The 72,089-nt window shown below is 41.4% G+C and overlaps 2 protein-coding genes across 2 annotated transcripts; both read right to left on the minus strand.

Annotated features, from left to right (window-relative positions):
- Positions 1-38,582: 38,582 nt before the first annotated feature.
- Positions 38,583-40,250, minus strand: LOC147440768 (uncharacterized). The gene is made up of 6 exons (XM_086483338.1): positions 40,187-40,250; positions 39,994-40,068; positions 39,499-39,912; positions 39,291-39,412; positions 38,782-39,198; positions 38,583-38,666 (listed from the first exon to the last, which is right to left on the minus strand). Exons 1-6 carry the CDS (start codon positions 40,248-40,250, stop codon positions 38,583-38,585), a joined length of 1,176 nt encoding a protein of 391 aa, XP_086339464.1.
- Positions 40,251-40,406: 156 nt separating this feature from the next.
- Positions 40,407-41,707, minus strand: LOC147440769 (uncharacterized). Its single transcript, XM_086483583.1, has 7 exons — positions 41,501-41,707; positions 41,206-41,337; positions 41,077-41,118; positions 40,898-40,916; positions 40,793-40,800; positions 40,540-40,546; positions 40,407-40,459 (listed from the first exon to the last, which is right to left on the minus strand). Exons 1-7 carry the CDS (start codon positions 41,705-41,707, stop codon positions 40,407-40,409), a joined length of 468 nt encoding a protein of 155 aa, XP_086339709.1.
- Between the last annotated feature and the right edge of the window lie 30,382 nt (positions 41,708-72,089).

The following is a 72,089-nucleotide window of genomic DNA, read 5'->3' on the forward strand; positions in this document are numbered from 1 at the left end:
ATTAGGAAGGGAGAGAATTGTTGCACGAAGATTAGAGCGGATTAACAAGGCCCTTATCACTACTCATGAGTAGCTCTAGTTGTCTTTAGAGGCTATGTTCACAGCAGAGCACATGCGCCCACCACAGCAGTACTCATTCTTGAGCAAGGATTATAGCATGTTTAGCTACTATTTTAGTCCCACAAGGAGGAGCTGTAGCAAAACATTCATCTTCTTCTTATCGCGCTGCGGCTCCTTGAGGGATTTGATCACAAGGGCAGCGGCGCTAATTGCTCCCCTACTTCTAGTCCTACTCTAGTTCGGTGTCCCTTCCACTATCTAAGAGGGATCCAATTTGAACGGCATGTTTGTTGGTTTTCTCTCTTAATTTCTTTCTCTGCTTCCCTCCTGCTCCTGAACCCTTGCGTTGCCTTCACTCTCTCTCTCTCTCTCTCTCTCTCTCTCTCTCAAAAGAAAAACCTTTTTTGAAATAACTATGCAGTCAATAGGAGATAATCAATACAGTATGTCTATCTGAACGGGTGCAAACCTCACAATTAAAAAGTGTCATTCTTTGCACTCTTACATCTGCAAGAACATGCTATCATAGCCCACAATAAGCATGACACATCTCAATTGTGTGTATGTAGTAACCCCCAACCTCATAAGGCATGGCAGAGCAGAAGGTTACGAGAGTGCACTCACCTATCTTTATTTGAAACCATACTTCTTACGTTCATAGAACAAATCAGTTTTGGCACTGCCAAGGTTCACAATCTTGGAAAACCATCTCTATCCTTCTCCTGCTGGGTGCACTCACTTCCACAGATGACGCAGCGCTTTTGGAAGGAGCCATAATTGTTCTCGAACCAGAGTAGATGGGCGCGCGTACGAATCGCAAGTCACGCACTTGCTATCGCACTTCTCGCTGAGTCGCCCTATAGTGATGCCCGACTGTTTGCAACACATTAGAGTGGTCAGGATGATGCTTCGCCATGGCTGCTCGTGATTTCCGGTTTACCCCACGTGTGCTGAGAGAGTCTCTCTCTCTCAAAAAAAACAAAAACTCAACTCTCTCAAAGAGCGCGCCCCGGCGCGTGCTCTTTGAGAGATTTGAGAGAGAGACAGAGAGAGAGAGAGAGAGAGACATACACGAGGAAGAGGAAGCAGAAGCAGTTGCCCCCTCAACGCCCCCTAAGCAGGTTTTTTCCAACTGACCGTAGGTCCGTAAGTAGGCAGGGGGCGGTAGTGGTGCAACATGCATTTTAGACCATGATAGCAATAGCATCGCCTCGGCCAAGACAGAGATTCGAACGGGAATGGATGCTGGCCCCAGGCGCCGCGCTGCAGTGAAATCGTCTTTTTCTCTCTCTCTCTCTCTCTCTCTCTCTCTCTCTCCCGTGAGCAGGCAGTCCAGGTAGAGGGGCTTGCACTGCAGTATCAATTCTTGTCAAAATTCCACCCACATCAGCAGAGAGCACAAGAGAAGTTGTTGATTGCACTAATGTACTGCCCTGAAGCCAGAACCATAATTAGAAGCTTGAAAAGTGGGGCGATCAATGGGCATCCAGGCTTTTTAGCGACTTGACCAGAGACTTTTTGATAGCATTGACAGAGAAACGGCTTGGGTATGCGCAGTGTTGTGATTAATTTGGCTAGAAAACCACTTTGGGGTGTCTCTGAGGTATATAAGAACTGGGACACGGGTGGCGGATTCACCAAGAGCAGGCCGCAGTAATGGCTTTATTCTAGGTTCATTACGAGCCATGTTTCGCAGCGCCAGCAGTTTAGCCTCTAGTGTGCGTTCAATAAGTTCTTCAGTTGCATCAACGATCAACTCTGTGGAAGAAGATGGTCAAAAGGAACAGGTAGCTGTCACCTTTGGGAAATCTCAAAAGTTTCAAGCTGTGTAACTACATTCTGAAAGTATATATATTTCCCTCTACATTCTTAATAATTTAGGAAGGTCGGTTGGATGCCATAAAAGAGTACGACGTTCATAGCTACAAGTTGCATGAGACTCAAGCTTGCACAATGCTCAATAGCAGAAGCCAGTGTACTGAATTTCTTTAAGCCGAATTTCTACAAATCATAGAAAATTGCATTGCACAGTTGGATATGACTACAAGAAGCTAGAATAGTGTCATTGTGTCTCTGGAAGTAAGATTGTTTGTTTGAGACTGCAGGTTTTAACTTTCGAGAAAGTCTTTGTGGTTCTGGCCTGCCTTATCTCTAAGTGGCAACGCACTCCCATGTTTATAATAGATTACCTAACCCGTTTGCTTTCTTTCTCCCACCCAGGTTGCAGTGAATCCTCCACTTTGCTCCATAGAGAGAGAACTTGGTTTCTGTGTCTTGCTGCACCCCCGCTGGGACGATCACAGAGCGAAGAATTAGAACTGCGAAGAACTTATTGCACTCTCTCTCGGAAAGCTTAAAAAGAAGCGTAAAGTGTTCGATATACTGAAAATGCAGGTGTCAATTCAAACCATTTAGAACAGCTCCTATCTTGAGCAGTTTCTGACAGTAAGGATTCCCAGTGAGGGTGGCCGATTGGGTAGATGGATGCAAAGGCTGATGTGCCTGGTCAATGGTCAATGGTCACCCTTCGCAGATGCAGTTTCATTGACATCCCTGTTGCGATTTGGGCCCTATATTGATATCATTTTGGCTGGATGAAAAGGAGAGGTCAAAGTAATATCCTCCATGGGTAAACAGAGCAGTGGCAAGTCCTGCCTTCTTAACCATCTTTCTGGTAGCCTACTGGATGTAGCTGGAGGCAGATGCACGGATGGTGTGTGGATGACCGTAAGATGTGAGTCAGACTGTCTGTATGTGCTTCTCGACTTCGAAGGATTGGGAAGCTTTGAGCGAAGCAAGCAAGAAGACATATTGTTCTTGTCCATTCTCAATGCAGCAATTAGTCTTTTGGACGGGCTTGCATCTGATGTTTTGGAAATGTCTTCCTAAAGTTTTTTTCAAAAAAATTAGAGAGAGAGAGAGAGAGAGAGAGAGAGAGAGAGAGAGAGAGTCCGACTTGCTTCGACAAAGAGAAGCCCTGCGAGTGAACAAGAGACACGGCACTAACAATTCACTAAACGCGGCCGCTGAGAGTGAGGGACTAGTGCTCGAATTTTTTTTTTTCCAGAAAATTGTCAACCTACATGTTAGAAATAATAAAGGTAAATTGACTAAATTTGAAGGTTTTTATACCAATTTACACTAATTTTTCTCAAATTTTTGGAGGTTTTCTCACCTTCAACTATAAAATTTAGAGGCAAATCTCAAAATTCGTAGGTGGGGTTACACTTAACCTAGGTTTTTTTCAAGCATTGTGAGTGACTTATAGAGGCGGGGCTAAGTTAGAGAGAGAGAGAGAGAGAGAGAGAGAGAGAGAGAGAGAGAGAGAGAGAGTGAGTGTGTGAGTGTGTAATTGGCTAGATTGGTTGAGAGCATGCACACCTCTTCCATGCAGAGCTCGCTGCCCAGTGGCGGAGTCAGGCCCACTTTTGTGGAACTCTAGAAGAGGGTGGATGTATAAGGGATTGCTCAACAAGGGCATCGGCGCATCAAAGTCATTTTTGACGTGTGACCAGAAAAGCGGTTTTTGAGAAAATATTCCTCTGCTATGATCCTGCAACTGTGGAAGATGAACCTCATTCTCTCTCTCTCTCTCTCTCTCTCTCTCACACACACACACACACACCCAAACTCTTTATCTTTGTTCTCGCTGAAATATTGCATGCAAGTGGTGATTATCATTCATGTCGATAGTACCTTGTGATCTTCATCAATACCTCTCCCGCCCTTGGCCACAAAGTCCTTGTGATTGGGGCCTCCTCTTTTGCAACTCACCATGAAAACTCTAAAAGAGTCCGTAGTCTATGAAAACTGGGTATATGCATGAATAGGTGGTACAACTACTTGTGTCCCGGATAGGTAGCTACCACAAGACTACACCTTGGTATTAGCTGACTGCAAGATTCTTTTGACGAGTAGTTTGCTACCACATTACTACCCACTTGTTATTTCTTCTATCGAGTGCTAGATAATATTATCTTGATGACTTCTTCATACTCTTTTTGTGATTTTTGGTCAAGTTTGCTATTGATAGCTACCACATTGCTAGTGTACCACCTATTCATGCTTTTACTCAACTATTCTTTTCAAGTATGTGATGTGAAGGATATTTTTCCTTTTCCTCTTTGTTTCTCAAGTGTCATGAATATACGCTGAAAGATACTTTTTGCGAGATAGACAAAATGGAGTCACTAACCCAAAAAAATTTATCTCCAATTTCAATAAAGTACAATCTAGCACCAAAGATTACAAATACACATTGTTCATATTGGGTCCAACCTACGAGTACGATCTACCAAATCTACTTCTTCTATAACTTCCCTAGAAGCACTTTCCATAATATCATGTATTGAAGAACCCTCCGCCCCCCTCCACGACATTGCATGCGTGCGCACACACATACACACACACACTTTTACTTGTCCAAGCATCTATCATGGCTTAAATATTGATGACCACAAGCTGTGATTCAGAGGAAGGATCATATATGATTTTGGATAATCACGGAGTTAATATAAGGGTGGATGATTAAAGTCTCCATAAGGAATGCTTTAGAAGTTTAGAGACAATGATAGATAGATTGTAATATGCAATTTGATGCTAAATGTTTCTATTATGATTTAAGTTCTATGTATCTTGTGGGGTTTTGCTTTTTTTTCATGATTGCTTGGAAAGATTTTCTTGGAGTTTGAAATTCCTCATTCTACAGTCAACCATGGCTAGGCACATAACCATTTATGGACGACAATGTGGCCACAAGATTGTTCTTATACCATGACAATAGTATCTATGCACTTCCTATCTCTTCTGTGATACAACATTATGAAATAACTAATGCATTCAATTTTCATCCATTAACTCTAATGGGAGAGCAGGTGAAGATAAAGGCTACTGAACTTGTTAATGGTGAACAAATACTCCTTCTCAATCATGGCCAATGTCAATTCTAGAAGGTTCGCATTGCTATTGAAAGCACACAAGGAATTGGAATGAAGGACACACTAGTAATAGTCCAATGGTCCCTCCAGAGTAGTCGGTATACTACATGCAATGCCTTCACAAAGCAGCCTACACATGGCACTCAAGCAAGCAAAGGATATCATTCAAGTTCAAGAGCTACATATGCATTATGATGGACATGTGGCATTTGAGTTACCATCTTTTGATCTATTTGTGCACAAACTTATGGCAATTGCAACATGTGAATTTACCATGGAGAATAAGTTTGCACAAATAGAGTTTTAGAATATGCTCAACAAGATGGTTCAGAAGCAAGGATATGACTGTGTATCAATGTGTGTGTGAACACATTAAAGGAAGAGTATGGATATTTTGTTTGAGACTATTTTATTGTGTGTGAACACATTAAAAGAAGAGTATGGCTTTTTTGTTTGAGACTATTTGAGATGCAACATGGTTAGTTTGCTCCACCATACTCTATAGAGTAAATATTGAGATCTTGATCTAATCTTTTTCACTGCTTACGCTCGCTCAGTTTCTTGTTCGCTCGGAAGTACTCGCTCGAGGATTGGGATTCCTCATCTGGTGGAAATTTTGAAATTTTGAGTTGACCAGTGTGTTCAGAAGGTAGGTTTTACCCTATTTTCACCTAAAAAGTGGAAATTTGACCATATCTTGATAGGATAAGGCCAGATAGACTGAAATTGTGAGACATCTTACCCACATTGTTCCAAGGCATTATTTTAAGACCAAAGCCATAGGATGCCTACATGAGCATGATCTGCATGATATATTGAGTGACTGAGAGAGGTTTCATCTCAATTGGGTGAGAAAATTGGGTTCTAAGTAGACCTTAGCACTTTTGACTGAAAAAGGCTAGAACAGCTAAAATTGGGGTCTTTTGAAATCCAAACCAAAACCTAAGCATAGCACTGGGTTGCTGACATCAAGGGGAAGCTGGGTCAAGTCTGGGGTCAAACAGGCCCAAAAGACATCCTACGTTGTGTTTTGGGTGATCTGGCACTCCAAATCCATATTTGAGCATACCAAAGGGATCAGCACCTCAAGAGGACTCTATTCTTTGCATTTGAAGCCATTTTGAGCAATAATACATGCTACGTGTAGAATGTCTAATGCATGAATTTGAAACCAGAAACTGACTGTAGACATAGCAGGGTGTTGTATAGCCTGAGGCAAGCCTCCTAGTCAATTTTGGTCCAAATTGGAGTTGATTTGACTGGTCAGACCAACATTAGACTACCGGAATAGATTTTTGATCTATTGACCAGCTTATAGGTGTCCAAATCAAAAAGTAAAAACAACTGTGGACTCAGCGCATCTAGGGGAATCCATAGTGCAAAAATCATGCAAAACAGAGCAGGAGAAATCCTACGCATAGGATGTCTACTGGGGCTTAGTGAAGAGAAAATTTGTCTGAGGTTATACAGAGATGTTCCATTTGACTTGAATATTCTAGAACTTCTTTCAAAAGTGAATTTGGACCTTGTTTGACCTTTTGACGGAGCAAAGACTGAATTCAGACTTTTCAGGTATATTGATCAACATCCGAGGGAAGTACAGTTTCAGATTAGCAGACCTAATCCAGAACTTCAGAAGTGTATAAATACAGCAGTGATTGAGGTTAACTCTCCAGCTATACCAATCATTACTAAAACCACCTCTAGCGGTTAGATGCTTGATTCGATTGCCGAAATTAAACGCTTGTGTATAGGTATATTCAGCGGCAAAGCAAGAAGTTGTGCGGAAACTGATCCTCTGCCAGTTGAGTGGTTGGATTTGTGTTAAATTGCATTGATAAGTTTGATGAATTTAAGATCAGGAAGACACATCTTTAGAGACCAAAAGGTGGCAGGTGATCATGGTAGCTTAGTGTCCACCGAAGAGAGTGTAACTCAGGCAAGGCTAGATCCACTAGCACCGATTATTGAGGAGGATAGTGATACTGACACTTCATCAGATAAGTCCTTCTTCATGATGGGTAGTCAACAGCCGGGAGGTTTCACCTATGAAGGACCAATGCCAGGAGAAAACACCTCCCTAAATCCTTTGAATGATTCCAAGTTCACTGTAATCTTGTTAGAAGGAACAAACTCGAGGGGAGCCCTAGTTTATTCTTACTATCGAGGACGCAAGTGTATTTGTATTGAAGAAAGACCGGCTTAGAGACTGGAGATAATTCAAGTCCATGATGATGGAGATAGATTCCAAGACGAAAAGGGGAACCATTATCTGATAGTTAGTAACCCTGAGGAATACAATAGATATGGAGATAACGTGGCAAGAGGGAAAATGGTTTCAGAAACTCAAGAACCGCCTCCAAACATTGATCGACCTGGAGCGCTTTTTATGTATGATAAGAAAACAACCAAGGTCTCAACTTATAATGAGAATGTGGGAATTTACGAGCATGAGAGCAAGGAAATAGTCTCTTACTTTCGTTGCAAAGAACCCTATCCAAACGAATTAAGCAAAGACAAGGTTCTTTACTTATTCTCTTATGAAATTGCTATGGGGAAGGATATCGTTTTTGTTGATAGGTACGGGCGAGAATACAAACGTATTCTCCTAGAGGAGGTAGAAAAGGCAACAGTTCTAGAAGCATCAACATATGCCCCCAAAGAAGTGCCAATAGCCACCTACACCCCTAGCAAGTTGACAAATCCCTTTTCAGAGGAGTATGACGCTACCTCACATTCTACCCGACATCAAACATTCAATAACCAAAACCAACCAACAACTCAGCCATCATTGCAGGCATGGCTTCGACAAAGTGCAACATTAGAACAAGACCGAAACCGAGATGGTTATCAAGCCGCACGGGGGATAAGGGATTTACAAGAACAACCACTCTATTCACAGTATCATGGCGAGAGTAAGCCAAAAACACATGGGTCAACAGAGCCTGGAAGACCACCCATAGAGCGAGTTCGAAGAGATGAACCATATCTTCCAAGAACCGTCAGAAATTACGGCTTAGGAGCACCACTGGGAGAGGAACCGGCTTACTACCAAAGGCCAGAGGAGGTATATCGATTAGGACGAGGAGATCCAATGATAAGATTTGTAAACCATCATAGAATTAGACCTTCTCAAGTGCAAAAATGGGTACACAAGAAATACACGGGAAACAGAGATCCTAGAGATCATGTAGCAGCCTTTGTGCGTGTAATTAGAGTTGAAGAGGTGTTAGATTTCCCTACCCAATTTTCAAGGTTTGGAATGACCCTAGAGGATGATGCAGCTACTTGGTTTGACTCCGTGGAGCGTAGAGACTTTGAGTCTATGGAGGAGGTGTTTGACAAGTTTATTGAGGAATTCTCACAAAGGGGGATAGCTCATAATACAGTCTCACAAATCCATAAATTCAAACAGAAAGACGAGAAATCTGTGTGAAAGGCAGTCCTACGACTAAAAACATATGTTAAGTTGTGCCCTGTGGAAGAACTGCCAACTCAGTCCAGACTTATGCTTATATTTATTCAAGGAATAAGGAATGCAGATCTCCAGAAGGACTTACATATGAAGAGGAGCACGACGTTAAACGAGTTAACTAAGGAGTCTCTTTACCTTGTAGACAATTGTGCGGTCTACAAAGAGGATGAATTCAAGGATCTCGACGATGATTCATCCTCACAAACAAAGTGGAAGCAAGTCTGCTAAGACAGCACCGAAAGGAGAAGTAGCTGTAAGCCAGGAGCATCTTGTAGAGGAAGTGCTAAAAAAGATTAACCTGTATGCCAAACCACAGTCTAAATAGCCAAAGTGGTGTGCTATTGAACAAAAATGGACAAACTATGGGATGGAGCAATGCTATTATAACAAGGGGTATGTGAGAGAACGACCTTATGCTCCCCAAGCGCACATGTAGCATCTCCTCAACTTCCACCGATGCCTAGGTATCAAGCAGGCAACCTACTAGGACCTGTAGGTGTATAAAGACCACAACCAGTGTTGGGGCAACAACCCCCCCTACCAGGATTACGACCAGCCGCATAAGATACACACCAACCGTAACCGAATCAGAAGAGAAGGCTTTGGTGCCTATGCATGCATATTATGAAGATCCCAATGGATATGCTGCAAATCCTGCCTATTATCCACCGGAAGAACCCTCAACGCCAGAACCATGGAGCATGATTAGGAGGTGCAGGACCACCAACAACTGCAGAGGCAGCGGGAGAAGGAAGATATAGCTTGGATGAACGAACATTGTTGTTCATAGACAACGGAGGCATGGGCGGGCAGAGACATGCATACCAACAAAGAGGAGCTCAAGGAGCACCTCAACAGCCTAAAGGACCCTACTACAAGTGTGGTGGAGACCATTGGCTAAGAGACTGTCCTCATGATGAAATCATTAGAGTCAACGCATATTGCACCGAGTGTGGAGTTACTCATTTGATTCCTGATTGCCCTAAGAACCCGAGCAAAGGAGCAAAAACTACCTTGAACATGATGGAAGCAGTGCCTTTCAGTGGAGGGTCAGAAAACGAGACAATCATACCTATTCAGGCAGTGACGCGAGCCCAAGCTCAAAGAATGACGAATGAACCCATAATTGAAGAGCCAAAAACCGATGCCCCAAGTTTAGAAACGAAAAATCAGAGAAGCACTTGGAAAGCTAGGAAGGCGCGTATGAAAGCCAGGAGAACGAGCGTAAACAGCTCTATCCGAGGAGTTAAAACACACAAAGGATAGATTAGAGCGGTTAGAGGATCTAGCTAGTCTAAGCTCACACACTGCGGCAAACGTAGCACCCAAGGAAATAGCAGAACCCAAAAGTGCAGGATCAGGAGGATCACTGTTGGCAGAAAAGTTAAATGAGCAGTTAGATGCACTTTTAAAAGCTTACGAAGCCAAACTAAAAGAGAACCAAACCCAAGAGCAAAGATGGATGACTTATCCATATGCTGAAATAGAAAAACAGAGGTTAAAAATGTGTAGAAAGATGATTGAAACAACTCAATCATTGATGGAAACCCCGATTGGTAAACCTACAAGTTGGCATGAAGTACCAACTCCAACCCCTATTAAACCAACTTTAGGGACACGAGTAGAAACGAAGGGGAGACTCACGAATGCCTCTGAGTCTAGGGGAGAGAGCCTACCATAGTGCCAAATACAACAGATGAGGCAAGTGAGGGGTTCCAGCCTAAAACATTGGTAGAAATGGGTAAGGATTGTAACGGTCTAGATGATCTGTGGAAGTAAATCCGTGAGGCCAATGAAGCTAACAGGGTAAGTTACCACATGAATATCACGATGTCGAGGGACATGTGTTCGCTACGTGAGCCGGGCAGGTGCCGGGCCTCTTGCTGTTGGAGGTGTGAAAGAGAGATAACAAGAACAACAAATGCAACTGAATCTAGAAATCACCATAATCATCAATTAATTGATTAATATGTCTTGAGTACTAGCCAAGGCGGGCTGTTAACAGCACCAACACTTGGATCAATTGGAAAATAGGAGTTTAAGCTCCCTTTACAGATTAGCCGGGCCGTTAATGACACCAAGCTTACTAAAACGCTTAATTAATTTCTTTAGACTGATGACGTTGATGATAATTCTTCTGCCGCTTTAAACTGTCTTTCAATTACCTTGTTCAATTTCCTTCAAGAGCTCTCTACAATGCTCCTTTTCCTTGCTTAACCTTTTGCTCGACAAGAGAGAGACTTCATGCTTGCTTAGCTTCACTTCACCTCTCCGAGAGTCTTACTTCTCAAGCACGAGAGAGTGAGCCTTCACTTTCTTCCTTCGATTATGCAACCGTCCTTTTCCTTGCCCTCACAAGAATACCATTCTCCTCTCGTAACCTCTTCTTCTTGCCTTGCTTTGCTCTTCTTCAAGCGAGAGAGAGAGAGAGAGAGAGAGAGAGAGAGGTCGCCTTGCTTTGTATGTTCAAGCTCGAGAGGGAGAGAGAGTAGCTTTCTTGCCTCGAGGACGAGAGCGAGAGAGATGGAGCTCTTCCCGTTATGCCTTGCCTTGCCAAGCTTTTCCTCCTCTTGTTATCTGGACCTCCTCGTTTTCTCCTCAAGCTTGTTTTCTTGCAATACCCTTGCATGAAAAAGGCATCCTCCTATATATAGAGTGCCCCCTCCCTTAGCAACGATGGCACTAGGGAGGCGTAATACTACCTCTAGATGACAAGGCAGTGGCCAAAATAACGTGGTCAAAATCTGGCCGAAATGGCTCCAAAGCTGGTCGCGTTGTCGAGATGAACAAATTTTGTTTCATGGCCGACACGAACCGATGTGCGAGCTAGCCAATGCAATATTCTTCTCTTGCTTGCGCCCTCCCTGATCGCTGCTTGCCCGTCATGCTATTATTTTCTTCCTTGCTTTTACACACAAAAGCCCTTATTTTCCTTTAATGGGTGGCCATAAGCTTGGTCCCTTGGGCGGCCCTTAAACTTTGGTTGCTCTTGGGCATTGGGCGGCCATCCTTTTAATGGATTTTGGGCAAGCGGCCCTTGTAAAGGGCATCAAATTTGGCATACAAATTTACCAAAGCATTGCCAAGCACATGTTTCTCCAGTAGCCCTGTCTAGCTAAGCTTATCCCACAATCAATACGCCCCATGAGACGACATTTCGGACTGTGAGGTCATCAAGTGCTTTTGTACTGGCACCACTTTTAGCATGCATAATCTAGCATGGCTTTGCTAAGAATGACATTTTGATGCTTCTCGAGCTTATTACACTTAGCATAATTATCATCCAAGGCACTGAGCACATCAGTCGCATCTTCATTAGCTAGTCATGAAATACAGTTTAATTGAAGCACCAGTTAACAGTGCACTGCAAGAGATGAAATACCTAACAAGATTCCGGTTCCCAAAACCTCATTGAAGCTCAAAATTTCCCATATGACACTCCGTACGAGCCGACCAGATTGTTACGGAACCGGCCCCCGGTGAATCTTTTACGGCCAATAACTTGGCAACCGTAATTCCGATCTTTGATCTGAAAAGACCGACGTGCTCCAGAAAGTGAGCACTTCAAGCCCGTGTATTCCTTTCATTTTTTTCACCTCAGCTGCAGTTTCCCAATCCGGTACGGATCTACAATCGACTCAAACTTCAATATGCCATAACTTCTTCATTATAGCTCCAATCGACGAGCCGTAAAGACAGGCCGATAGAGCGCTTCAAGCACTGCAGCTCTAGATCATAATCTTCCATCTGTGATCACTTAAAGCATACTCATTTTTGGCATCATTAAGGCATCTGTTGGCCCTTTTAAGTCTCATCTGGCATACATTAATCATTAAGCTTGGCCTGTTAACAAGCCCTGATCACTGACCATTAAATGTGTAGGCTTCAAAGAAGCTTAGCTTGCATTTCTCTGCTCTTTTTCTCTATGTGGCAGCAGAGCTGCACGACATCCACCCCCTCTGAACCTGCAGAGCTTTCGGTCTGTGCCAACTGCACTCAAATTTTCATCTACTAAAGGTACCTTAAGCTCTTTCCATCATTAGACTCACATTACTGGTAAACATATGAAAAACAAAATAAGGCTTATATCCTATCATCAATGTTCTAGGTTGATCATTAGGTAGTTGTCCATCAAAAATATTTGAATTGTATCTGCCGTATCTTTAAAGCATTCAATTATGGATAATCTGTTAAGTGAACCCCGCCAGACTCAAGTGCTCCAGTTAATGATGCACACGGCTTGACCATTAAGCTCTCTTTAAGGAAACCTGTCAAGATCAAGTATGCCTTACTCTGTCTGCACACGAAATGCCCGTCAAGTACTTTACTTGAAGTTCTGTTAGCAGAACCAACTCAAAATATGTGAAGATACTTCATCAATTGTCCAAAGAAGTCAGTTGGAAGCCAACCATGTACTCTTATTAAATGCATAACCAAACACTCTTTTGACTTAACATAATCTAGAAAACAAAACCTTGCATCATGCAGCCTGCTACATCAGGCATCTGGTATCCTTTGCATCTGCAACTTGCACTTTAGTAACCCCCATGATCAAATGGGATAATAAGGAATTTCCCACACACTAGAGCATCATAACATCCACATGAGCATACATTTCCGGTATCAATCAACATCAAGAATTTCTGGTGCAAATATGCTACCCCTGGTTCAGCTAGCACACAATTACTATGCATACTTAACAACATCCATCCATATTGAATCTGCTTTTGAATATCCTTAGAATATCCTGGATCAAACACCATCAAGATCACATAGCATTGATGGACTCCACAATATACTAGAGTTTCACCTGAAGCATAGTGCATCACCCACATTTCGTAAACTGTTGGCAACTTAAGCTCGTTACCAGAAAGCATGAAAGAAATCTGGCTCCCTTTTACTAGCAGCCAAGACATCATTGACATAAGCATCAATAGGAATAGCATCCAAATCCAGCCACATCTGGCACACTATCCAAGCAAATGAAAAACCCTGTGCATTTTATGCAGTATCAAGGACGATTTAGCATCATCACCCCCTCTAGATTCATAGCCATCATGAAAAAACTTGGGAGTCTCTTGACCTGTATCATCAGACAAATTTTCACTTGTTGAGATTTCAGCTTGGTCATGAAAAACAGCTTTATCCTGTAGATCTTCATCTATAGCATCCTTAGAAAAATCAGCCTTGGAAGTCTCAACATTCATCAAAATTGTAGGAGTTATCTCCTCATGCAGCCCTTGTAGAAGCATAAATGTAAAATCCCTGTCGATAACATGTTCACAATCGGCATGATCTGAGGAATCTTCATACTCATCCATATCATCCTCTGCTTCCTCATCTGCACTTAATGATACATTATAGAACTGTAAAGGCTCATCTGGCACCCCCTCTAAAGAGGTATACGCATCATAAAGCTCCTCTATACTGCCATAAACAACTCCTTCAGATCTAGACAGAAATTCACCGATTATAGCATCCTCTTTTGTGATAGCATCATCTGCAAGCATATTGTTAGTAGCAATCATAGGTTCATTGACATCCACAGGCTTATCCTGTGCTAGATCCACAATCTTAGTCACTTCATCAGCTACTGTGTATATAATAGCTTTATTTATGCAATCATCTGTAGTAGACATGTTATCCTGCTCGGCTATAGTGCAAATAGTTTCAGTAATATCCTATAGTGGCCCATCTGCTTGATGAACTCCTTTAGAATAACCCATGTCAAGTTCAAAAACTTGCGAACCACTTGCTGCACAGTCTATGTCTTCACTGGAACCATTATTAGAGGTAGCGTCCATGCAAGGAATCTTTGAAAAGAATTCATATAAATCTGTTTCAACATTAAATTCATTGTTTAGCTTTTCTTTGTTGCTCAAATTAATCTCCTCTGAAACTGAATCTGCTACTTCCAGCTTAGCGTTCTCTTTGGCTTTACTTCTTGCAAAAATATGCTCCCAGAATTCATCATAGCTGAGGATCTACATCTGATCCCTTTCACCTTTACTCAAGACAACCTTATTTCGTTCAGTAATCTTCTTTATTTAATTTCCCGATCTAGAATCCTTGAGCTCTCGTAAATAAATTCCTTTGCAAAATACTCCCACCGTGTGGGATATTCTTCTGCCAGTTCTTGAACGTGCATTTTAAAATCCAAGTTTACAACCTCCTTAAAAGCTGCAATCATCCGATATTCTGGAACATTTCGACTCTTCATCTCAGCTTCGTAACATGCAATAAAACCTTCTGGATCATATCCCTGAAAAACATAATACTTCTCACATACAACATCAAGTGCTAGCTCTACAACATCATCAATCTGCTTTTTTATATGCATGGCTTTTGCTTCCTGTAGATACCCCTGAACCAATTCCATCATTTTTGGCAAATCTGTAACTGCCAGATTTTTATCAAATCCATTGGCATTGAAATCTTCAATAAACTACTTTAACTGTTCTGCAATCTCCATCTTTACCTCCCGCCCCGGCTCGTTTCAAGTCGGGTTCACCAAAGATGTCGGGGGATATGTGTTCTCTACGTGAGCCGGGCAGGCGCCGGGCCTCTTGCTGTGGGAGGTGTGTAAGAGAGATAACAAGAACAACAAATGCAACTGAATATGGAAATCACCATAATCATCAACTAATCGATTAATATGTATGAGTACTAGCCAAGGTGGGCTGTTAACAGCACCAACACTTGGATCAATTGGAAAATAGGAGTTTAAGCTCCCTTTACAGATTAGCCGGGCTGTTAATGGCACCGGGCTTACTAAAACGCTTAATTAATTTCTTTAGACTGATGACATTGATGATAATTCTTCTGCTGCTTTAAACTGTCTTTGAATTACCCGCTTCAATTGCCTTCAAGAGCTCTCTGCAATGCTCCTTTTCCTAAGCTTAACCTTGTTTTATCCTTGCCTTTTTAATCACGGTTACTCGCCTTATGCTTGACAAGAGAGAGACTTCATCCTTGGTTAGCTTCACTTCACCTCTCCGAGAGTCTTACTTCTCAAGCACGAGAGAGTGAGCCTTCACTTTCTTCCTTCAATTATGCAATCGTCCTTTTCCTTGCCTTCACAAGAATACCACTCTCCTCTTGTAACGTCTTCTTCTTGCCTTGCTTTGCTGTTGTTCAAGCGAGAGAGAGAGAGAGAGAGAGAGAGAGAGAGAGAGAGAGAGAGAGAGAGAGAGAGAGAGAGAGAGAGAGAGATAGAGAGGTCGCCTTGCTTTGTATGTTCAAGCTCGAGAAGGAGAGAGAGTAGCTTGCTTGCCTCGAGGACGAGAGCGAGAGAGATGGAGCTCTTCCCGTTATGCCTCGCCTTGCCAAGCTTTTCCTCCTCTTGTTATCTCGACCTGCTCGTTTTCTCCTCAAGCTTGTTTTCTTGCAAAACCCTTGCATGAAAAAGGCGCCTCCTATATATAGAGTGACCCCTCCCTTAGCAACGACGGTGCCGTTGTTGCTAGGGAGGCGTAAAAAGTGCCTCTAGATGATGTGACAATGGACAAAATGACACGGGCAAAATCTAGCCGAAATGGCTCCAAAGCTGGTCGCGCTGCCGAGCTGAACAAATTTCGTTTCATGGCCGACACGAACCGACGCGTGAGCTGGCCAGCGCGATCTTCTTCTCCTGCTTGCGCCCTCCCTAATCGCTGCTTTCCTGCCATGCTATTCTTTTCTTCCTTGCTTTTACACACAAAAGCCCTTATTTTCCTTTAATGGGCGGCCATAAGCTTGGTCCCTTGGGCAACCCTTAAACTTTGGTTGCTCTTGGGCATTGGGCGGCCATCCTTTTAATGGCTTTTGGGCAGGCGGCCCTTGTAAAGGGCATCACATTTGGCATACAAAGTTACCAAAGCATTGCCAAGCACATGTTTCTCCAGTAGCCCTGTCTAGCTAGGCTTATCCCACAATCAATACACCCCATGAGACGACATTTCGGACTAGGAGGTCATCAAGTGCTTTCGTACTGGCACCACTTTTAGCATGCATAATCTAGCATGGAATTGCTAAGCGTGAAATTTTAATGCTTCTCGAGCTTAATACACTTAGTATAGTTATCATCCAAGGCACTGAGCACATCAGTCGCATCTTCATTAGCTGGTCATGAAATACAATTTAATTGAAGCACCAGTTAATAGTGCACTGCAAGAGATGAAATACCAAACAGGATTCCGGTTCCCAAAACCTGATTGAAGCTCAAAATTTCCCAGATGACACTCCGGATGAGCCGACTAGATTGTTACGGAAGCGACCCCCGGTGAATCTTTAACGGCCAATAACTTGGCAACCGTAATTCCAATCTTTGCTCTGAAAAGACCGACGCGCTCCAGAAAGTGAGCACTTCAAGCCCGTGCATTCATTTCATTTTTGTCACCTCAGCTGAAGTTGCTTAATCCGGTACGGATCTGCAATCGACTCAAACTTCAATATGCCATAACTTCTTCATCATAGCTCCAATCGACGAGCTGTAAAGACAGGCCGGTAGAGCACTTCAAGCACTGCATCTCTAGAATATAATCTTCTATCTATGATCACTTAAAGCATACTCATTTTTGGCATCATTAAGGCATCTGTTGGCCCTTTTAAGTCTCATCTGGCATACATTAATCATTAAGCTTGGCCCGTTAACAAGTCCTGATCTTAGTGACCATTAAATGTGTAGGCTTCAAAGAAGCTTAGCTTGCATTCTCTGCTCTTTTTCTCTACATGGCAGCGGAGCTGCACGATAATGAGAAAAGAGAAAAATGAGATCTTACCTCCTATTGAAGAATTTGAGGCAAGATCGAAAATGAACTTTGATATGCATTCACAAGGGGGAGGGACGAATTAGTTCGGGGCACAGCCAACCAGACTCGCTGAAAACTCGACCCTCTTACCTAGGAGAGTATGAAGCCAAGTCTGAGGTGAGAGCAATCCCATCTCAAAGACTATCTTCTAACAGAGTGATGGATTTACAAGGGTTGATTGAGCTATTGTCCACCCTGGTGGCATGCACAATCACATTAGCCGAACTCCTAAGGCTACTACCAAACATGTGGACCACCATAGGCAAATGCTTAGAAAAATTTGGAGTGAAAGACCCCACCTCGAAGCTTCAAGAAAGGATCAGAGAATTGGACATTCCTCAACTAAACACTAGTCCAGTACCTTTAAACAAGGTTGGAGAATATTGCGAGGGAGAAGATGGAAACACCACACTACTAGTAGAATTCCAAGGAGTAGTTTCCAAAGCTATTATTGACAGTGGAGCAGGAGTTGCAATTGCCACCAAGGAAATCTGGAAAAAATGGGGAAAACCGGCTTTGAGAGCTACCAGAATGAAATTGCAATTGGCAGATGGGTTCATGGAGAAGCCTCTAGGACTCTTAGAAAAAGTAATTGTCAACTCGTGCGGAATCGAGTATGAGCATACATTTGCAATATTCGATTTCGACAAAAAGAACAATTACGAGATAATCTTGGGAAGACCATTCATGCGACAATTAAAGATGGTCCAGGATTGGGGTTACGACCACATATACCTCAGACATGGCGAGACTACAACCAAAATACACCTAAAAGACCATAGTTACAAATATGTGAACCAGACACCGGTGGAAGAGTTTGATTCAGCTTCATTGGCAGGATCTGAGCTCCCAGCATTGTTAGGGCAACAAAAAGAGCTATGGATGTGCGGAGCTTCACATTGTGGGAGCTTAAAAAGAGAGGAATGCATCTTAGAAAGAGCGATTGAGTACAAGGATTATATTCCGGATCCTTTTCCTGAAGATACCTTGGAACCTCTGGAATGGGAACACATATTAGCAACATTGAATGTCTGTACCATTACAGATAGTCCAATGACAAAATTTTGCGATAAGGATGGCTATGATGTGCTACCCTATTACATGGTAAGCCTTATACGAGGAGGAGATGAGATGGTAGAACCACCAGAACAAGAAGCATTTAATAACTCCTTTGAGCATCTGGAGGTAAATAACGATGCAGATAATGAGTGTTTAGACAGCTCAAGTGAGCGTGGATAGAAAACAGCGAATACCAAGTTTTATGATTTTGCCAATCAGCACCCTAGACGCCAGGAACGCTATAGGAGAAAACGAGCAGAAAACAAAAAGAGAGAGAACCTGATGCCCATAATAAAAGATAAAACTCACTATCTAATGCTTGTCAAAGCAGAGGATTGTGTAAAAGATCAAATATCAGGAAGATTCTCGAGAGTGCGAAGGGAAGGAATGCAAGTGGGATTAAAACAAGTACAAAAAGCTAAAACAGAAAAAAAATCTAAAAATCAAAACAAGAAACAACAAAAGACCTAGAGTGGACCAAATTGGAACGTAAAAAGAAATACCAAGAACTAAAACGATCTTTACGAGAGGTATGGACTACTGAGGGAGAAAGTGAGGGTAAGGAGGAGTCAGAAAAAGGAAACATGAATGTACCATCACACTATCAAAAATTCATCATCCAGGACAGAAAAATCATAATGACACCACCAGTCAGGGAAAGAATAAACCAAGAATCTTACGATGGGCCGGAAAATGCAAAACAGATAGACCTCACCGAACCAGGTGAAAAGCTTCATCCGCTCTATATCGCAACTGATTTAGAGCTTAAAGAAGAAGAACGGCTAACACAGCTTCTCAAAAAGTATAAAGATGTGTTTGCATGGTCCTACAAAGACCTCAAAGGAGTTGATCCATCGATATGCCAACATATAGTTCCTTTGAAATCAGATGCCAAACCTAGCAAACAACGTCCTTATACATAGAATGACACATTTGCTAAATGAATCAAAGAGGAGATTGACAAGCTGATGGATGTTGAATTCATCTACAAAATCGAGCATACAGATTGGGTGTCACCCATTGTGATTGTCCCCAAGAAGAATGGAAAGCTGAGAGTGTGTGTAAACCTCAAAAAGGTAAATGCAGCCACCATAAGGGATAATTATCCCTTTCCAATCACAGAACATGTACTTGAGAGGGTGTCTGGGAAACGGGCTTTCCTTTCTAGATGGGTTTTCAGGGTATAACGAACTGGCAATTGCAATAGAGGATCAACACAAAATAGAGTTTGCCATAGAATGGGAAATTTATGCGTATCAAGTTATGCCTTTTGTCTTAACTAATGCCCCAGGTACCTTTCAGAGGTTTATGACGCATGCATTCAAAGAATACCTGAGAATATATATGTGGATGATCTTTGTGTACACTCTCTGCTATGAGATGAACATATTGACCATTTACAAAAGGTATTTGAGAAGTGCAGAACATATCGAATCTATCTTAGCCCGGAAAAGTGCATTTTTATGGTTAGGCAAGGTCGCATGTTAGGACACATTGTCTCAAGAAATGGCATAACCACTGACCTAGACAAAATCAAAGTCATAGTAGACCTGCCCATGCCTACTAATGCAAAACAAGTGCAATCCTTCATGGGACACTGTGGATATTATCGAGGATTCATATATATGTATGCAGTCATTGCACGACCTCTGTATCGTTTGTTAGTCAGTTTTGACTGGACTTAAGAGTGTGAAACTTCATTCCAAAAAGCTGAAGGAAAACCTTGTATCAGCACCTATACTTAAAGCACCAAATTGGAAAAATATATTCCATGTTCACATTAATGCATCTGCATATGCAATTGGGAGTATTCTGTCTCAACCTGGAGACGAAACAATGGATTTTCCAGTTTGTTATGCACTTAGATTCCGACAGAGTTGTCACATCATAGGTGAATCAAAAAAAGGATCTTCTAAAATATGAGGAATCTCATGGCGTGCTATATATCAGTAGATAGATCTTGAAGAGGACATTCTAACTATCAAACCTCCGCCAACTTTGGAGTTTGTTTGCAAAAATTTATCCATGCACCCGTTTTGGTAGAGAGAGGTAAAGTCAAACTCCTTAAAGGGCCCCTTTGTGAGTCCAAATTTTGCCTAATGATTACTCGAAGTTGCCAGGCTCGAAGGCACGCGAGAGAATAAGTGAGCAATACATGGTGAAAACCCTAACGGGCACCATCAAATTGTTCACTGGCTCGCCTGAACTATCTTGCATTCTGATGAGAAAGATTTGCAAAACACCTTTTGCAATCTTCGAGACATTCAAACCCGGCCAGGCGACAGACAGTATCTTCTTCTTTCAAGATACATATAGATGCGTATACGATTTGTCTAGTCAGCCATCCCACGAGGTGATACATGCATTGTATCAAAGGATCATGTTTTTGCCATCCTATCACCTCCAGGCCTTTGAAGAAGCCTTCTACACTAGCTTCTTCACAATCAGCACAGACATGTTTGGCCCAACACTACTAGCTCAACATGCGAGGTATGAGTCTCTTTTGAAAATGCGAGCAAGTCTTCACTGAAGAACCAGCTCAACAGCCATGTCCGGGACGACATGAACAAGGAGAGGGGGAGTGTTAGAAGCTGGACACACCCTACGGAAAATGACTGCTCGGCGGATTATTATTTTTTGTAATTATTCATTTATTGAGAAAACCCAACATTTCACCTTTGTAAATATTGGGGCTTATAGAAGTTTCCAGATTGTATCCGAGTTTTGACATTTAGATTGAGTAGATGAATAAATTGGAACATTGGGGTTTGAGATTGTAAGGTATTTATACCACTTTTTGACCTTAATGAAAGACCTTTGTCATTTTAAAAAGTGAAGTCTGTGAGTGAGCGTACTGTGTATGAGAGAGAGTGAGAGATTCATCTTGATGCTACGCACGCATCGGTGGTCGGAATCGAGTGCGGAGAAGTGCAGCGTGCTACCCACAACGAGAGCTACACGCCAATACCTACATTGTGCGCGTACAGTTTGGTTTTGCAAGCTCGACCTACGAGATTCATCTGGTGATTTGGTGAGCATACATTATCCATTTTCACATTTCATCATATCCACGCATTCTCATTGAGTAGAGCTACACATTAGGCACTTCAGTTTTCGGAAACGACGACCTGCAAATTTCAGCCAGACATCCTATGTGATTTTGCACCGGGTGTTTTGGGTTGGAATTTTGGTTCCTATACCTTAGGGAGAGCGACCTATTGGTGTTAGTAGGGTCTCCTTCAAGTTTTGTGGCATTTCGAGACCGTTTGATGGGTATTCGGCTCTAGAAAGCGTTGTAGGAAATCTCCTCTTATGCACTCCTGAGGGCTGTAGCTTAGACAATGGGTAGAGACCTCTGTAGGACTTAGTCGAGAGTCGGTCGAGTGTAGATTGACACCCTATGCTTGCTTCCACGCGCCTGAGGGTCGAGATTCGTCCTTAGCTGACAAATCTGGTTAGGTGAGTTCTTGCTGTGCTGACGTCCATTGCGGCGTATCCGTCCAACAAATGGTGATCCACCTGGACCTCAGGAAACATGTACTTGAATGGTACAACATTACTCCCCAGTAGTGGTGGTTATTGGCCTAATATTGGTTGTGGTCTCTCCATATTCATGGGTGATCTCTGAATTGGTGCGACATTTGCTAATTATCAATACATGGGTTTCCCTTGTGGTCTCATTGTAATGTACTCGATATTTTTGTCATATTTGGGTTTATGATAGCATTTTTTTGCCTCATGTTTTGTCCACTTTCCTTCAATGGAACATTATTTCAATGGTATGTGTTGTCCCATAGGTTGTCCCTAAGCTGGACCCTATCCTGGCCCTCTCATAGGCATCCTTTGTATGCTAGTCATCATGTCGTTCATGCGCTTGAGCATGTCTTCTATAGCATTTACACGAGCTTCCACGGTTGCTCCTACTTGTGATGGCATAGTGGATGTGGTTTGCTCACTCTGTGAGTCTTTAACAATGTTTTCCTTGGTATATATCTCAAAATTATTTCCCAAGTCAATAGCGTCCAATCTACATGCTTCCCAAGTAGTGTATCTTTTGCTACACAAAATAGCATGAAATTTCTTGTTTAGTAATCCATCTAAAAATAGTGAGACAAGTTGCTCCTTGGTTGGAATTTCCAACTCTAAACATCTATCAATATATTTTGTCATCCGACTCACACTATCTCTGAGAATTTCTCCTTGTTTTTGTTTGAAGCTGTAGATTTGGGCCATAGGTGCTATCATGCTCGATTCCCATTTTTGAGCAAGCAACAACAAATCTCATTGCCAAAGTGGGCAGATCAGTTATCGATCCAAGAGGTATGGTCTAGATTCAAGTTAATGCTTTTCCTTCTAAGGTCCTTCCAAATCTTGCAAATTATGTGTGGAATTCGGTTATGCATTTAGCTTTTAGAACTTGCCTAAAGCTTGCTAAGTGGTTGTACGGATCCCTTGATCCACTGTATTTTTTGACCCATTTTTGAAAATCTACTGGTTTGACTCTACAATTGTGTTTCGCATTTTCTCTCCTTCTGGCTGGTGTTTCTCCCATTAGTCCTTCAAACCAGTTGTTTGGTAGCTGTGACTCATGTGGACCTCTTCTTGTCCTAGTGTCACTCATTCTTCCCTTGTTTAAGGTGGTTTCTACATTTCTTCCCATGTTTCCATCATTGAGGTGACTGCCGCTGGCTGTGCTTCTTCTTTGATTTTCCATGCTATCATAGGCTCCATCATTTGGCCCCATATTTTGTTCGGTTTTTGGTATTGTTTTGATAATGCCTTCTCAGATTGAATGTCCCTCCTCTTATTGGGTTTGTTAAATCTCCTTTGGGTTCATCATGACAAAATTATTATTATAGCAATCCCTAAAGAGGTGGACATGAAGTTCTTTCAATCCCTTCTCTTTTATCTTGAAAATACATACGATCTTCAAGGGTGTCAACTGCCCTAGTTTGGCATGAGCAGTCCATACCAAGTCATCACATTGTTATCTTTCCAACATTAGAATCCCAGGTTGGGATTGGTAGTGGGTATATGCTTTAAAGGCTTGGTTTTTATTAAGTCATACCCCTTTAAATCTAATACCAGTGTTCCTTCTTTTACGGTCAGTGTTTGGGATCAAAGTATCAACTTCCAAATCGCATTGGTTCATCGAATCAAGATCTTGTATTTTGAGGTACTGCATCCCATTTTGGTCTATATAGAAGGTATCATGCGTAAGCGGAAATAAAAAATAATGATGATGTCCTTTTGATGCTCTTGTTAGCTGAGCAGCTAAACAAAAAGTGAAAACAGATAGAAGATTTAAGTTTGTGGAATTTTATCATGGTATATACTAATTTTTTGACTACAGATTGTGTATAGGAACTTATTTGTATTTTAATAATATTTATGGATATATTTTTACTTTTTTTCTTATTTTTTACTGAATGTTTTAGTATGGGTGTTGAGTGCCTCATCAAGGGTTATAAATCTTATTCCTCTTGCAGTGATTGGTTGGAATATACAAAGCAGAGATGACAAGCCGAGGTGTACCCAAGGACCAAATGATTTTGGATTTTGGACAACTTGTGGCTTCGGATTTCAATGAAGTGTACAAGAGATAACAGAGTGTTCTTTCCAGTAGTGGAGTGAATTTGCAAACGCTTTGATCCATGTAAGCTTTACGGTACTAGCTCTTAAGATTGAGTATCTTACATCCAACAAACAAAGACAATGTGAAGATGAATTTACGGGATAAATTGAGTGCTTCTACGGTGGTATGGACCCAACTAGAAGCTCTTTAGAATTGAGTGATTTGAGGGACAAAGAAATATTGGATACTGAAGACATGTACATAGTTGAAATTGGGTACGCTAGTTTCAAATTGTATGATGGAAAAAGTGAGCCCGAGAGTTTCCAAAGTAGTGATTAGAATTCTTTCATGCATGCTAAGGAGATTTTTAAAGATGAATAGTGTGAGTATCAATTAGCTTGGTTATTTGAAGCTGAGGATGAAGTTGATCCACAAGAGGTCGAGGATCTACAAGATGATGCCAACATTTGGATAGTTGTCCATGCAAGCTCTCTAAACTTGATGCTTCTCATGAAGGAAGCGCATGTCTAGAGAGGATGATGGCACAAACTTTGCATTGTTTGTATGGATTTATGAGCAACGAGTTGGTTGAAGATGATTGCATGGATAAAAACATATGTATTCCATGTAAATCTTTAGTGCTTGACAAAGTGTAGGTTACTCCACAGGTGTCACATGATGTGTCTCAAGAGTTGCAAGAGCCGCTGATTGTTGTTGAAGACATGTTGATGGGTGTTGGTGATTCTAGGCAAGTGTTGTCTAAAAGACACACTGCTCGCAATTTCTAGCAAAGCCAGAACTAGGCTAAACAACAAGATGTCAACCAAGGACGAAGCTAGACCCATAGGTGCATGGAAATAAATAAATGGTGTTCAATCAGTACCAAAGGAAATCAACTGAAACACAATAAGAACACACAACCACTACCTTTCTTATGAAGCCAATGCTCACCCAAATGCAAGCTAAAGGCGTTGAATCATCATGAAACTCAAGGTCTAACCTCTACACACCTAGAGGACACCATCTTATGGTCTCTAACCCAAATCATCACCCATAAACACCCGCTGCAAAAATTGCATATAAAGACAGGCCAAAATTTTAAGGTCATCGATTCTCAACATGCTTAGGTCTAAGATGTAGCTCATCCTGTAATGGTTGCAATGACATATAGCAATCACTAAACGGATGCATGGTTGGAGTGAAAACTCACCTTTGTAAAGAGACTGACACCGCGCAAGCTTGAGGTTAAAGTGTATCTCTTGCCATTGCTAACACAATGGTGAAGTCGTCTTCACAATGTAGCCATTGTAGAGCACGTAGGGAGAAGAATAAGACCTCCTTCTCTCTCGACACACAGCACACAGTCACGTATACTTAGTGGAGCTCAAAATTTGATTCATTCCAAAGTTGTATTAGGTTTACAAGTATTGGCTTTTATACCTCATCCTTGGAGGTTCTAACTCACCAAGATTACATCCTACCATCTACAATGGGGTTAGAGATTCCACATACTTACTAAATTACAATCTTGAAACTCAATCGAGTCTCAAAATAATTACAACGATCTTGTCAGAATAAGTATTACAAAAATTGGGGTCTTCTTTTGTGTTAGCCGTAGCCGCCGTCAACACTCCCCCCTCCGCATCCATGTTGTCCCTGCTAACATGATGGGTCTTGATCTCCTGATTTGGTAATAATTCTCAGGCTTGGAGTCAGTGGAATCCTTGGGGCTTTAGTAGCTTGAAGTATGAAGCATACCTTATGTTGCTCAAGGTAACTGTGGGGTTATTGTCGTAAAAAAGTAAAGAATTTGGTGTAGAAGGTTGCATGTGGTAGCTTGGTAAGAACATTAGCCTTTGGTATAACAGATGTAAAACCTCCACGGATGGCTGCTTTGACAAATCAAATGTCATTGTGGTGACATTGTCGCTCGTTGAGCAGTAGGGTTGAGTCCGTAGATTTGGACGGTGCAAACACTTCAATGCATGCCAAGAGGGTTTTGCATATCTTCTTGATCACCACACACGTCAAGTCAGGGGAGCCAATGAAAATATCAATGGTACCCTTCACGATTTTCACCCTATAAGATACACTTATGCTCTCTCCTTCCTTGGGTGGTGGCATAGATGGTTTTTTGAGCCAGGTGGGATGTTTCTTCAAGATTCTAGTGTGGTTTTCCCATGTGAGTACACGAGGGACCGGAAAAAACAGTGTCATCCCTAATGTTTTTGGGAGCTTCCACCAAGTACTTTAGAAATCTCACCTGGCTCAAAAAACCATGCTTTTCTCCACTTTGATTGGGAGTCCACTATCTTGTTTGCAGTATCTGACTTTGACATTGCCCTCATACACTGAATTTGTTACTTTCAATTTGACTCTTTCCTTTTTCACTAGCACTTCATACTTTAAGAGAGGTTTTGAGAGTGAAGGTTGCATGCATTCCTCCCTACGCAATTTGTGGCGAGCCCTTGGACTCCTACTGATAGTGTATCATTTGCTTCTCCCACTCCAAGGTTGCCTTGTGGTCTTTAGCTGTGGATTGTTTAATCGAGTTTGGAGGTGTGTCTCCTCCTCTGTAGTTAAAGGTTGTTTTCCTTCCTCCTATCTCAGTAGGTGTTCTTATAGGTGTTGTAGGTCTTCTGCACCTTCAAGAACCTCTAAGGACACATCTCTTACGTTAATACAAGGTCAATGGGCCTTGACTCTGTTTCCTATGTCCTTGCTTTGACTAATTCTTTTTGTAGTTCTATTATTTGTTGTTGAGTAAGTCTAACTTTTTTGTAGCTTCTTCTACTTAATCTACCAGTAGCTCTTATAGAGTACCTAGCTGTACTTGGAGCATTTTGTGTTCTTTACAAAGTTGAGCCTTCATTCTTTCCTCTACGGATAGGGACCCTTCTTCCATATGCATTGTTTGTCTTTGTTCTAGATGTAATTTCTTTTGTAGATCAGTGATTTGTGCTTCCAAAGCTTCAATATATTGGCTATCTGCTCTTGCAACTGCTCATTTAGCCCTCGGTGTTGCTTTGAGTCTCTTGATTGTCAAGTCCTAGAGATCTAATTTGGCTTTCATCTCGAGAACTTCATATTTTGCTTCTTCTAGCTCATCCTCCACTCTTTCCTTCTCTTCCTAGAGATTCTTTACTTCATGCAAAACCTCCTCCATTTGCAATGTCAGAGTGTCTCGATCGCTTTTGGCCTCTCTTAGTGTTTTAATGGGAGTCTCAAGCTCTTGTTTAGGTTCATCAGCCTTATGGTTCGTCATGTGGATCATGTTTGTGAGGTGATCATGTTCTATTTTCATATTGTCTTTCTTGGTATGTAGCATACTATTTTCTTCAGGCAGTGCTAGATACTGCGTTCTGATTCTGTCCAGTACTTGATATACAACTCTCACATCCTCTTCATTTGTTGCAACCAGGCTTTTGTTGATGGTCTGAGGATTGGGTCTGAAAAGGGAACTTCGTGTCCCATACTCAACATTACTCTTGCTGGAGGTGCTCTCCACAGGTTGGCTAAAGGTTTCTATTGTGGTGCATGTGAGATTTGGACCAACCCTAGTACTCCAGACTGTAGGGATTGCCTTTCTTGTGCTCTTCTCTATGTCTCTTGGTCTAACTATGGTACTTTTGATTTGTCAGCTCTCACCTTTCTCTTAGGAATTTCCTTTCTCTCTTGCTCTTGCATGGTAGACCACGGTGGGGTTGGAGTGCCATAGACCACCACAGAAGCCTCTGCCAATTTGTATCCTTCTTGAAGGAGGTATTCATAAGTGTTCCTTTCTTTCTTTTCCTTGTCTTTTGGTGAAGGATCTTCCTCTTCTATCTTTTCTAGTGAGTGTTGTGGTTGGGATAAAGAGGGCTTTGGACTTGGAGGAGGAGTAGAGGAGCCTGGATGTGAAGGTGGTAGAGTTACACTTTTTGTTTGTTCACCTTCTTTGCTTCTCTTGTTTGGAGCCTCTGGCATTTCTTTTAGTTTCCTTTTGGTATCTTGTACCTCTTCCATTGTGAAAGGCTCTAAGTTTTGTTGTTCAATCACCTTTTTAGATTCTTCATAGGCTTGGATGTTATGATCAAATTGATCTTCGAGCGGTCTTGAGGAACTTCCTCCAATCCTTGCTGGGTCTGGTACCCAATACTCCTCAAAGTATCCTTTGAGTACCCATTCTTTCTTGAATTGCTAGATCAACCTCTTGATTCAAGTGGCCTTTTGCTTGTGTGTCTCTGTGGGCCTTGATTCTTTTGTCATCTCCATATTACCCTTCTTTTTTGGGTGCTCCTCAGACTCTTCCTCTGATACAGTTTCTAGCCTCTTTTGGAGCCGTGTGGTGAATTGTGGTGCCACTGCTATTGGTGGTTCATTTTTTGTATCTTGGTTTAACTTGAACCACTCATTTTGGGTTGGTGGGTTAGGCCACTGTCCTCTTGCACCGATAGCTTCATATGAAATCTTTGTCAATGTTTTTCCACCTCCAATGTACGTGGGATTTTTTGTACCCATACCGACCACTTTCTCATGGAGATATTGGGCGTAATCACACACTGCTTCTCAATTCCCGAACTATTTTGTGGCCACTGCATGTGGAGGTGTTGTGTACTTTTGTGGTCTCTTGCTGCAAACATGGAAGTATTGGTTGTAAAGCTTACATATCTTTGCAGCTCTCGGGTCTACCAGGTCTTTGAATGTCTAATTGGGTTTCTTGTGGGAGTAGACATTTACTTCATCTCTTCTTTCTCTAATAGAGCTACCCTTATTATGGATACCTAGTGCATCTACTATGATTTGAGGTGTAATAACCACCTCTATCTTCTGTCCATCCAAAGCAGTAATCACTACCTTGCCATCTTTCTGGATTGAGCTGACTAGCTCATAGACTCTTTGCACATCTACACCCACTGGTGGTGATGTGAAGAAGTTGTAAAAATTTACTCTTTCCAGCTAGGTGAGTGTTTCTTCTTTGTTTGCATACTCCAAAATTTCTCGTTGACTCATTGGGATATCCATTGTATTTCCTTGAAAGTCTCTAAAAGTTACACCGTCAGTCCTTCTTTTTCTAATGTCTTCTTCTGTACCCAAGCTTTGGCTGGCTTGAGTGTATCTTTTGGTAGTGTGTAAGGCTCACTGGCTACACTAATTTTGTTCAAGGAAAATCTCTTCTTCTTTGTTGGTGAAACTGGCTAGCGTCTAGTGATCCTGCGGATTCTCCAACTGCAAAAAATTAGAGTAATTCTTCAGATCTGGTGTTATTGTAGTTTCTAGCTTTCCAAATAACTTTAAAATTGAAACACAAGCAAATTAGGGCCTAAGGGTGCTATGAATGTGGCAAAAAGTGTATTTTGGGTGCAGATTCATGTTGTGAGGCATCATACGCATATGATGTCTAAGTTCTCATAATGATGTGCTTTCTCATATGTGCATAGTTCATAACATATGCATCATGGATACATGCCTGGAATATAGCTTGGGTGTCATTTGGGCAAGATGCCACCACTTTAGGTTTTTTTCAACCTTGGATATGTATTATGGCCATGGCTTGAGCAAATGATGTTCAAATGGGTTACAACTTGATGAGAAGACTCATAAGAAGGTGCTATGAACATTGGCTAGGCAAAACTCCTCTCAGAATGACATTTGAATACCATTAGACCTTGCACACGTATGATGTCTCTTGGTGGAATTTTATTGAAAATGATGGGAATCGAGATAGTATTCCCATAGCATGTGCATGATGTAAATGTCTTCAAAATTGAATTTGGAATTGGATTTGTAGGTCGGAGGCCATAAAATGGGTTTGTGTGTTCATATTTCTCCTATGTGGACATATCATGGATAAATGATGTCCATTCATGGGGTACGTAAAATTTGATTGTCAAGCTCATTAGGTTGTGATGGAATAGCTGGTAGCCTCATAATCCTTGCAGCTTATCATTTTGTAGGGGTTAGACATCATATGCGTATAATGTCTCTTTCATCTTTTTCGGCTGTGACTGATTGCGAAGCTAGCCCAAGAGGTGTGCATTGCTCTGATGTGCCTGAAATAGAATTTGGATGAGGTTTCATGTGCCCAAGACCACAAAATGTATTTTTGGATTCTTAATTTGCAAAATGAGTTGTATAATGGTCAAGTCATGCCTAAATGTGCCCAAACTTGGTGTATGTGATGTATATACCATGAAGTACAATTTTTGGATAGTCAAAATGCTGACAGAACTCTTCTATGATAGAGCTAGACATCATACGCATATGATGTCTATACCTGTCAATGAGACATTTGAGCATAGGGGCATAATGTATGTGCTAAGTGCATGCTTGGCGCTTGTTTTGACTTGATTTGCTTGTCAAACACCACTACAAAAATATGCACAGATTCACAAGTTTCCCAATTTTCCTCTTTTTACTCACATCTTTGTCTTTTGGGGACCAAATGTTAGCCAAGACTCTAGTCTCAAGGTGTCATTGGGGTCTAGTCTGTTTTGTCAACTTCGGTATCCAACTAGGGCCTAGACATCGTACACATATAATGTTGGCTGATGAAAAACTGCACTTTTCTCATCCAAAATTCTTGCATATATGTTCTTTTATACCCAGCAACACTCAGCCATGCCCAATTGTCTACTGAAGCTTGTTTATTACATTTCTTTCCAAAGATCATCTTTTCTAAGATTGTAAATGCAACCAAGCATGAAAGAAAAATTTCTAGAGATGGATAGCTCTAGATCCCAATCGCATGTCCTATTTACAACTACTCCTACAAAACATGTATAAGGACTTGCATTTATGAGCTGAGAAAATGCTTCACCATCTCTTTTGAACTCATTAACGCTTGTATCTCCTCACAAATCGCCCATAATCCAACAAAATCTAATTAAGATTAATACTACCTATTATGGAAAATCCGGGCAAGACAAATGTTCCCTAGCACTCCCCTAAGATCCAAAGAGTCCCACTCTTTGCTCCTCCTAAAGTTAAATAACACAACTCTAATAATTGGAGGTACTTTTACCTCGTAGGACTAGTTTAAGGTCATCTACCTAGGGCTCTCGTCCCCAGAAGTGGCACCAATGTTGTCGAGCAGACACACTGCTCGCAACTGCTAGAAGAGCAAGAACTAGGCTAAAGAACAAGATGTCAACCAAGGACAAAGCTTGACCAATAGGCACATTGAAACAAATAGATGGTTGGAAATCACCTACTTGACCTTCTAAGAGAATCACTACCAAATGAAATCAATTAAAACACATCAAGAACATGCAACCACAACCTTTCTTATGAAGACAATGCTCGTTGAAACGCAAGCTAAAGTTGTCAAATCATCACAAAACTCAAGGGCTAACCTCTACACACCTAGAGGACACCATCCTATGGTCTCTAACCAAACTTACCACCCATAAACACCCGGTGTAGAAATCGCGTATAAAGACATGCCAAAATTTACAAGTCCCTGATTCTCAACATGCTTAGATCTAAGGCGTATCTCATCCCTTCATGGTCACAATGACATATAGCAATCACTAAATGGATGCATGGTTGGAGAGAAAACTCACATTGAAGCTTGTGGAAGAGCTCTTCATAAAGAGACAGACACCGGACAAGCTTGCCGTTGAAGTGTAGCGCTTGCCATTGCTAACACAATGGTGAAGTCACCTTCGCAATGTATCCACCATAGAGCACATGTAGGGAGAAGAAGAAGACCTCCCTCTCTCTCAACACACAACATGCAATCATGTATACTTAGTGGATCTCAAAAGCTGATTCATTCCAAAGTTGTATTAGGTTTACAAAAATTGACTTTTATACCTCAGCCTTGGAGGTTCTAGCTCACCAAGATTACATCCTACCATCTATTGTGGGGTTAGAGATTCTGCATACTTACAAAATTACAATCTGGAAACTCAATCATATCCCAAAATAACTACAACGAGTTTGTTAGAATAAGTATTACAAAAATTGGGATCTTCCTGTGTATTAGCCATAGCCGTCAACAACAAGATGAAGATGAAGTTATTGATGCTTTCTTATCCGGTTGTGAAGCCTATGAATTGAATAGTTTGAATGGAGTTTCTGATGAGAGTACCTATTTAGAGCGGGTGTCAGATGAACCTTTGCAATGTTAAGATGGATTGTTAAGTAGCATGGATGTAGATGAGGAAGCAAAGGATGAAATTGACAAGTATGAAGATTGTCGAGATCATGCTAATTGTGAACAAGTTATCCAGGGAAGTTTTACTTATATACTAATGCATGAGTTGTATGAGGAGACAACTTTTACGCTTTTGATGAACGTTGAGGCCTTGAACGGTGGTTTTACTAAGTGTGCTAATGATGAAGATTTATAGAATAAAGCTATTTTCTATGATCAAGCTAGAATCCCAAGTAAAAATGCCTTGGATGGTACAAGTCCATATTGTTCCAAGGTTCTTCATGATGATTATGCAGTCAGAGGGGGTGATGATAATAAATCACCATGGGTACTGCAAAAGGTGCACAATTTTCTTCATTTCCTTGGATGATACACCAACTATGGTTGGGTTTGGATTCTATTTCTAATGATGCTTATGTTAGCAATGTAATGGAAATGGCCTATGAAATTTGGGAAGAGCGGAATTCAGAGAATTAGAGTGAGCATTTTTGTGAGATTAATTTGAGAACATAGAGGGTGAACTTAATTGATGGTAGCAACATGAACATAGTACTTAATTAACTTGGCATGAACAATACTTTTGCAAGAGAGAGAAAAAGTATAAGTGAACATGACAAAAGTTGAGGACCGGATTTCGGTCCCCCCTCCAAAAGGCGTTTGTATTATAGATTCTCCCATCCAGAGAGACTTGGTACAATAAAATCTTTGTGTTTCTTGTGACCATAACATAAACTTTGCAAAAAGCATTAACTATCCCAAGCCTCAGTCCCAAGACCTCAAACACCTTCGAAGGTGGAGAGAGCTAGCAGGGAATGAGGGTAGGGAAGAGAAGAACCATTCATAGGAGAAAGAAATAGTTCCTTATTTTTTAACACTCTTCTTGATTTTCATAGCATAATAGCATAATAATGAAGATGAAGACGATGGAAAGGTTAAGCATTGAAGCGTGGCTCTCTGGTTAGATTTGCATTCCATAGCTACGACCACTAATCTTCAACCACTTGATACTCTGTCAACCACTCGACACCACAAAGTATTGCGTTCTCTCTTCTCTTAAAAACACTCTCTGAAATAGTCCGAGCTAGCATATATTGTTTTAGAGAAAACATTTTCAGAGGAAAAGACACAGAAAGGGAGAGATAGAGAAGCACTTGCATGCTACATCTACTTCACTCAAATCTTGCATGCTACATCAATTCTTGCAGCCACTAATATTCAACCTCTCGGTACGAGTACAAAGAATTATGCTCTCTCTCTCTCTCTCTCTCTCTCTCTCTCTCTCTCTCTCTCTCTCTCTCTCTCAACTCTGAAACAATACACGTTGTCATGAGTTTTTTGGAGCAAACGATTGCGCATATGTATATATCCATGCATGGTGCATCGAATAAAGGATTTCCCATTTTCCCAAGCCAGGTGGTTGAGTGGGGCCCACATGTGTACAGGTAGGACAACATGTACATAGTGCATTGATTTTCACTATCACCAGTACCAGTGTCTTTTTTCTATAATAATGAGGAGTTTCTAGCACGTAAAACTTCTTGAGGAAGCTATCCACGGGCCGATGACATGAGGTAAGTAGGTGCGTCAGATGGCATCTAATAAAGGATTGCCCATTTTCCCGAGCCAGGTGGTTGAGTGGGGCCCACATGTGTACAGGTAGGACAGCATGTACATAGTGCATCGATTTTCACTATCACCAATACCAGTGTCTTTTTTCTATAATAATGAGGAGTTTCTAGCGCGTAAAACTTCTTGAGGAAGCTATTCGCGGGCTGATGACATGCGGTAAGCAGGTGCGTCAGATGGAATCTAGTGGCGTCAGGAGGTCGAATGGGGTCAATATTTGCACGTGGATGAGTGCAGACACAACGTGGATGAGTACAGACACAACGTGGGTGTTTTCTTGAGATAATTATGTAGAAAGGTCATCATGAGAATTGTATTTGGGGGCCACTTCACGTGGTTGTGGGATGCATTATTGAAAAAGTTAAGTACCAGGTGTGCGGATGGATGCAACAGGGTGACAACTATGCATTGCGAGGTCAGTTTTGGCCTGTTTGGGGTCCGTTTGAGGTCAACTAAAAAGGCCAAGGGTGCCCAACTAATAAATCTAAGTGTGGGAACTGAAAAACCTGAGAGAAGACCAGAAAAAACATGGAGAGAAGAGGAGGAACTTCCGCAACTGTGTTTTTGCTATTTTTGGAGCCTGTTTTGGCCATAAACTACTCAAGATTTGACCACTTTGACATTGTAGACTAGAGTTTTGGGCCGTTCCAGACGTGATGGCACTGTCCATTTTGCCAAATTCCTCACTTTTTTTCTGCTATATTGGTCGTGTAAGTTTCTCCTATGAGCGAAGCTTCTACTCCAATTTGTGATTGTATTTGGCATATTTTACCCATGTTGTGTGAGCTATTTTCCCCATTGATGTTGGCCCAAGCTCAATTGTATCTAATCATAAAAAAATTTCCTCTTTTGAGCTTAGTGCTTTGGGTGTGTGTGTGTGTCTCTCTCTCTCTCTGTGGAGTGGGTAAATGGGTAGTCTCTCTCCTCTCACTTCATAGGTGTGTTTCATGTCTCAGCCAGGTGGGTTGTGTAAGCTGAGTAATGCCCAATAGTGTGCGTGTGTATCATCCCAAGAGTGTGTGTCAGGTCATTATTGAGGCGTTGTGTGTGTTTTCATCCCACTCTTATTCTTTTGGTGCCCCCACTGAGGATCTTCTTCGAGCTCCTTCAGCTTCAGGATTACAGGTTGCAAATTACAAGTTACATGTTACAGGGACAAGTACAGGTACAGGTGATTCACACAGGTACAGGTAGCTGTAGTAGAGTGATACACTGATGGTGGTAGTCACTTGAAGTTGCCGTGGATATGCATCATTTGGCGCCTGTTTGAGCGCATTTTCTATTGGTATTGTACGTTACTTGTGGAAACTTCCATTGTACGCCTTTGTGGAGCCATACTTGGTTTTATTTGGCAGTCCCAGCCATTTCTGAGACTTGGTCTGGAAGATAGTCATTTCTGAGACTTGACTATACGAGATTTGCATAAGCCTTCGTGTGAGAGTCAATAGCATGAGGTTTAATTATGCTGGGGGATTCTCAAATGTGAGATCCTTTCAATGATACACGTAGCTGGAGCATCCTTTTCATGACCTCACCATAGGCTATGTACTAGTCATTCCTACTTGATGCTCGAGTTCTATTGTTGGCAGTTTATGCATACATATACAGCCTATATTTTGGGTTCACATTGCTCTACTTTTGGGGAAACTCTGCCAAAATTTTTCCAAGATATGATGGATGGTTTTTTGGTCTTTTGAGCCATTTTATGATGTTATGCTGTTGAAATTCTGGCAAAATCAAAGGATAAGTTAGGTGTGCCTTCTTGGGAGTTGCATGGTGGGATTTACGTTCTAGGTCCATCCCAAGGCAGTAAGTTGAAAAAATTGCTTTTGAATAGACCATTTAGTGTGGCAATATATCACCAAATGTAGCCCCCATATTTAACAAAGCTATACAATATAAAAAGATTGTAGTATGGTGACTGGTGCCCACATCCATTGCTGCAAAGCATAACCAATGAGGTTGTTGGAATTTCCATTTGTGGTCATCATCATAAGGAGCTTTCAATGTCTAGAAGGCACACATGCAAGGTGTTCATCTTCAAAGGCTCGATCCTCTTCAGGACTTGAGATGCATAGATGCCCTTGATCCAATGTGAAGGTTCAATATGCCAAAATATGCAAGGAGAGCTCACACAAATCATGCTTGATCTATGTAACCATAGATGAGCCTACAAATAGAATATTCCTAAGTATTTCACAAAGCATTGATTATTAGTAGGTCATTAGAAGGCTCTACACCTATCGGTTGCAAATAATTTATTGTCTTCAAAAGGCATACTTGATAGTTTATCACCATAAAATTCTTCTCAATTATCCATAGTTTTTTATTGTATTTTTTATACCTAGGCTAAATTTTTAGGATTGAAGTGTCATGATTGGTAGACAAACTTTGACAACAACCTATGATAGTAATACAAAATGGGAGTGCATGCATATGTTTGTGAGTGATCAAGGATTTTTTTGATGGTAGCAACACAAACAAAACAAGAGAATGCTTGCGCCTAAGTGTTGTACAACATTTGATAAGATTTCTAAGAATGCTTAATGTTGCCATGACCACAATAGAGAAGGCAAAGCAAAGAGAATGCATGAAGCCCTGCAAACGTCTTGTGTGATATAAATTGCAAGATGCAAAATGAAATATACACGATCAAAATTTGAAAATCTGATAAAATTTGAAATGTATAATCATTGGTGTATACTACCTACAAGAAAAGAAATCTAATACAAAATTATTTAAAAAAATTTCAAGTACTTGTTTTACTTTAATTAACTTTCGCAAGCATATTGAAGGGCTCTTATGCAAAGGAATCTACAAATGGTTCTACAGTTGGACATCCAGCGATAGGGGACACAATCTACGAATGGGAAAAAAGACTTGACTAGAGTAGGAGCTTAAAGAGGTCAACACAGAGATGGAGACAGGCTCAAACGGGAACAAAAGACCTAGCTCACAGGCAGAATCCACCAGGGTTTCTGATGAAGGGCTGGCGGATAGAGCCTAGAATGCTCTGAAAAATTCTCTTCCGTAGCAGGTAGAGATCACGGAAGCCATCACGGTGGCCATTCCACCAACCCTTATTAAAAAACAAGTGGTTATGCATATCTATGATAAGTGATAAAACCATGAGGCACACTCATGGAAATGGGAGAAATTATAAAAGGCCTCTTGATGGGGTAGGCTTGTGGTCCAAACCTTTTTGTAAAATCAATTTAAAATCTCCATATTAATCTTTGACATGATGCTACATGCAGGAATTTCGTTAGCGTGATCACAAACAGCCTACATGTTGCATGCAATCTCTTCTCCCATCCATGGAGAGTGTGCCCACCTTGAGACACAAGGTCGATGTGTACAACTAAAGTATGTTGTACACCAAGACATTCAAAGTAACAAATTTTTGGTACCATTTCTATCTTGTGGCTTTGTTGTCCTAATTGTCAAGGATCTGCATAAGTTATTATATACCAAGTCATTGAAAGCTAAATACATAAAAAATATACCCTAACTTCTCTCGTGCTCTTGAGTTCCTCTCTACTTTTTTATTATGGAGGCCAAGAGTTGTTCTAGATGTGGACATGGCCTACTAAAGTAAGTGTATAATCATAGGGGAGACATATGAGGGTTGGCTAGGTCTGCCCTAGTCTTTGTTATTAAATGTTCATCTAAGTGTAGGAGGACTTGCTACGGTTAAGTCCCACATTGTAAGCCACATTGGACCATACTGTTAGAGCTTTACAATCTCTCTCTCTCTCTCGCTCTCTCTCTCTCTTTCACATACACACCTACACATACCTAGAGACTCCCACACACACCCTCTCTCCTTTCCCCCTCCATGATATATGTGTGTGTGTGTCACATAGGCGCACACGCACGTGCACACACACACACACACATGTGTAGACACACACTCACTCCTCCTCGTGCTATCATCTTGTATTCATTGTCTTTGCATGCACTACCCTCTATTTGCCACACAAAGGCAAAGAAGACATGGAGGGGGACAGAATTGAGACGTCCGTCTTACAAGTTGTGTGATAGAGGGACAAGAGGGATATATGGAGATGGAGGAGATGGTGTAGAGGATGCAAGAAACCTTAGGGCTAGCTTGTATTTTTGGACAGGTTGTATATGTTGAGAAGACAAGCAAGCAAGGCCTTCAAAGCTCCTATGCCTCCTTTGGGGTAGATTTTTTATGTGGAGTCCTACCATGTGGCGAGCGAGAATTGTCGAGTGAAGGAAAATCCGAGCAAATGAATAAAGAAACCAAATGGGCTTTGTCAAGAAAGATGAATGAAGATCCTACTTAAAGCCCTAAGTAATAGCAATAATACTGTTCAAAATGAGAATCTTTTCTAGAATCCCTAAGTAATCGTAGCAATAGCATTGTTCAAAATTAGACTTTAGATTCTTTTGTGCAGTTGAGGCTTGATGTCGAGCAATGAGAAACCCAAGCAGGTAGCAAAGCTATTACAAACCATGCAATGATCCACAACTACATTCAACACCATAAGTTTAATTTTAACTTTAAATTTAGTCAACAATGCTCATACATCTACAAAGTTTCTAAACTATATTAAGAGACAATTGTCATATCTTATAACCAAAAAAGAGAGATTTCTTTAGGATTATAAGATAACAAGTGGAATATTTAGTGGAATATAGAGAGAAACATGTCATGCCTCTACACTTTAACAACAACAAGAAATGCTACGGTTCTATCTCATGACTATGAGGAGTCACACTCGTCATCAATAAAAACATTGCGCCTCTGGCACTTCTTGTGGGTGTCAAAATCGTATCAGATATCAGCAGCCATGGTTTTTGCAATCCCCTCAGCATAAACTGGCAACACACTTCCATACAAAAAGAAAAAGGTAAGTCTCATAATCCACATGTAAGCAATACATAACCTTCATCATTGAAACATAACAAATCTCAAATTGTTGTTTGAATCATTATCCATAATTTTCAAATACTGAACAATCAATGATACCAAAAACTGACAAAGTAGCATAAAAGTTAGATGGAAACATAAAATAGTGGGGGAAAATGAAGTGTAAGATGAACTCTCACTAGTCATCAAAGGGGTTGACACGCGAAGGCATGTCACCCACATCATCAACATCAAGAGAGGTGGAGGCCCCCTCTCTGCTTCGCTTTTTAGGGCGAAGTAATGGTTGCACATAATCTGAAATCAAAGTGTCGTCATTGTCGACTGCTGCACACACCCGCCCTGTGCTTAAGCATGCTGCCAATACGTGTGATGTACCACATCCCAACTCCAAACAAAGACCTCCAGGCCTACAAAGAAGCTCCACAAAACATGCAATCAAAGAATGACTTCGTTGCAAGCCACCACGCCATGGCTGCCCGGATGATGATCTCGCTAGAGAAGACTCTGGAAGATGGTGCATCATGTAAGAATCCAAAGGTTGCATGCCAAGTCGATTGAATAGAGGAGTGCTCTCAACCACAAAGCAAGGTGGTTGCATGCCAACCCTATGCACCATAAGTAAGAGAGAACAATGACACTACACCACCACATAGACAATTAGAACAATAAAAATAACAATAACACACCAAAATGAGAAACAAAGAAGTTAATTATGTAGAAGAGCATTACCTCAATCCGACCACCAAAGCTATTACCATAACCATAATCTCCATGATGAAGAACTACAATGCGACGATGAACAGTCATCTCTGATGCACGACAAAATCTCTCAACCCAGCCAATGGTATCTCCTGCAAGAGGTTTCTAAAGTCACAATAGAAAACATACAACAAAAATATCAACAAGTATTGTATAAAATTAAGATTGAAGCACAAACCTGTCATAGAGACCATGATCAACAACCACCCAGAGTCTGACAAAGTAGAATATGCAAGTTGCATGCCTGCACGAACATGATCCTCACTACAAACATCCCAAAGGGGTACAACAGGGGAGGCTAAGTGGGAACCACCAAAGGGAAGATCCAAAAAAATAAAATCAGCAGCCCATGCGACTGTTCTCCCACCACGCACGCACAAGGTTCCATCAAAGCGTGAAGATCCCATGAGCTCATGAACACAAATCCATGCCGGATGTCGAACATCGGCCCTAAAATCAGCAGCAATGGCTATGTAGTCCCCAGAAATGGCCATGCATCGTGAGTCAGACAATGAGGACAGAGAAGACAAGGGAATATCAACGATGTAGACAAAAGAAATGGTTTTCTTTGCAACAATCTCCCCATGAGCTACTGCAATACAAGAGGCTAAACAAAGTGAATTAACTCCAATAAATGAACATACAAACGTCTGCATCGTAAGTGATAGCTCACCATGCTCTCGCTCCATGTTTTCATCCACCCTAGTCTCAACAATCACCTCCTTTCCCTTGTGAGTAGTATTTGTAGCTTAGAAAAAGAAATAAAACACAATATGACCAGTATGTAAAACAAATGAGTCAAGAAAGAAGAGAGTTTAAAGCTCTTCAACAAATCATGGTTCAGTCTGTTTTGAGTAACCATTTACCTGATATTACCTCATTCACTCTAGGAGGTAGAGGCACATCGACGGATGCACCACCAACTCTCATAGTATCATGAAGCTCTCTCTCTCTCTCTCGCCAATACATGCCCAGAAGCCATGTCTATCCACCATGGGCATGTCTCCATCTCCCAAGTAGTGAGCTTATGTATGGAAGGGGAGTACATGCATTCTTCCCTAGTAGATAGTTGTGCCCACTGCTTAGCTAAGAATGGAATCCCTGGAAGAAAGCCTTTTCCAACCAAGGATAATAGAAATCTAAAACAATCAAACAAAATAACATCACTACAAACTTTGTAATTATGAAAAGCTTGAAATAAAAGTATGATGAGCTTGACCTATAGGCTAGCCGTTGAGATGCCATGCGTACTGTGTCCACTTTCTTCATAGCTTGCTTGTCAACATCTTTTGTCTTAGCTTCAAGAGAGGTTTCCAAAGGAAAAAGATAGGGTCGTGCTTCAAACTTGAGCTCCTCAAAGTAAGAGGCAAGAGAGCAATCATGAGGCAACAAAATACCACCAACAATGTTGGTTAAGTCCTCCACAAACTTTGTGGCTCTCTCAAATATCCTTTGTAGAAGGCCTTCTCTACGAATCCAACTACATAACAATGAAGATGAGAAAAAACAAAAACAATCACAAAAAACTATCAATCGTACATCAAAGATTCTTGAATGTCAAAAGAAACTTCACTTACATGCGATACACATGATCTCCTTTCTTTAAACCATAAGATGCTCTAGTAATCTTGTCTGCCTCAAGCAAGGAAACCCATAACAGTTTGCTCAAGACAGGAGCATCATGCATAGCAATCAAGTTCAGCTTCTCAAGCGTAGCCCAACTATCAGGACCCCACTTGAGTGCAAGAACTCGAACCATCCAATCCGGTCCAAGATTCGGATCAACAATATTTAGTAACTGTAGTATTTGAGCAACGAGTAAAAAACCAAGTTTAAACAGCTATTACACTATGTGCAAATACCTAAACAAAAATATTTCAACCACCTTTCCAACACGCTCTCCATATTTGAGTGCTAAATCATTCAATATCTTCTCCTCCTCTTTTATAAGTTCTTCATTTGTCATTGTCTGCCTAGCTTGCTCTATTCTTTGGCTCAATTCCTTGGACATTTGAACCTTCAACACATAATTAAAACTAAATAATTTGCAAAAAAACAAGCACATACTCTTTGGCTCAATTAATTGGATATTTTATCCTTCAATACACAATTGAAAACACATAATTTTCAAAAAAACCAAACACGAGATCTTTCTTAAAAATTAGGCCAAAGACACTTACATCGTATAAGAGCTTTCCCAAGTATCGACGAGTAAGTGGATACCAAGGCTCCACACCCTTCGAGTATTTCTTACGTACTGCAGCAATCAACTTTTGATCTTTTTCTGGAAGCCCTGTTACATAAGCTTCATGATCTGCTGCACAAATGTGGGAGCAGTTGACAAGCTCATCCCTAAGATGGGTGACCACAAGAGCACGTGTGTTCATGCTATTCCAAGTTCATATACAATACATACATAGTCAAAAACATAACGTAGACATTTTTTGATAGAATATATGGAAAGTCATAAAACTTACAAATTCATTCTTTGCAAGCTACTAAGAAGAGCTATCTCTGGCACTCGTGTAGGGTCAATAATTGTACAAAGCACACTACAATGTTGCTCTCGATCAGTGAAACTAAAACTACCTCTAGGACTCCATGCCGACGTGGATGCCTAGAGGAAATTTAAAAAATCAAAAACTTTATTTATTGATCATCCACCAAAACATCCAAGTCGGCATGGATAACAAGAGGCAACTAACAGATTTAAAGAAAGCATGCATAATTATAAAATTTTATCTTGAGAAATTCCTTCTAGCCATCCATGTCGGCGTGGACATCTTGAGGGAGCTTAATGAGAATGAATCACTGCAAAAACAAATTGTTCCAAGAAACTCTCTCTAGCCATCCACTTCGACGTGGATGGCTAGAGACAGTTCTTAGAGAAGATATGCAACTCTGCAAATCTCAAGACAGAGCGTATCTATAGCTAAATTCACACATTCAAAAATTCCTTCTAGCCATCCTCGTCGGCGTGGATGGCTACAGCCAGTTCTAACAGAAGCTATAAAACTCTGAAAACATTTGTCCCTAGAAACTCTATCTAGCCATCCTCGGCGACGTGGATGGCTAGAGACAGTTCTTAGAGAAGCTATGCAACTCTGCAAATCTCAAGACAGAGCGTATCTATAGCTAAATTCACACATTCAAAAATTCCTTCTAGCTATCCATGCCGGCATGGATGGCTACAGCCAGTTCTAACAGAAGCTATAAAACTCTGAAAACATTTGTCCCTAGAAACTCTTTCTAGCCATCCACGTCGGCGTGGATTTCTATAGACAGTTCTAAGAGAAGATGTGCAACTCTGCAAATATCAAGAGAGAGCGTATCTATAGCTAAATTCACACATTCAAAAATTCATTCTAGCCACCAACGCCGGCGTGGATGGCTACAGCCAGTTCTAGCAGAATTTATGAGACACCATCAATCACAAAAGCAATAGAGGGTATGCAATAGTTTGGTTTATCCAAGAGATTAGGCTAAGAATGCATCTCTCCTGTACTTTAGTTTAGCCTCCTGTAATGTGTAGAAAGCTTTAGGAAGATTTCTGTGACAGGTTTCTGTATTCTTAAAAACTGTCAATAATTAAATTAAAACTAGTAGCCTTAAAAAACCTTACAAAACTTCATCTTAAACATTGAAAAAAAAACTAGCTATAGCCATCCACGCCGGCGCGGATGGCTACAGGTAGTTTACAAAGGTACCTAGCAGGAGGCTTTCGAGCCGAGGAAGACTCCCTTCTCCCCATGACAATTTCTATGTGAACTCCGAGCTTGACGATCTGTAGTGGTTAAGGCGCATATGCTGTAGAGAAGATTGCTTGAAGGTTGAAGATTTCTTGCTACAGAGAAGATTGCTTGAAGGTTGAAGATTGCTTGCTACAGAGAGTATATGGCCTCAAAGGGCGTAACTTGAGAGCAAGAGAGGGCTGAGGTTTGAAGGCAAGAGATGGCGCAAGAGAGGACTGAGGTTAGGGCCTCAAAGGGCATAACTTGAGAGCAAGAGAGGGCTGAGGTTTGAAGGCAAGGGATGGCGCAAGAGAGGGCTGAGGTTAGCGCATTAGATTGTTGTGGTTAGCGCAACAGATGGGCAAGAGGTAGCGCTAGCAGCTTTCAAGGCAAGACTTCCAGGTCTGCAGCATAGAAAGGCTTCTTTAAGAAAAACGTATAATTAATAAGAGCCAGTGCATCTTGACCCTATTTTGGAAAAGATAAAAGCAGCGTTTTTTTTTTGTTGCCACACATGTCCTTTTGCTCTACATACTTGGTTATCCCAATTTTTTGGAATCGAACTAGATACCGGAAGGAGGTTAGGTGACCGCAATACAAGGAGAGTGCGGGCAGGTGTGTTTTTCTTCCAGAGAGGTGGGTGGCTTTAAGAGGTGTGGACGGCCGTTGGCCTTACACAAGACGTTGACGCAGGGCCTGAATAACGTTTTTTAATGCAAGAAAGCAATTGAAAAATTGCATTATTTATAAAAAAACAAATCTTTTTGTAACACTTTCACTGCATTGTTCGGGGAAAGTGTCCGCTTAAAATAACTATTGTAAAATTCGGACAAATGCATTTAATCCTCCAAGGCAATGTACTTTGTCCCATATATTATCTCAAATGAGTCCTACTTTGTAGTATGTCTGATCCAAGAGTGGGGGAGACCCTCAACTAGAGCTTTCCTTCGATTACACATACAGCTAATTTGACCTTGTTTTATGGAACTTTGGAATCTATCTCAAACTAACCTGTGTGTCGAAGGCACATGTACAACTATTTGCATCCCTCACCATATTACCTGTTTGGGGCATAGTCCCAATGCTGGTAGATTAGCTTAGTGCTCACATATCCCGGTCTATAGTGTAAATTGGGCTTGCAAATTAAATATTCCCAATCATAATACCATGGGACCTTGATTTTCAAGCTTAAAAATCTCTGACGCTTGCCGACCATATCTGACGCTTGCCAGCTTTTCATCTGTGCATCGATCTTCATCTCTCTACTTGCTATCGAAGGTGGAAGTTATGAGCTCTTGTCGGAGACTTCCGGGGCTTGGTTCTAACTAATCCTCGCGTGACCATGCCCGTAGCTCAGCAAAGTGCAAACACTCTAAAATGCGGTTGGAGAGGGTATTTGGGATTTGTGCATGGGATATTGAAGAGGGTAGGTGAAATTCGCTTGTCATTACTATGCACGATTCACTGAAAATCTTAAAACTCAAAGTGATTAATTTTTTATTATAATATATTTTATAAAGCTATGATTGTTGTTCTTGGGAACACGAACATGCAATCCTCTTGGCGGCTTGCGGTTATGAATAGGATTTTAAGCATATCAGTCTATTATATTTACACCCGTTGTATCGTTCAAAACCATGCCAATGCTTGCTAATATTTCTTACCTTCTACTCTGCACACTATTAACCCATGGGGAGATGTATTACAGTTTTTGGTCCAAAGCGTGGACAAAAGCTAGTGCTTATGTTTGATACCAGAATTTACTCGTTGACAGTTGCTTCTTTGCAAGAACATTTTGAGCTTCGTGATGCTAATTTCTGTCTTCGTCCATTAACATTATCTGGACCGCAAGTCAAGGTAGAAGCTACTATATCATCAGATGGTGAACAAACTTTTATGCTTGATCATGAGAAACACTAGTTCTACAAGGTGGATATGAGAAGTGAGGATCAGATTGATGCTGGCATTGGCAGAGTTTCTCATGACAAGAAAGACAAGAAAGTACCTATCTCAGAGATCAATGCAAGTGTGATTGACATGATTAAGTGCATGCCATTGCAAAGCAATTTGTATATTGCACTCCATCAAGCCAAGAAAGTGGTCCCTACTGATGAGCTCCCAGCTCATTATGATGGGTATATTGCTTTTGAATTACCGCCAGCTGGTCATTGTTCAGGTATGAGTGGTATGGAACAAAGACATGATAGTCACATGTGGACAAAGTATGTTACTTGTAGTAGTGATAGTTTCGATGGTGTTGTCAGATTTAGTAGATGCTCTGGGCATTTGCGTTGCATCAACATTGATTGTCCATTTTATTTGCGTTCAAATATGTCCAATGAGTCTCAATGGCAAGGTAGGCTTGTTAAATCTAGTCCTAAAGGATTGATCTCTTCTCAGTATGGCACACTGGTATGCACTCATTGTGGACAAATTCCCGAATGTGTTTCTACATGTCCTGCAGTTATTTACTATTGTTTGCCTAGAGATAAGCATAATTGTACTAGGTGTGCTTTGCATCTTGGAGAACATAATCATCCATGTTCAGAAGGGAGGAGTCGAATGGTTGAAAGTAACATTGATGAAATGTTGCTTGATCGTGCGAGTCGAGATTCTTTGGTGACTGCAAAACAATTGGAACGGGCCACCACCCATGATCTTATCATGGAAAAGCTTATTGGAGCGGGTTCAACAGCAACTTCTATGATTGAAGATTTGGAATTTGCTGAATTCCTTGACAGTGTGACTCCCCTTTCAAATAAAAGGAGAGTGGAACGAAGCTTGGAGTCTGCAAAAAGATCAAAGAATATCACTTCAAAGGGTCTTGAGGCAGTGCTTGACTTGAAAAGCAAGTGCAGATATCCTTTCATCCATAGTATCCTTTTCCCAGGTCAATTGGGTGAAAAGGTACAACCTCATGTATTTAAAATTTCAATTAAGGGACCAGGCAGTGGAGTTGATTTGGTGAATCGAATGCGCCCTGGAGGTAATTTAGAGCAAATGTGGGTGCACTTTGATCATGTTCACCGTGTACAAGGATGGTCGACTATGTCAGCGCATGTCTATGACCCTTACGTACGAGAGCTGCTCACCATTGCAACTGTTGAGTTTAGCGTGGAAAATAAATATGCTCAGATTGAATTTTGGAAGATGCAGAACAATGTGGTTAAGGAACAGGGTTTTGATAAGCCAGAGTTCAGGGGATTTATGGCAGATGAAGCCAGTGCCAATTGGATTGCTATGCATACTGTTTATTTTGGAGGAGCAAAGAGGTCTATTCCAAACAAAGAGAGATCATGTTTATTTCATTGGGAGCAAAGTATGGTTCGACATACTGGCAAGTGCATCCGTCCCGCATTTCAAGAGGAGCACAAGATTTTGTGCCGCAAGTGGAGAACAGCACCTACAGAGAATGCCGCTGAGCATTGTAAGGGAGAGCTTAGAAGATTTTGGAAAACAGGAATGGCCATTGAAGGGGATATTGCTTCGTTGGAGACATGGCTAGCTTGGTGGGATGTGCGAGTGCCTCATTGGGGGGAAAGATTTGTATCACAAGATGCTGCAGGAATATTTGTCCCTAACACAAACTTGTCTGAGTCAAAACATGCTAGTATGCGAGCCTCTGTTGGTTATAAGGATCACATAAGTTTGTATGAGGCAACATGTGCATATATGGCTTTAGCCATGCTTCAAAGTGTGAAATATAATGCCTATTTGAAAGGTGTTGGGAGCTCCACCGGTCCTGGCATTAAAGATTTGGCAGATCGCTTCATGAACCAACCTTCATCTGCTTCAGTGGAAACAGGAAAGAAACTAGTTGACCTCACACATTCTTCAATGCATGAAATGGGTGTCAATAGTCCTGAAATGAATAGAAATATACTCCAAGAAAAGAGTATTAGAAAAAAGAGGCCAATTTTTGCTGATGCGAATATTGTCTTGGAGGAGGATAGCCACAAGCCAGAGTATGTTACAATGACAAGTTCAATTGGTGGGCTTCAGGCCAAAAAAAAAACTCCAAGGGATGTCCCATATCCCGAAGTAAATATAGCAAAGTCAGTTTGGGCAATAAGGAGAACAGAACCTGGGCGAAAGATGAGTTGTTTTGGTGTGGTGTCAAAAGATGGAGATAGATGTGGGCGCTTCATTAATGATTGTTCAATGGATGCCAAAATAGGGGTGCCAGCTCCTTGATTTTGGGGTCGCAGAAAATATCCTCCATCTGGTTCACAACAAGGAGGCATTATGGAAGGGTACATTTGGTTTTGTAACTCCAATAACATGCACACATGGAAGGTTCACAACATAGTTGAAGGGCCACCAGGTCCAGCTCCCGGTGTTTGGGTGGTTGCAGAGGGCACAAATTTGCAACCCCAAGAGGTAACGCAATTGCAAGCAGCATCCGTCCCAAATTTAGAGATGGAAAGATTGTGAAATGGAGATCACGATTAACAAAGGAGTTTCATGGCAAGATTGAAGTGGGTAGAACCATGGCAGCAGAGTTGGTGCGAGAGGTCATTGTGTTTTGCAATGAAACACATGTTTTCTATGTTAAGAGTGTGGGGTCAAGTGCAAAGGGAGTAACATACTCTGTGACAATGTCAGATTTTCCTAGATGTACTTGCGAGGATTTTCAAAACCGAGAAAGCAAGCGCCTTGTGTATATGCCATGTAAGCACATTTACTTCATATTTCTGCAAGTACTTGGCCTTGACCCTCATGCTCATGAGTTCATGCATCAGGATGCTCTAACGAAATTGGAGTTAGCCCAAGCACTTGGAGGTTCACGGGTGCTGATGCAGCCTTAAAGGCTTGTGGACCTTGCAATGGTTTTGAGAAGTAGTTTTTTGGGTGATATATATGTGCTTATCAGTATTAACTTTTGCCTCAAATATTCTCGTGCTGCAGTATTTTAGTTGTTGCGCTCTCCATTTTGATTTGTAGATGCGATACACCTATTTGCTTAATTTCAATGTTGATGGAAGGTTTTTGGCATGTGTTAGCGATAGAACAATTTAAAAATTATTTTTACATGTAAAGAAACTATGTAGGGAGTGTCTCTAACCAATAAAAGTCAAAGTATATACAACTAATATATTGCACAAGGATATAAAAAAACATTGTAAGTTTTGCAAAGTTTATGGTTTGCTCAATTTTGTGTCAAAAAAATTATAAGTTTTGCTAGGTTTCCCCCTCGCTCGATTATATTTGCTCGGATTTTGGGATTCCCCCTTTATGTGTAGTTCTTACTCAAGAGTCATATGTGACAAGTCTCTAATGTTTTTCCTATTAGACAAGTCTCTTAGGTACCAACCAGGCTCGTGTTGATCATGATACTCAGTGTGTATTAAAAATCATTCAAGTGGTCCTTAAAAAAAGGTACTCATTACATGGATTGTGTATTGTGTAATGATAACTTTATTTGCTAACAATTGGCCCTCACAATTTCATTAAAAAAATAAAATCATTTTCAATTTCATGAGGAAGGATCAATGCCTTAGAACAATGTTTGTGAATGAAAATTGAAGGTGAACAATTGTCAAAGTCTAAAATTGAAGGCTAAGGAATCACCATAAGTGGCATATGCTGCAATGCCATGAAGAGGAAGTCCAAAAATGAGTAGTTGGAATATATTGTTGCTCAAACGTGAGCTACAAACACATGAGCACTAGTAGCATACATTGATATGCCACAAGGGCACACCCTTGGCTTGCCATCAACTTCATGCCTTTCTTTGCAAAGACGCTCTTGCAATCATGCTTTAGTTTCCAAGGGAATTTAAAACGGGCTATTTTTTGGGTGATGTCGTAGTTTATGCGGTTTATATCTCTCTCTCAACTACCACAATGTCTATCCTCTTGCCACCTCATAGGCCCATTCCCACTTGTAGAACTTCCTTACACTAATGCCGTAGGTGCCCTTTTCCTCTTATTATTCATCCAAACTTTTTATCACATCATGGTGTACACATTAACGCCATAGGCACCCTCCTTCCTACTATTATTCATCCAACTCTTTTCTGGTTGTTTAGTGTGTTGTGAACTTATATAGAGTGAAATGGATGAGAGATGTACTAGAGATAGACAACATTATAGTAAACCCCAGAATAACATTGAGGCACACATGGCGTATGGAATCTTTTGAAAAAGTATTACATTTTATTTTATTTAGGAAACCAATAGAAGTTCTTAGTCAAGAGTCGAATGAGACAAGTCTCTCATGCTTGTCCTATTATACAAGTCTCTTGTGTACGAAACACATGCACATTGGTCATGACAATGAGTATGTATTTTAAAATTCACTCAAGTGTTCTGTAATGAAAGGTCTTTAGTACATGGACAATGAACTATGTAATGCTAACTTTCTTAACTAACTATTATGTCTCCCCAATCTCATAAAAATAAAAAGTCTCTCAAAACATATTAAGTGTGTAAGTGAAGGGTGAGTTTAGGAAATGCAAAGATAGATGAAGGCGGAAAGTCAAAATACATATGAAGGTGGAAAGTCAATATACCTTTTGTGTCCATATAAAGAGGTGGTCTACTTCACATTGGTATATTTGTGTTTCTCTTCTCCTTTATTTTCCCTTTAGCATTTTCTTCTCTTTAAAGTATCCTTGCTCTCTCTCCCTCTCTCCCTCTCTCTCTCTCTCTGTCACAATGTTGTATCCACCCTTCTCACATCCAACTGATACTGTTGCAAATCGACGTGCTTCATCATTGCCCTTTGCGACATGATATAGACTAGAGCATTGTTTTTGTTGTTGTTGAGGGAATCTTTGAATTAGGAATACCCTATAATTTTTTTGAAGCCATTAGGAATACCTTTTAACTAATAGGCCCCCACAATTTTGGGAAAAAAATTCATCTTCAAATTCATGAGGAAGGCTTAATGCCTTAGAAGAATGTTCGCTAGTGGAAATTGCAAAGGTGAACAATTGTGAAAGTCTAAGATTGAAGGTAGAGGAGTCAACACATGTGAGAGACGTTGTAGTGCTATGAAGGGGAAGTCCATAAACTAGTAACTGCAATGTATTGCTGCCATGAAAAGACCTGTAACTACATGAGCACTAGTAGCATACATCACTTTTTTGCAAGGACAAACACTTGGCTTCTCATCAACTTCAACAAAGAAGTATAGTTCCATGAGGGCACACCCTTGGCTTGTCATCAACTTCATGTCTGCCTTTACAAAGATGCTATGGAAATCATGCTTGGCCATTGGTAGTGGCAAGCTAGTGAGTGGGTCAAGGGAAGTAAACAAGCTTGGCTTTGGGTGCCACTTCAATTATCATGGTAGATACTCTCTCTTAGCAACCGCATTGTTCGTCCTCTAGTAGGCTGCCGCCTTGCAAGCTCCTTCCCTACTTGCAAAACTTCCTTGCACATTAATGTTGTATGCGGCCTCCCCGTTATCATTCATCCATAGTCTTTAATATATCATGGTGTACACATTAATGTGGTGGGTGTCCTTTTCTTGCTATTATTCATATGAACTCTTGCTGCATGTTTGCTACATCGTGAATCTAAGACGAGTGATATTATTGATGAGACAAATCTTGCACGTTCAGAAGGGTGTTACTTTAGCCAGGGCTTTGGGCTACATGAAGTCGAGAAGGAGATAGATACACTTAAACAAGAAAATAACTCACAAGTGGACCCGAAGAAGTCAAAGTCGATGTATTGTTCACAAGCTTCGAGTCACAACACCCTTATCTCTATGTGTGTTCAATGTGGCACACACTAGAGCCCATGCTTGCAATATTGATGTCATCACCTTTAAAATCTCTTGTATTCAAAAGAGAGAGAGAGAAATACACATGAAGGAGATTAGATACCCAAGTTATCCCAAAACCAATCTTTGATTAACCAAAACTTGTTTACAATCCATCTTCCCAAAGGAAATCTTGCCCCTCTTTATTTAAAGAAATAGCCCCCAAATTGTGACTACTAATCTACCGCTATGATGAAGATTTTGACCGCACATTGGCCTTGAAAGAGGCTTTTGAAAGGGGGAAAAAACCCAAGACACCTGTTGGAAACTCTCCCAGAAGTCTCAATTAAAACCATGATTGCCAAAGATGAGAAGTCGTGAGCCTCTTATACTTCTCCAAAGTGGTTGTTTTGTGCACGAGCGCTCAAAATTATCTCAAAAGCCTTGCTTCATTTGCATGGATCTCTAAAACTAGAAGTTTTTATTGCTTGTCCTACAAATAAAGGGAAATTATGTACATATATTCCAAAAACTACAAAAATAGAGTAAAATTGTCCAAAAATTTCCTAAAACTCTAAGAATTCCTACTTTAACCACATTGTAAGGTGACTAAATGAAACACTTTCACTTGAGTAAGAAGCTGAAAAAAACATTCGTTGATTTTTTTCATCGTGATTGCATAGCGGCACGACATCCACTCCCTCTATTTCTAAATCATGAAGACTCGTAAATCGTAATCTATTGTAGAACCATGACACCTTGTTGATGCTCATCTCATGTAGATTGCAGATGATGTCTGAATCAAGCACCCCTTGCGAATCACCCTCTTCTAGTACCTCAACTGGATCCATTGGTAATTGCTGGTAGCAACCCAATCATCCGGTTATCCCTCTGTTGTTGACTTTCATCCTCATTAAAAATCATTATTCATCCTCTTGTTCAATCACCTTGTATACAAATTCTTATTCTTCTGAGATATCCTCATCATTCACAGTCTCTAAATTGTGGACAAATTGTTTATCCAGCTATCTACATATACCCTTTGAAGCATCTATAACTCTATTTGCTTCATCAAGTGTATCCCCATTCCTTGATGCTCCTGTTTACTCCATGCTATCATCTTTTCCTAATGTAAGTCAATATGATCACAACATTCTTGTATAAAAGCATTTGCATCTCAACTACGATCGTATTCCCTTTCAAGTCCTTGAACCATGTCAATGAATTCTAAACCCACTACTCGTTCAAAAGTCATAATCATGCGCTCTTCTGAAACACTTTGAAGTATTATTTTTGCTTCACAACATTTACTTATCCTTTTGGGTCATTCCCTTCAAAGAAATTGCACTCTTTAGAAACTTCTTCTAATGCCCTTTTCGTTGCATCATCCATCTTAGTTGAGGTATCTACTCGAGCTAAAGCACCTTTCTTGCAAAATCAAAACAAAAATATTCCCATTCAATCCTCCTCTCAACCAATTATCTTGAATTTTTTAACCGGCTCAAGGCTAAAATGAGATACACTTTTCCTGATCATTGAACAAAAAATCTTGTTTCTCCTTGTTGTGCCGAGCGGCATGACAATGTGAGGGATGAGAGATGTCCTTGAGTTACATCAAGGCAAGGAGAACGCAAGCGAGTTGTATAGAATCTATTGGCAAAGTATTATCTTTTTTTAAAGAAATTTAGGAAACCAAGAAAAGTTCTTACTCAATAGTAAACGAGACAAGTCTCTAATGTCTATCATATTAGACAAGTCTCTTATCCCGTCTCTTATGTACCAAACTCGCCCACGTTGATTGTGACAATGAGTGCGTGCATTAAAACTCACCCAAGTGATTCTTAAAAAAAGGTACTCATTACATTGACTATGTATTGTGTAATGACAACTTTCCTTTTAACCAACAACCCCCCCAAGGTTTTAAACAATACAAAAAAACATCTTCAAATTCACGAGGAATGTTCATTGTCTTATTTGAATGTCCGCTATTGGAAATTAAAGGTGAATAGTTGTGACCATCTAAGATTGAAGGTTGAAGATGTAGGAGACATTACAGTGCTATGAAGAGGAAGTCCAAAAACCAGTTGCTACAATGTATTGTTGCTCAGAATAGATTTGCAAATAAATGAGCACTATTAGTGTCATCAACTTCATGCCTACTTTTTCAAAAATGTTGTTGCAATTACGCTTGACCATTGGTAGTGGCCAACTAGTGATCAGCCAAGGGAATTTAGAATGGGATGGTTTTTGTGTGCTATTGTAGTATGCTTGGCTTATATGTCTCTCTCAATTGCCACAATGTCCATTCTCTTACTGCCTCGTCGGCCCATTTCCTACTCGCAAAAATTCCTTGCATAACTTCTTTTGCATGGTTATTGTATCCCGTTATGAACAGTAGCTCCTCCAATGAATTATGGAAAGGGGCCGGATGGACTAAAGTGTACCTTTTGAACACATGGACATGATGAACGCCCCACGTGCACACCATAAGAGAGAGTTCTTCCTTTCAAAACCTTACTTCTGTAATCAAAATGTTCCTCAATTCACTGCTTTCCATTTAACTCAAATAATCCAGATAAATGTTTATGTGTCCAGAATGATTTTTTTCCAGCAGCGCATAGTCTTTATGTTCGGGCCAAGAAGATTAAGAGAGATACTGGAATGTCCTTTGCCTGTTGTAATTCCGATGATCAATTATGAAAACTCATTTGATGTGCATGTGTTTGTCCTTATCTAAATTTGAGCTCCATTGAAGTTTCTGAGGATTGAGTCAGTCAAAAGTTTTGGGTTTTGATACGTGTGTTCAAAGGGGTTCTCAAAGCATTGAACTTGGGTAGCCATGGCTTTTTCTTATTCGAAATTTCATGGCAGAAGTGATGAAGATGTGCAAAACTTTTTGAAAAAGATGGAGGTTGTCTGTATTAGCAACTAGATTCATGACCCAGAGTAGATGTTATGTCTTCTCCAGATTTGTTTGAAGAGTGATGCACAAGTTTGGTCCAAAGCATTTGAAGAGGAGTTGCGTGTGGCTGATCCACCTGTAAGATTGAGTTGGGACAATCTAAGGCATGGATTGGAAGTGGAGTTTGTGAAGACAAAAGATCATGACAAAGTGTGGCAAGAAGTACAGGGTTTTGTGCAAAAGGAAGGTGAGCCAGTAGATGCGTACGTACGTAAGTTTTCATTGGCATGGGAGCGAATGTTCAAGGCCTTAGCACCACAAGTACCCCCACCTAACATGATGAAGAAGGATAGGTTCTTGGCTAGTCTTTGGGAGAATATACGTTGGAGAGTGGAGCTAAAGAAGCCTAGGACATATGAAGATGCACTAGAGGTAGCAAGGAACAAAGAGTGGAAGCTAAGGAAAATGAGCCAGTTAGGGGTAGAGTTTTTGCCCATGAGGTATGAATCTCATCCTATGGACTCTTTGCAAAGTCGCATGCTAGGGGTTCATCATGAACCAGTGATTCCTGTTACTCCTCAGGTTATGCCAACAATAGTCACTACAGCAGTGCAAGATGATGGGCTAAGGCAAGACATGAGGCAAGTGGTAGATTTAATGAATAATCTCAGCCTAAACATGCTACGTCAAGTTGGAAACACTACAAGGGGCTCTTCATATTAGCGACGCTCACACAGCAACGCTCCAAAAAAAAATTCCCGGTGTCGCTATGAGCGTCGCAAATTTCTTTGTAAATTTGCGACGCTTATAGCGACGCTCATAGCGACGCCGACTGGGGTAAAAAAATAACCGAGCGCGCCCAAAAACTCAGATCTCAGATCTGAGTTTTTCGGCGCCCTCAAGCAAGGAGCAGGTAACGCTCTCCCTCACTCTCTCTCTCTCTCTCTCTCTCTCTCTTTTTCTTCTCCACACACACACACACACACACACACGAGGAGAGGAAGGAGAGCCAGGTATGCTCCTTCCCTCTCCTCATTCTCATGTTCCCTTCCCCTCTTTCTCTCTCCCTCTCTCTCTCTCTCACACACACACATAGTGTTTTTGAGAGAGAGAGAGAGAGAGAGAGAGAGAGAGAGAGAGAGAGAGAGAGAGTACAAACAAAAACAAAAACGCACATACATAAACAAAGAATGCACACACACATTGAGAGAGAAAAAGAGAGAGAGAGCATGCATAAACAAAAAATGCACGCATTGAGAGAGGAAAAGAGAGAGAGAACATGCATAAACAAAAAACGCACACATTGAGAGAGGAAAAGAGAGAGAAAACATGCATACGATCCAAAAAAACGCACACATTGAGAGAGAAAGAGAGAGAAACTAATTTAACGTCGTAGGAAACTAATTAAAATTAAAAGACCTAAAGATCTAGCCGACGAGGAGTTGAACTCAAGACCTATTATTCAAGAGGGAAATGGCATAATCAATCTATCATACTTGGCATGGGTGATAGAAAGGTTATACCATTTATCTCTTTTTATTGGCACACACATCCACACACGCACACACACACAAGAAGAAAAGAGTTACAACGTCGTAGGAAACTATCTTAAAAGACGTTAAAGATTAGGTTATATGTAGACTTACATTAAATTAGATTTAGGTTTATTTTTAACTAGATTTACGTTTATTTAAGCTAGATTTAGATTTACGTTATATTAGATTAGATTTAGGTCTCCATAGACTGTGATGCCTGCATGAAGCGGGTGAAGAAAGCCCTCAATGGAATATAGGGTATTGCTGCCTTCACTCATGGTGGGCTCCGTCGATCCAAAAGTACTGGTGAAATGTCTTCAGAAGATAGGGAAGAAGGTGGATCTTCAGGGCGGCAAGAGTCACTACATCCCCGACACAATGACCATCTAGACAACCTCTAGTCATTAGACTTACGTTAAATTAGATTTAGCTGTATTTTTAGTTAGATTTACGTTTATTTAGATTTACGCTTATTTACGTTAGATCGAGTCCACGCAAGAATTACTTACGGTTTAGGGTTTAGAGTTAGACGAACAGTGAAAAGATCTACTGTGAAAAGATGTTAAGATGAAGTGAAGTGCTACAGCTAGAGAAGAGGCAAAGGGGTTTTGTCCACTACATGCAGTATCATGTAGACGTGGGTGTGTAGATTTTTTGTACCCACAAATATAGGTATTGACCAATAAAGACGAGATTATAACCCGGTGGTTCTGATCTCTGTGCACCTCTAGACCGAGGTGTGCGGGGATTGGACATGACTAGAGAATGTGAGGTAAAGAGAGAGAGAGAGAGAGAGAGAGAGAGAGAGAGAGAGAGAGAGAGAGAGAGATAAGACGAAGAATGCCAATAGAATATTAAATTTGTTGTCCAGGTTATAAGTTTTTTATCCTCATTATGAGTAGCGACGAGGATGTGGGACCGTCCAACCGAAACACCTATCTCTCAACGAGGGTCTTATGTCCTTGTAATCAATGCAACCATGCTGTGCGACGGACAAGACGTGTTTCTTTGCAGCACGTTCGCAAATTTGGCGAGTTCGATCCATCTATTATAGATCGAGTTGTTGCCAATTATAACTCGTCGGACTCTGACGCTGGCCAACAAGCAGCAATCTTGCAACCCAATAGACGTGTTCGCAGGCGCTTTGGTCAAGCAGCATATGTGAGGCCACAAGATGTATCCTCTGACAGCTCGGGGGATGATCATGCAGAGCACATTCCCAACGAGGCAATGTTTGAGCCCGAGATTGATGAAATGATCGAGACGATCATGGATTCAGAAAGGCTTAGCTATGATGATATGAAAAGTGAAACCGATACGCCATTGTATAATGGAGCACGTATGTCTAGATTGAAAGCACTCCTGCTTCTTCTCAACATGCAGGCAAAGTTTGGATGTAGTGACACTAGCGTCACAGTGCTTTTCAGGTGATCTATTACAATTAGTTTACTTTAATAGAACTCTAAATGTATAATGATCTGATAGATTTTTACACGACTGTATCATATTTTTATGTTGTGTAGATTGCTGAAAGAGCACATACTACCAGCTGACAATGTGATGCCAGATTCCCGAGATGAAGCAAGAAAGATTTTGCAAAACTTGGGGATGGATTACAATTCTATCCACGCTTGTCCTAATGACTGCATTCTTTTCAGAGGGGAATACATAGAGATGGAGAAGTGTCCGAAATGTGATTCCGAAAGATATCGAGTAGATCTCCACGAGACAAAAATTCCACAAACGTTTTTGCGACATTTCCCTCTGCTTCCTCGCATCAAGCATTTCTTCGAATGTAAGTCCATGGCCGCCCTAGCATCATGGCATGAGGAGAATAAATCTTCGGATGGTGTGCTACGAATTCCTGCAGATTGCGTAGCGTGGAAACATATAGATGGAACATGGTCGGATTTTGCCAGTGCCTGGCTATGGATGGCGTAAATCCATTTGGTCAAAGATCAACATCTTACAGTGTATGGCCCGTTGTCATCGTCAACTACAACATTCCCCCGTGGTTGACTACGAAGAAGGGGCACCTATGGCTAAGCTTGATTGTGCCAGGGCGATATAAAGTGGGGAATATGGATGTGTATCTTCGTCCACTATTGGAAGAGCTACAACAATGGTGGATTGGCATAGAGGTGGTGGATATGAGCCGACACACAGGACGACGGAATGCTTTGATCAGAGGCATTCTAATGTGGACCATGCATGACTATCCCGGGCTAACAGAATGCTCAGGTGATCTATTGACACTCCTCACTCAGACACTGTAAATCTTGTCTTTTCCCATAGTTGATCTATTATCATGTGTATACATGCAGGGCTTCAAACAAGCGGATACAGAGCATGTGTCACATGTGGACCTAGACTAAATGCACGTAGGGCACCCTCACTGAAGACGAAGGTCATCAAGCGTATCTTCCAGAGAATCATGTGTTACGCGATGGCTTTTTGGGAAGAGAGCCACCAAGGATGTCTGCACAGGCATGGTTAGAGCAGAAGGAGATGTGCGATGACGGATTGCCTCCAGGGATGAAGAGACTATCTCTATGGTACGAGTTACCATACTGGCCCCGACTCATGATCAATCACTTGCTCGATCCAATGCACATATTCAAGAATGTGGGTAATCTACTATGGGACCATTTGACCGGCAACAAAGATACTTTGGGAGCCAGAGTTGACCTTAGAAATGTGGATCGTATGGAGCAATATTGGCCGCAAACAGCGTCTGATGGATCGATAAAACTCCCTAAAGCACCATGGATTTTCACAGGAGCCCAAGAACGCAAAGTAAAAGAGACCATTCGATCTTTGTGGACCCCCATTGGCGTAATGCACTCGCTCCGAACGTGTGTTACTAAAGAAGGAAAGCTTACCGGTTTGAAGTCACACGATTGGCATAAAATGTGTCAGGTACGTTCATAGTGGACTTTAATATCATTGCATAAAATGTGGACTTTAATATCATTGCTGCACATACTTTACAGTTTGTTTTACCGGTTGCCATTGAGGGATGTTTGTCTCTCGACATCCGTAACACAATCTACAAACTTGCAAAGCTGGTGCAATGGATCTCACAAAAGGAGATCAACGTAGACTCCATATCATTCGCCAAACTAAATGCTGCAGAGCTTGTGTGCATGTTTGAGAAACATTTTCCTACTACAATGCTAACCATTCAGGTGCATCTTCTTGTTCACATAGTTGATGAGGTGGAAATAGCTGGCACAGTTCATTCCAGATGGATGTTCTTCTTAGAGCGTTTCATGAAAACGCTTAAGGGATATGTGCGTCAAAAGGCATGTCCGGAGGGTAGCATGGCATAAGGTTGGTTGGTATCAGAGTCCCTAGCGTACATTGGAGAGTGGCTAGACGGATTTGATAAATCCCGGGACACGCTATGGCGAACCATAGATGATGAGCACATATCTGGGATTGTCATGTGCAATCTTGGTGTTGAGAAGAAGATGACGGAAGATCTAGAGGCTAAAATCAATCGATTTTGCATGCTTCACAATCCAGTGATGCAAAAGTGGATTTCACAATATGAGGATGCAAAGCAAGAGCGACAAAGGGCACGAATCGAGTGGAGACGGGGAAGACGACCATCGATGCACTATCCGGCGGTTCTGGAGAGCCTACCAACCTTCATGAGCTTAAGATGGTTGCACAACCAATTGAAAAGCCCACAACAATGCGGTGACGAAGTGACTGAAGAAGAGTGGGAGTACTCTCGGGGTTGCGCGACCAAGGTAAGTTTGCAATGTACGACTAGCAAGTGACTTTATTTATAAACGTTTGAACGGCCACTCATAACCTTTGTTCGTTGTAGTATAAGTCATACACAGCAGCATGGTGTAAAGGTCGACATTTTAGGGTGGAACGAATCGAAAAAAAGCGTTTTACTCAAGATTGTGGAATCATGGCAAAATTTGAACAGTCTAGTCGACGACGTTCCTCTGATGCAGATCCTATGGTGGCGGAACTCACTTACTTCGGCACGCTGCAAGAGATTTTGAGGATTGATTACAGAGGATTTTTTGTCGACTTGTTCGACGTGCAATGGTTCAAGATAATCATGGAGGGTCGCAACGCTACTGTGCGTAGAGGAGAGTCTGGTTTTCTTGAGGTGGATTCTACTAAGAAATGGATTGACCTAAGAGACACTTTCGTACTACCCGAGCATTGTGAACAAGTAAGTATGTAAATAGTTAACATCCCCCTTTTACAAGTTATGTGCTTGAAAGCTCTCATGTAAGTTATGTGGCTCTGGCAGGTAATATTTCATCCTACAAAGTCTACATCAAACTGGTGGTACGTCATAGAGGTAGCCCCTCGTAGTGCAAGGACGTATGAAGGCTACCATGTGCCAATCACAACGACATCAATGGAGGAGATCAGAGAAGATGCTCAATCAGAAGCCGCTGCGGTGGTGCCAGACGAGCATCAAGATGCTACTACTCTATATGGGGTGCATGCAGAGGAGCTACAAAATGAAACAGAGGATATGTGTTTAAACGGAGAGCTCTATATAGATATAGGAAGTTATGCTGAGTTATGCGAAGATGAGAGAGAGATCTCTTAAAGCCACAAATATTGTATTTGAACAATTTTGCTCCGTGTTGTAAAAGCTCTGGCTCTCTAAGTACCTTCCATGGTGTATAACGCTCTTTTCTACTCGCGCTCCATCTTTTGATTGAAAATTCTGAGTTTTCGACTTGCCTCTTCTATCACTCGATTCATTGCGTCATTGTATTTATATGCATCATTACGTCATTGTATTTAATGGTCTTTGCGTCATTGTCTACTCTATTCATTCAATATTAAGTTTAAATATTCGTGTGTTTAATGCAGGTATGGATGATGAGGAGTTTCTTTCTTCTTTGTCACCGCAACAGAGACAGTGGTACGTGGAGCGTCATTGCTCTGGCGCATCATCGCGCGTTCCTACTCCATCCGCATCTCCCTCTCTTTCGGAGCATTCGGCGCGCTCCGAAGCTTCCGCGTCGATGAGACGAGTTTCACACTCGTCTAGACACCGGCGCTCTAGTGGTGGCGGTGGCGGTTGTTGTGGGGATTCCGCCACCGATGCCTCCACACCGCCTCGTGTTCGACGAGGCTCTTTACCCTCCCCTTCTTTTCCAGCCCCCACACCAGCCACAGCATCGCCATCTACGCCAGGTTTTGCACGGCTGACTGTTCCTAGAAGCTACACACCTCTACCTACTCCGCCAGGAGCCACCCCACTCGACACTCCCTGCTTCGGGGCCCAGACGCCGGTGGAGACACCTGACGTCCGTACCCCCATCGACACGCCGCTAGAGACCCCTGCCGGGACACCCAGGTTCACGCGTCACGCGCCAGAGGGCTTGCCTTACTCCGTCGACATCAGCGGCGACATCATCATGGATGATGACGGCAAGAAGGTGATCTCGTGCATGCGTGGTCTTTGCTCTCAGCTGTTTAGACACTACATACTAAACAAATGGAGTGAAGTACCAAGTGATTTAAAAAACAGAGTCATCAGCATACTTCATGATGAGTTTCCCGTTCCAACACGGGATCAGCGCTTCAATGAAGACCTGATGAAGATTCGAATGCGCGAATACTGCAAACACAAGCGTTCCGAAGTGCAAAAAGCAATCAAGAATGGGTGGAACAGGCCAGATTGGCTGGCCAAAGAAGATTGGAAGAATGCGAAGAAAGCAGCGCGCGAGAATCCCGACAAGTGGAAGCAACAAAAGGATGCAGCCAGAGCGCGAGTAGAGGCAGGGAGCTCGCACCACTTGGGGAGCGGTGGATGGGCATCATTTGAGGCCGATTTTGTAAGTGTTTTCACATTGCTCTTTATGCATGTTCGATAGTTTAGGGTTTATGAGTTTTTTAGTTCTAACATAATGAAATCTTTGTATGTTTTGACAGTGGTCGATGACAGGACGTGATCCCACACCGTACGAGCGCGAGTACGCAGGCAGGAAGGGCTTAAACCCCCTGATGGACATTCTCAGTTCTCACGGCGGCATGGTTAGTATTAGGGTTTACTCTTTTTTATTTTTTGTATTGTTTTATAAATGTCGTTATATGTTTATACTTACTGAAAGCTGTCTTATTGTCTTTTTTTGCAGAATCCGACAGATACGCCGCTTGGACGCGATGAGACGTCTGACTAGACAACGTCAGTTTAGCCGTAGCTAGATAGCATTAGTTTAGGGTTTCTCATAGCTTATGTATCATGATACGGATTTTATACGTCTTTTTGAACCATGTATTTTATTACATTTGTCACCGCAGTTCCTTTTGCCAATCAATTCTTTATGCCTATGATGTTGTACAATTGTCATTATTACATTTGCCAATCAATTCATTTTGCCTATGATGTGTACAATTGTCAATTTTGCAAACAATGCATCTTGTGGGTGACTATTTTGGGTCTATTATCTACCTTTGCACTTTTTTTAAAAAGTGAATCAAGTACAATATGGTTGATGGGTGGCAGGGCATTCAATGCCCTGCCACCAAAAAAAAATTCTCTCGGGCGTCGCTATAAGCGTCGCTATTTATGGCTCTGTAGCGTCGCTATGAGTGTCGCTATATAGCGACGCATATAGCGACGCTCTCGTAGCGACGCTCTTAGCGACGGTTTTAGCGACGCCGGGGGTTAGAAATACCCAGTGTATTTCCGTCGCTAACAGCATCACAAGAGCACACAACCTCTTGTAGTGAAATAATTGAGGTAGAGGGAGGTTTGCAAATCAGTCAGGAGGTAAAGAAAGACCTAGGAATGGTGTTACACAAAGCAATGGTAGGTTCTGGAGGCAGACGCCCACATGTTATAATTGTGGAGAGTTGGGGCACATCAGCCCACAATGTGATAAGCCACCAAGGATGGGGGGAGACATGTATCCATTCCCAAGACAAGTGCTAACTAGGTCAAATGATTATGGCATCAATATCAAGAGAGAAGAAGAAACCAGTGGATTAACCTAGGAGGAAAAGGGGAAGAAAAAAGTGATAAGTGTAGTCACCTTGGAGAAGGCATCAAAGCTAGAGGATACATTAGTGATGCCTATTGGGAAGAGGACCACAGAGGACAAGGAAAGAAGAAGTGCCCCAGGTCCTAGTAAGAAGAAGGGAAAGAGCCATGAAGGCGAGGATGTCAACGCCAAGAGGAAAAGGAGGGCCGGTCGCAAGTTTCATGTTTGAGATTTTCAACTAGGGGATGGGCAATTAAGTTATGACTTGAAGGAGGATTTGATAAGCAGGAAAGCTGATGTTACTTTTGGGCAACTTATAGAGATGGTGCCTAAGCTAAAGCGACAGTGGAAGAGGATGGTTAACCCAATGGAGAAAGAGCTAGAGAGAGGTTCAGTGAAGGTATTGAGGATGGATGAGCTACCAGACATTTGTCCAATAGTAGATGTGTGGCACAAAAGAAAAAATCTGGGACAAGGTTATGTGGATGGTGGAGCCCAAATATGTGTCATAACACACTCATGCGTTGAGAAGATGGGTCTTACAGTGAGTGGGGTGTCAGGCTTCTGGATCAGATTGACAAAGCATCAAAAAGTAAAATGTTTGGGTGTTGTAAAGAGCTTAGAGGTGGAGGCATATGATGCAAAGGTAGTGGTTGATTTTCATGTGATTCCAGCGGGGTTGGGAGCATATCCTTTTATACTGGGTACACCATGGTTATGTGCAGTGGGAGCTGTTCAAGATTGGTTACTTGCTACGATTAGCCTCTATGGAAAGACAGGTGCCAAGAAGCTATATAATATGGACACAAGGAAACGATTGGAGGAGCTTTATGAAGATGAGGATGAGTCTAGTGATGAAGACTATTCCATAGTGTCTGACACTATTCCATAGTGTCTGACAAGGACAGTGATAGTACTACTAGCAGTGATGAGGATGCTGTTGTTGCATTTCTTTTGATGGACAAAGAAACCCATGAGTCTGGTTTAGTCGCATTTGCAAATGAGATTGAAGATGAAAGTGAAGGGCCTTATGAAGTGCTTGAAGGGTTGATGCAAACCAAGGTTGAATTGTCAAAGAAGCACGAATTGATGACACAAATGATCATTGGAGACCTCTCAGCTATGGAAAAGGAGATATATTTGCACATGCTGGCTAGTTTTCTTGATTTGCTCATTACTTCATATGAAGAGATCAAAGGATTCAAAGGAGAAGAGATGCATATAGAGCTGAAAGAAGATACTAAGCCAGTGCGGCAAAGGCTAAGAAGGATGGGTCAAGAGAAAATGAAAGCCTTACGAGAAGAGGTGGACAAGTTATTGAAGGCAGGGTTCATAGTCCCAGTGGAGACCACAGAATGGGTGAGTCCAGTAGTAGTCAGTCCAAAGAAGGATGGGAAGTGGAGGATTTGTGTAGATTTTAAACCCTTAAATGCAACCACTAAGAAGAACCCATATCCTCTTCCGTTCATCGATAAGATCTTGGATTCACTGGTGGCAAGTTATGAGAGGTACAGTGTGTGTGATGGTTGTTCAGGCTATTTTCAATTGAAGATTGCTCTTAAAGACCGAACAAAGACAACTTTCATTAAGCCATGGGGCTGCTATTGCTACACGGTATTGCCATTTGGGTTGTCAAATGGACCTTCCTTCTATCAAGAGAGAGCAAATTGGGTATTGACACCATTCATTGGTAGTTGTGTTAAAGCTTTTATGGATGACTTATGTGTCTGCAGCAGTAGGGCTCAACACCATGAGAAGCTTCAGATGGTATTGGCTCGATATGATGAATGTGGAGGACAACTAAATCCAAAGAAATTTCATTTATCACAGCCAAGGGTGAAATTATTGGGCCATATGGTGTCAGAAAATGGCATTGAGGATGATCCAGACAAGGTTAAGTCTATTATTCTTCTTCCATCACCTATGAGTACAAGGAAATTGGAAACCTTTATACACAAACTGAAGTACATGGCTTGGTTTATTCCATTGTGTTCACAGCTCCTTTATGCATTACAACGTGGAAAATCATGACCCATTACAATGGGATAACAAGTGTGAAGAAGTGTTTCAAGAGGTGAAAGAGGTGTGATTTCAGCCCTTGCATTAGGGAAGAAAGAAGAACCATTTACCTTACAAGATGGTTATCTTCTCTATGGCAATAGACTATGCGTTACTAATTCACTACGTGAGAAAGTAATGTATGAATCTCATGCTCCACCTTATGCGGGGCATAGAGGGATTCAGTCTACCTTAAAGGGAATTGAAACATATTTCTATTGGCCTACCATGAAAGTGAACATACAAGAGTATGTTTATAAATGTGTGGTATGCCAAAAGACAAAATTTGATAGAGGGAAGCAACTTGGATTGCTTCAACCCTTGCCAATCCCTAATTCACCATGGGAGAGCATATCCATGGATTTTATTTTTGGATTGCCTAAGTCTATCCATGGGAATACGGGAATATGGACGATAGTAGACAGGTTCATTAAACAAGCTCATTTTATACCTCTCAAAAAGACTATCAAAGCCCATCAAATGGCAACCCTCTTTATTTCACAAATTTTCAAGTACCATGGCTTGCCAAATTCCATAGTGTCGGATAGAGATCCTAGAATGACCAGTATTTCTGGAAGGGTCTCTTTGAGAATTTAGGGACAAGGCTAAACTTCTCTTGGGCCTATCATCCACAAACGGATGGCCAAAGTGAAATAGCTAACCTAACCATTCTCGATCTACTAAAAGCCTATGTCACGGAAGTAGATCAAAGATCCCAATGGGAGAAGTACTTATCCTTAGTGGAGTATGCTTACAATAACACTGTACATACTTCCACGGGAAAAGCACCTTTCGAGGTAATTGAGGGAAGATCAAAAAGTACCTTGCTACTTAAGGTACATGGGAAGATCTTCGCTGCATATGAGTATAGCCGAGACCTACAAGAATCTTTCCAAAAGATTAAGGATGCTATCTCTATCTCACAGCAAAGGCAAAAGGCTGCTGCTGACAAGCACAGAAGATCCCAAGCCTTTAAAGAAAACGATTGGGTCTTATTAAAGCTTCCCAAGGCTCGATTAAGGCACACGATGGGCAAGAATCCTACGGGCCACCAAAAGTACTATGCTAAACTAGCAAAAAGGTACTATGGTCCCTTTCAGATTCTTAGGCCAATCAATGAGATGGCCTATCAACTCAAGTTGCCCAATCATTGGCTCATACACAATGCTTTCCATGTGAGCCTATTATAACCTTACAAAGGAGATCCACCTCAAGAACCAACTATTGAAGACCCGCCGGAGATCGAGGACCAAGAGGAGGTGCTGCAGCTCGAGTCCATTCTCCGACATGAAGACAAGGTACTAAGAGGAGGTAAGACTATCCGACGATATCTTATTAAGTTTAAGAATTATCCTTTTGAAGATCCTAGATGGATGCAAGGCATACAATTAAAGGATAACCTAAACCTTGTCAATGCTTACAATGCTTCCCAAGAGTAAGCAAATGTACAAAATGTTAAAAATGAACAAAGTTTTTGTCTTATAAGACTCTCTTTTTCTTTATTGTGCACAAAAATGAAGTAGTATGCGTGCTCAGATCAAGTTTGTGGAGACGATGTCTCCCAAACACCAAGTAGAGCTTGTCACTCTATTATGGAAGACTGATAGCACTAATGTGTAGACATGCTTGCGGCAGCCTAAGGCTCTCAAGCGCCAAATGGACTAGTCATCCATTGTGAAATGATGTCGTAGGGTAACATAGGGATCCTCTACCCGCTAAGAAAAGGACTCATGAATATGCTTTATCTTCTCTACACCATAGTCGAGGAAAACTATGATTTCAAGAGAGAGGTAATGTCATAATAATCAATATCTAATTCTCCTCAATGATTTTCTCATATTAAACGGATCATTTAATGTGGGGAAGTGCCAGGGGAGAAAAGGCTAGAATATTGGTTAAGCTAGAAGACCGGCCACAGTAGGGATCCAAAGGAGGTAAAATAGGGATCCAAAGGGGGGGCCATCTACAAAAGAGCCATGTGCAAAGATGGGCTAAAAAGACCCTAAGGTTCAGCCCATTAAGACTTCCAAAATGCTAAGGTTCCAAAATTCAAAGGTTGTGTCCAAAGGGTTAAAGCTTAGGGGGAATTGGATGCTTTGTGTGCTCTCCAAAGTCAACACATATCCCTACATGGGAGGGGGCGAGCCCTTCTTCTAGGGGATGAGAGAGAAAGCCACACACACACACACACACACACAGAGGCTCCCTTTACACAAAGGGAATGAGGGACACATGTCAGCTCCCTAGGCCAGATGCCCACAAGGTGTGCCCAGTTTCTATTGGATGACCCTTGAAGTGGACCAATGAGAATTAAGCTAGAGTAAATCCAGTTTAATTAATTTAAAAACATTTAATAAAAGAAACCAATGAGAATTAAGTCTCCTAGAAGACTATTGGGCAGTCTCACAAGGGGTCCAATGAGCATTCAGGAGCCCAATGGCTTGCCTGATTCCTATTGGCCAGGAGGCAAAGGGGTCCAATGAGAGTTTAGTTTAATTATTTAATTACCTAGAGCTCTCACAAAAGGGGAAAGGGGGACACATGTCAGAAGGCTATCACTTATGCTGCTTAATAGTCATTGGCTTGATTTGGGGAGAGCCAATGAGGGTTAAGCAAAAGCAAATAGCAAGAGGGCTCGCCCAAGAGAGAGAGGGGGCTGATTTTTGCAAGGATTATCACACACACACTCACACAATCTCATGTGTGAAGAAAGAGAAGACTATCTCTTCCCAAGCTTTAATGGAGAGCTCATCACCTACTCCAAGCTTGTGAGATAGAAGCCTACATCAACACACTCTTGGCATTTGGATGCAAATCCAACCAAGAGCCAAGCTTCAATGCATGTTCATCTCCTCTACCAAGCTAATTACTAAGCTAAGCTATGCTAATATGAGTGATTATGTGAGGAGATGTACATATTTCTCGTAAGATACTCCTTCTTCCTCTCAATCTACTCTCATACCCTGCTAGCTCTCACCATCTTCGAAGGTGTGTGAGGTCTTGGGTCTGAGAACGGGGATAATTCAAGTTGTGTTTTTCTAAGTGTTTGCTTCGTGCATGAAGCTTTCATCTTCATTGCACTAGCTAGTCTTGAAGGAACACAAAGAATAGTATTGTACAATGTCTCTCTTGATGGGAGAAACCATAATACAAAGCCCTTTGGAGAGGGGACGGAGGGGGGACCGGCTCCATGAAAATCCGGTCCTCAGCTATTGTCATTAGCTTAATTTCTCTCTCTTTTGAAAGTATTGTTGATGCTATCTAACTAGGTGTTATGCTTTTTGTTGCTCTCTTCACCCAAGCACTCTTGTAATTCTCATTAGGAATCTATTCTAATCAAATGCCCACTATGTTCATGCTCATTTCCGCTACACACAAGTTATTAGGCCATTAAATGTTACATGAAGTGCTTGAAGGGTTGATGCAAACCAAGGTTGAATTGTCAAAGAAGCAAGAATTGATGACACAAATGATCAGTGGAGACCTCTAGCTCAACTATGGAAAAGGAGATATATTTGCACATGCTGGCTAGTTTTCCTGATTTGTTCATTACTTCATATGAAGAGATCAGAGGATTCAAAGGAGAAGAGATGCATATAGAGTTGAAAGAAGGTGCTAAGACAGTGCGGCAAAGGCTAAGAAGGACGGGTCAAGAGCAAATGAAAGCCTTATGAGAAGAGGTGGACAAGTTATTGAAGGCAGGGTTCATAGTCCCAGTGGAGACCATAGAATGGGTGAGTCCAGTAGTAGTTAGTCCAAAGAAGGATGGGAAGTGGAGGATTTGTGTAGATTTTAAACCCTTAAATGCAACCACTAAGAAGAACCCATATCCTCTTCCGTTCATCGATAAGATCTTGGATTCACTGGTGGCAAGTTATGAGAGGTACAGTGTGTGTGATGGTTGTTCAGGCTATTTTCAATTGAAGATTGCTCTTAAAGACCGAACAAAGACAACTTTCATTAAGCCATGGGGCTGCTATTGCTACACGGTATTGCCATTTGGGTTGTCAAATGGACCTTCCTTCTATCTAGAGAGAGCAAATTGGGTATTGGCACCATTCATTGGTAGTTGTGTTAAAGCTTTTATGGATGACTTCTGTGTCTGCAACAGTAGGGCTCAACACCATGAGAATCTGCATATGGTATTGGCTTGATATGATGAATGTGGAGGACAACTAAATCCAAAGAAATGTCATTTAGCACAGCCAAGGGTGAAATTATTGGGCCATATGGTGTCAGAAAATGGCATTCAGGATGATCCAGACAAGGTTAAGTCTATTATTCTTCTTCCATCACCTATGAGTACAAAGAAATTGGCAACCTTTATACACAAAGTGAAGTACATGGCGCGGTTTATTCCATTGTGTTCACAGCTCCTTTATCCATTACAACAAGTGGAAAAGCATGACCCATTACAATGGGATAACAAGTGTGAAGAAGTGTTTCAAGAGGTGAAAGAGGTGTTAGGGCGGTTGTCAACCATGCAGGCTCCTAATTGGGAGAAAGCCTTTTATGTAAATCCATCAGTAGGGTATGATGCCATTGGAGCAATGCTATTGCAAAAGGGGAAGGGCAGCCATTATATGAGGCCAGTGTCTAGTGAAAGCCGAGTGAAGCTGATAGCAGAGAGAAAATTATCGCAAGTAGAGCTAGTGATGGCCAGTGTAATATTTGCTTGTCGATGATTTCGTCATTACTTGCTACCATGACCTTTTGTTTTCTTGACGAGTTACGCCTTTTTTCCACAATTAGTTAATGGCACTAACATGTCAAATGTGGTGAAGAAATGGGTAATTGAGCTGCAAGAGTTTGAGTTCTCTTTTTTAGTGGAAGACAGTACACGACCTACCCTAGCTGATTTGTTGACTTACAAGGAGAATCCCCTTCTTGTTAAGGAAGAGGCAGTGAGAAAGGTAGTTGAAGAAGTGCCACAGATAAAAAATGCACATGGTTTGTTCTTTGATGGCTCATACAGAAAGAGCCATGATGCAGCTTTAGGGGGTATAGAACTTTATGATCCAGAGGGGAAGCTAGTATGCAAGAGAGGGTTCAAATTGGATGCGCATAGTAATGATGAAGCTGAATATGCTACGTTGGAAGCTGGATTACACATTTGTTTGAAGCATGGAATTATAAGGTTGAGCATAAAAGGTGATGCCTTGTTAGTTGTGAAGCAAGTGCTGGGTGTGTGGAAGATCAAGAACACCTCATTAAAGGAAATGTGCTTCAGAATTAAAGGCTTGTTAAAAAATTTTGAAGCATGGAGCATCAGACACATTGAACGTTCTCTAAATGGAGAGTCACATGAAGTAGCTCAAAGCATGATTGGGGAGCTATTTGTGTTGAGGACCAATTTACCTCTTTATCATGGCCGGGAAAGTTTGGCTCAAGAAGAGGATTTTTTGATAACAAGAATCATTCCGAAGGATATTCAAAAGTTTAAGAAGTATGTCTTTGTGCATAGAGCATACAGGTACAAATTGATTGGTGATGTCTTGTACATGAAAGGGGCTAATCTTGTGTTGAGACGTGTACCTTGGCGGGAGGAGCTTTACAGAGTGTTGGAAAAGAATCACGAAGGCGCATGTGGCGGCCATTTTTCTCTAAAGATCACCTTGCATAAGATCTTGCAAGAAGGGTATGTATGGCCTAGTTTGCACAAGGATGTTCACCATTGGTGTAGGTATTGCAATAGGTGTCAAGCATTTGGGAAGAGAGTGTTGAAGCCAGAGCTATGAAAAACCATTTTGGCGTTTGATGTGTTTGAAAAGTGGGGAATTGATGCAATAGGCCTGTTACCTATCACACAAGCAAGGGCAAAACCTATATTTTGACTGCAGTGGACTATCTCTCTAGATGGGCAGAGGCTATAGCAATAAAACAGATCACTGCAAAGGATGTGGCAAAATTTGTGTATGATGAAATATGTTGCAAGTTTGGGGTGCCATTGGAGCTACCTTCATACAAGGGGCCAGGATTTAGAGCTCAACTGCTAGACTTTTTATGCGCAAAGATGAAGATTAGGAACCAGCATACCAATCCTTATTATCCGCAGTGTAATGGCTTACATGAAAGATTCAATGGTGAATTGGTACAAATTATTTTGAAAGTGACAGAGCACCAAGGAAAGAATTGGGATTTGGAATTGCCTAGTGCATTATGGGCTTACCGTACTTCGGTGAAGACAGGTACAGGGTTTACTTCATTTCATTTGGTATATGGAAAGGAAGCACTATTGCCTGTGGAGGTAGAGTTACCTGCAATAAAGATGCTAGAGAAGTTTCTAGGGCCACCTAGTGATGCATTGAAAGAAAGGCTCTTGCAGTTACAAGAGGTTCACGTGGATAGGATGAGTGCATTGGAACATTATGGACAGATGTAGGAGAAGGCTTTGGAAAGATAAATGAAAAGTTCAAAAGTAAGGGTATCAAGAATCATGACTTGGTTTTGTGCTACAATAGTAAGTTGGACAACACCGTCCAAAAGAAGTTTCAGATTAAGTGGGAAGGCCCTTTCAAGATAGTTGAGTGTTTTTCGAATGGTACATATCAGTTGGCTAACCTGGATGGGATTCTGCATAAGTCAAGGATAAATGGATTGTGTCTTAAATTGTATCATGATAGGTTAATGATGGTGGAGCAAGATGAGTTGCCTGTGGAGAAAGCAATGTATGTGAAGGATGAGGAGACCTGTGACGTGACGAGTCTCATATCTCTTTTTGCTACTGCTGCTGATCATGAATGATCTAGCAGGCTCGGGGATGGGCAAATTATGTCAGGAGTTCTTTGGAGCAAGAGATTGCATATATGTACATATCCATGCATAAAGGATTGCCCATTTTCCCGAGCCAGGTGGTTGAGTGGGGCCCACATGTGTACAAGTAGGACAACATGTACATAGTGCATCGATTTTCACTATCACCAGTACCAGTGTGTTTTTTCTATAATAATAAGGAGTTTCTAGCTCGTAAAACTTCTCAAGGAAGCTATCCACAGGCTGATGACATGAGGTGAGCAGGTGCGTCAGATGGCATCTAGTGGCGTCAGGAGGTCGAATGGGGTCAATATTTGCACGTGAATGCGTACGGACACAACGTGGGTGTTTTCTTAAGATAATTATGCAAAAAGGTTATCATGAGAACTGTATCTGGGGGCCGCTTCACATGGTTGTGGGATGCATTATTGAAAAAGTTGAGTGCCAGGTGTACGGATGGATGCAGCAGGGTGACAACTATGCACTGCGAGGTCAGTTTTTGGCCTGTTCGGGGTCCGTTTGAGGTCAACTAAAAGTCCAAGGGTGCGCAACTAATAAATATAAGTGTGGGAACTGAAAAATCTGAGAGAAGACCAGAGAAAACGTGGAGAGAAGAAGAGGAACGGCCGCAACTGTGTTTTTGTTATTTTTGGAGCCTGTTTTGGCCATAAACTCCTCATCCGAGGTCAGATTTGAGCACTTTGACATTGTAGACTGGGGTTTTGGGCCGTTCCGGATGCGATGGTACTTTCCACGTTGTCAAATTACTCACTGGTTTTCTACTATATTGGCTGTGTAAGTTTCTCCTATGAGCGAAGCTTCTACCCCAATTTGTGATTGTATCTGGCACATTTTACCCATATTGTGTGAGCTATTTGCCCCATTGGTATTGGCCCAAGATCAATTGTATCTAATCATAAAAAAATATCCTCTTTTGAGCTGGGTTTTTTGGGTGTCTCTCTCTCTCTCTCTCTCTCTCTCTCTCTCTCTCTCTCTCTCTCTCTCTCTCTCTCTCTCTCTCTCTCTCTCTCTCTCTCTCTCTCTCTGGAGTCGGTAAATGGGTAGTCTCTCTCCTCTCACTCCATCGGTGTGTTTCC

Source organism: Adiantum capillus-veneris, chromosome 15 (genome assembly GCF_014529385.1).
Source record: "Adiantum capillus-veneris isolate H3 chromosome 15, ASM1452938v2, whole genome shotgun sequence".
Lineage (NCBI taxonomy): Eukaryota > Viridiplantae > Streptophyta > Polypodiopsida > Polypodiales > Pteridaceae > Adiantum > Adiantum capillus-veneris.

Excerpts from the sequence above, each read along its gene's own strand:
- LOC147440768 (XM_086483338.1), bottom strand. The coding sequence starts at position 40,250 with ATGAGAGTTGGTGGTGCATCCGTCGATGTGCCTCTACCTCCTAGAGTG. Across the intron at positions 39,413-39,498 it reads GATCATGGTCTCTATGACAG|GAGATACCATTGGCTGGGTT; the intron begins GTTTGTGCTTCA and ends AACCTCTTGCAG. Across the intron at positions 39,199-39,290 it reads GCTTTGGTGGTCGGATTGAG|TGTCATTGTTCTCTCTTACT; the intron begins GTAATGCTCTTC and ends GTGGTGGTGTAG.
- LOC147440769 (XM_086483583.1), bottom strand. The coding sequence starts at position 41,707 with ATGAACACACGTGCTCTTGTGGTCACCCATCTTAGGGATGAGCTTGTC. Across the intron at positions 41,338-41,500 it reads TGGGAAAGCTCTTATACGAT|GTTCAAATGTCCAAGGAATT; the intron begins GTAAGTGTCTTT and ends TATGTGTTGAAG. Across the intron at positions 41,119-41,205 it reads ATGGAGAGCGTGTTGGAAAG|TTACTAAATATTGTTGATCC; the intron begins GTGGTTGAAATA and ends CAAATACTACAG.